Source organism: Elaeis guineensis, chromosome 5, assembly GCF_000442705.2.
Source record: "Elaeis guineensis isolate ETL-2024a chromosome 5, EG11, whole genome shotgun sequence".
Classification (NCBI taxonomy): Eukaryota; Viridiplantae; Streptophyta; class Magnoliopsida; order Arecales; family Arecaceae; genus Elaeis; species Elaeis guineensis.
The window spans coordinates 128,433,115-128,505,203 of NC_025997.2; the positions used below are offsets into that span (position 1 = coordinate 128,433,115).

General features: G+C 35.8%; 4 protein-coding genes across 10 annotated transcripts; 3 read left to right on the top strand and 1 right to left on the bottom strand.

Annotated features, from left to right (window-relative positions):
• The first annotated feature begins 432 nt into the window (after positions 1–432).
• Positions 433–20,595, top strand: LOC105045772 (kinesin-like protein KIN-5A). The gene is made up of 23 exons (XM_010924166.4): positions 433–767; positions 1,133–1,344; positions 1,443–1,572; positions 1,666–1,824; positions 1,914–2,387; positions 2,599–2,696; positions 2,789–2,945; positions 3,035–3,104; positions 3,556–3,632; positions 3,790–3,843; positions 3,924–4,004; positions 4,078–4,189; positions 4,693–4,779; positions 4,871–5,046; positions 5,124–5,285; positions 5,384–5,491; positions 5,574–5,732; positions 5,825–5,908; positions 18,928–19,133; positions 19,230–19,331; positions 19,465–19,574; positions 19,688–19,839; positions 19,938–20,595. Exons 2-23 carry the CDS (start codon positions 1,187–1,189, stop codon positions 20,157–20,159), a joined length of 3,138 nt encoding a protein of 1,045 aa, XP_010922468.1. The 5' UTR covers positions 433–767; positions 1,133–1,186; the 3' UTR covers positions 20,160–20,595.
• Positions 20,596–26,616: 6,021 nt separating this feature from the next.
• Positions 26,617–31,157, top strand: LOC105045769 (putative respiratory burst oxidase homolog protein H). 3 transcript variants are annotated; one of them, XM_010924160.4, is made up of 15 exons: positions 26,617–27,055; positions 27,624–27,786; positions 27,866–27,914; positions 28,022–28,135; positions 28,243–28,662; positions 28,748–29,134; positions 29,233–29,328; positions 29,438–29,553; positions 29,633–29,735; positions 29,825–29,913; positions 30,007–30,157; positions 30,248–30,394; positions 30,491–30,619; positions 30,701–30,779; positions 30,846–31,157. In XM_010924160.4, the coding sequence occupies exons 1-15, from the start codon at positions 26,617–26,619 to the stop codon at positions 30,953–30,955; spliced, it is 2,592 nt and encodes an 863-aa protein (XP_010922462.1). In that variant the 3' UTR covers positions 30,956–31,157. The 3 variants fall into 3 exon arrangements, with proteins under 3 accessions (XP_010922462.1, XP_073114616.1, XP_073114617.1); XM_073258515.1 differs by lacking the exon at positions 28,748–29,134; XM_073258516.1 differs by lacking the exon at positions 27,624–27,786 and having other exon boundaries at positions 26,917–27,055.
• LOC105045768 (uncharacterized) lies at positions 27,344–37,616 on the bottom strand. Of its 5 annotated transcripts, XM_073258517.1 has the most exons (6): positions 37,454–37,616; positions 30,229–32,148; positions 29,951–30,142; positions 29,516–29,701; positions 27,896–29,151; positions 27,344–27,819 (listed from the first exon to the last, which is right to left on the bottom strand). In XM_073258517.1, the coding sequence occupies exons 1-2, from the start codon at positions 37,502–37,504 to the stop codon at positions 31,195–31,197; spliced, it is 1,005 nt and encodes a 334-aa protein (XP_073114618.1). In that variant the 5' UTR covers positions 37,505–37,616; the 3' UTR covers positions 27,344–27,819; positions 27,896–29,151; positions 29,516–29,701; positions 29,951–30,142; positions 30,229–31,194. The 5 variants fall into 5 exon arrangements, with proteins under 5 accessions (XP_073114618.1, XP_073114619.1, XP_010922467.1 ...); XM_073258518.1 differs by lacking the exon at positions 27,344–27,819 and having other exon boundaries at positions 28,686–29,151; positions 31,212–32,148; XM_010924165.4 differs by lacking the exons at positions 27,344–27,819; positions 27,896–29,151; positions 29,516–29,701; positions 29,951–30,142 and having other exon boundaries at positions 30,949–32,102; positions 37,454–37,614.
• A 12,740-nt stretch (positions 37,617–50,356) lies between these two features.
• LOC105045766 (WUSCHEL-related homeobox 3A-like) lies at positions 50,357–52,586 on the top strand. Its single transcript, XM_010924158.4, has 2 exons — positions 50,357–50,863; positions 52,180–52,586. Exons 1-2 carry the CDS (start codon positions 50,546–50,548, stop codon positions 52,435–52,437), a joined length of 576 nt encoding a protein of 191 aa, XP_010922460.1. The 5' UTR covers positions 50,357–50,545; the 3' UTR covers positions 52,438–52,586.
• Positions 52,587–72,089: the final 19,503 nt, after the last annotated feature.

Sequence of the window (72,089 nt, forward strand, 5' to 3'; positions counted from 1 at the left end):
ATGGGTTGAATCTCGAGACGTCAAATCCTAACACTTTTAGATTGATTTGCCTAAATATGAAACTAATCGAAATAGCATGAAGAGAAATATGAGTAAGAAACCTTCAATTATCCATAGCAAGGCAAAATGTCAGCATACAAATAAGAGTTATTTTATTCATTCTCTAGCCGAAATCATGCTCGGAATTGCGTCCTCCATTTCAAAATAGCAATACCAACCATTCTCTTGCAGTCTAAGAAAGCACCAAGAAAATGAGTGGCCTACTTCCAAGCATCCTCCATGTCACTAGCAACGGTATTTTTTTATTGTTGCGAGCCACAACGTTCAAAAGCCATCATACTCCTTATTCCTACTTTTTTAAATGGATAAATTTAAAACGAGGCCCACCTTGGCTCGTTTGCAACGGTCGAATCCGACCAGGAACGGCTCCATCACGCCGTCGTGGGAACGGTCGCCATTTTTAACAACACCACCTCTTCTTTAATGCCTCTTTCTTCTGTTTCCTTTTAAAGCGGCAGCCCCCTTCCCCTCTCCTCTGCGCCTTCTCTTCGCTTCCCTTCCCTTCTCTCTCTATTTGCAGCTCGGTTCTAAGCTATATAGCAACCAAGATTTCAAAGTAGCGATTAAAGAATTGGCCCAAGGAAGAGAGCGAGCTATTCTTCTTTATAGAAGTCATTGCCGGCTGTGTCACCTCTTCTCCTAGCTTCTGGATTCTTCTTTTGGATTCATAGCGCTTCGAATTGGCCATTGCCGGCCGTCCACTGACGGTATGTTGTGTTATTGCTTTCGTGAATGTCTCTTTCTTCGTTTTATTGTTCCGATCGCCTTCCTTCCTTTTTTCTGCTTTTTTTTTGCGTTTCTTAATCAAAAATCATGTTTTTATTTAACTCCTTTTGAGAAAATTTAGAAAGATTCGTGTTTGCCGGTGAATTATCGTCTCAAGCTTTTTTGAGATTTTTTGGAGGATTGGTATCGGTGTCTGTGATCTTGGTGCATTGGAATGCCTTCCAATCGGCCTAGCCAAGTTAGGGTTTCTTCCTTGAGCGTAGGTTCTCAAGAATCAGAGGGTTCTGGTCGAATTTATGGATTTTGGAGCCTGCCATTTTTGAACAATTCCCTTTTGGTCTTGCAGGTAGGTCCGGGTTTTTCGTATTTGTTTTCGTATTCTTCTTTGAGTGGTCAAGGAATGGATAGCTTGCAGAGGAAAGGGAGTTTCGTCTCTATGTCCCCCTCTCACACCCCGAGATCCAGTGATAAGTACCGTTCCAGCGACAGCAATGGGAATTCCAACAGCAAGCATGATAGAGAAAAGGGGGTTAATATTCAAGTCCTTGTTCGATGTCGGTAAGCACTCAGAGACACACACACAAACAAAAGGGGGTGAATTTTGGCAGTTTTGCTCCAATTTATCATCAGTTGCTTAATTTTTAACATTAACTTAGGCCATTAAGTGAAGATGAGAAGAGAATGAGCACCCCAGTGGTCATAACCTGCAATGAGATTAGGAGAGAAGTTTCTGCCACTCAGAATATTGCCAACAAACAACTTGACAAAACCTTTGTTTTTGACAAGGTGTGAATGCATCCCATAACTTTTATTTTCTTTCAGAGCTGGAAATTTAGCTTTTGGATGAAACATATTATTATTTGTAACAATTCCATGCAGGTCTTTGGCCCGGATTCACGGCAAGCGGATTTGTTTGATCATGCTGTTGTTCCCATCGTGAATGAGGTTCTTGAGGGCTACAATTGCACCGTATTTGCCTATGGTCAGACAGGCACCGGAAAAACTTACACCATGGAAGGAGGAGGGAGGAAGGGAAAGGTAATTTTACTACACTTGCTTACATATTAACTAGCTCAAGTTAAGTTCCTGTCAACAGGTTGCACTTCACCCTCTGGATGGTGTTGTAGAATGGAGAGTTGCCGAGCGATGCTGGCGTTATTCCAAGGTCTGTGAGACAAATCTTTGATGTACTTGAGGCGCAGAGTGCTGAATACAGCATGAAAGTCACATTCCTCGAACTATACAATGAGGAGATAACAGATCTTTTAGCTCCAGAAGAGTCTAAATTCTCAGATGACAAGTCCAAGAAACCTATAGCTCTCATGGAAGATGGGAAGGGGGGAGTTTTTGTGAGAGGGCTGGAAGAGGAGGTAGTTTCTTCTGCAGGTGAAATATATAAGATACTGGATAAAGGATCTGCAAGAAGGCGCACTGCTGAAACTCTACTTAACAAGCAAAGTAGTCGATCTCACTCCATATTTTCTATAACCATTCATATCAAGGAGTGTACACCTGAGGGTGAAGAGATGATCAAATGTGGGAAGCTTAACCTCGTAGATCTTGCTGGTTCTGAGAACATTTCACGCTCGGGTGCTAGAGAGGTGTGTAAACTCTCCCAGTTCTTGCTAGTAGGAAAGGCTCTGTTTTATGTATTACATGCAGACCATAGTTTCAAATGCATCTTAATCGAAATAATTCTGTAAATATTATTATTTAGGTAGGAGCTTAGGACAATGCTTTGGAAATGCCTGTCTTGGCAAAATTTACCAATGTGCTCTTTGAGTTCGGCCTTTAAGATCTTTATCATTGCAGGGAAGAGCAAGGGAAGCTGGAGAGATTAATAAAAGCTTGCTAACACTTGGCCGTGTCATTAATACTCTCGTTGAGCACTCTGGCCACATTCCATACAGGTGATTCAGAATAAAGAAACCTTGATTTATTAGAAGCTTCAATTTTGATGATACAGTCTTGGCTAAGGTGTTTGAATTTTTGGTTTTTGCAGGGATAGCAAATTGACAAGATTATTGAGGGATTCTTTGGGAGGGAAAACAAAAACTTGTATTATAGCCACAATATCACCTTCCATACACTGTCTGGAGGAGACACTGAACACCTTAGATTATGCACACCGTGCAAAGCATATTAAGAATAAGCCAGAGGTGAATTGTTTAACTTTTATTCTATTTCATTGTTAACAAGAGCAAAATCTCTTCCTTAGACAACAGAATTTGGCTTTCATTGCTTTCAGGTTAATCAGAAGATGATGAAATCTGCACTTATCAAGGATTTATACTCGGAAATTGACCGCCTTAAGCAAGGTTTTGACTCTTGCAGTATTTAATTATGCAAAATACACTCAGATCTTAAACTAAAGTTTTAAAGTAGCTTGCAAATTGCACTCTGAATTTACTGTCATCATACTGGGTTAATTGCTAATAGATCTGAAATTTTGGAGCTGCCTAATACTGATTATAATTATGTCAGAATTAAATTTATGCGTGAGTGGGCCTAGTCCTTGGTGTTTTGGTCAACTGAAACTCCCTAAGTTTCAAAAACTCTAAGAGGAGTCCAAATACATGGGAATTTTTGCAAGTTGTTCATATTAATTATCGGTCTATAGAATAACTTTATGGTAACTACTCCAGGCACTAGAACTTGCCAACTCAAGTTCCTTGAATTCTTAAAATGCAACAAATTTCTGGAAATTGTGTTTATTATGATGATACAGATGTTCTTTATCTTACAAGTTTGCTTCTGTTCTTTTAACAGAGGTATATGCTGCAAGAGAGAAGAATGGTATATACATTCCACGGGATCGCTACTTGCTTGAAGAAGCTGAGAAAAAGGTAGCACCCTCTCCTCCACACACCCCCCCCCGGGGTCTCTCTCTCTCTCTCTCTATATATATATATATATATATCTGTCTCTGTGTGTGTGTGTGTGTCTGTGTCTGAAGACATTTTTCTTGATGATATAGACTAATACTTTTCATATATTTTCAAGGCCATGACAGAGAAATTGGAGCGCATGGAGATTGATTTGGAATCTAAGGAAAGGGTAGGTTATCTAGTCATTTGCGTGCATATACTGCTATATGTTGTAAGTGGTTTGACTCTGGAACCATATTATGTTAACAGCAACTGGTTGAGGTTCATGACCTTCACAATTCTCAGAAAGAATTGAGCATAGAATTACGTGACAAGCTTGAGAAAACTCAAGTAAGGTCCATTCTCATCCTTCAATTAATATGTATTAATGCTTACTAGTAACTTCGTCCTTTCGTCCTTGTAGAGAAAGCTGGAGGACACTGAACATGCATTGTCTGATACAGAACAAAGATATAGACAAGCAATCTCCGCTATTAAAGAAAAAGAATACTTGATATCTAATCTCCTTAAATCAGGTGAGCAAAGGACTACCATATTCTCATCAAAAGCCTATTTTGTACAATATTAGAAATATCTTTTAAAAAAGAAGAAGAAGAAGAAGAAATCTTTGTTTTACACACCCAGAGATGCCTGTTTGATAATTTTTCAATAGCATCTGGGATTTGAATCAAGTCATTATCCCTTTCTATTGTATTATCAAGACATGCTTTTCACGAAGACTTGCTTGTTTGAGTTCTAATGTGTGAAATGTGCGCATCAGATGTTTTCCACCTCCAGGATGACATCTGTATCTATGTTTATCTAATATGGTTTCTGCATGTTGTGTATGTTTTTTCACCTCTTGCAAGGATATTTCTGCATGTTGTTCATGTTTTTTTCCCCTGTTGAGGGATCTTTCTTTGAATAGTGAGAGTTCTCAGTTGACAATACATTCCTATCATGTTCTCTTAATTTGTTAAGTGTCTGTCTGATGGGAGTGCTCAGATAATCATACATTTAATTTCCCTTTTACTTTCAGAGAAAGCCCTTGTTGGTCGTGCTTGTGATCTTCGATCAGAGCTAGAGGATATAGCAGCAGATGTATCTGGTTTGTTTTCAAAAATTGGTGAGTGTCTGTTTGTTGAACAATTTAGCATTGTCTGTGCAACAAGGTGTTACAGTCACTGATGACACAATTATCTGTGGTTGGTTTTCAGAACGCAAAGACAAGATAGAAGATGCAAACAAAAATCTTGTCCATCAATTCCATGCTCAGTTGACTCAACAGCTGGATCTTTTGCATAGGACTGTCTCAGATTCTGTCATGCAACAGGAGAATCAACTGAAAGAGATGGAAGAAGGCATGCAGTTGTTTGTCTCTAAAAAAGTTGAGGTACATCAGTGGAAATGTCTTGAACCAACTAATTCATTTTTTGCATAGGATTTGACCTTAAATGCTTTATCTTATAGGCTACTGAAGAGCTCCGAGGGTGCATAGGAAAACTGAGAGAGATGTATGGTTTTGGGATCAGATCATTGGATGATTTAGCAGGTGAACTAGATGAAAATTCCCAATCAACTTTTGGAAAACTGAATTCACAAGTCATTACACACTCTTCTGCTCTTGAGGATGTAAGTATAAAACTTCTCCTTGAAATGAATCTTTTATTACCTGAGATTTAATCTTCTATTCAGCCTCTCAAGTTTTGATTCTGCCCTTCATGGTACAGTGTTTCCAAGGTATTGCATTGGAGGCCGATGAGTTACTTAATGAACTTCAGAGTAGCCTATTTAAACAAGAGGAAAAGCTAAGTGCATTTGCACAACAACAGCGAGAGGTTGGCAGCTATGTAACCATGGTTTAGACGATGCATTTTATTACCTGAGGTTTAATCTCTCTAATTAAGTTACCAATAGCAGGGATTTGTCAGAGCAGTAGAGACAACAAGGTCTATTTCAAAGATCACAACAAATTTCTTCCTGACTCTAGATGTCCATGCATCCAAAATAAACCAGATTCTGGAAGAATCACAAACTGTCCATGATCAGAAACTTCTTGAGCTTGAAAAGAAGTTTGAGGTGATTATTTTTCAGATTCTAAACTATTTAGTTGTTTCTTAAATACAAAATTTCATGCCTTTTTTTTTGTTTACTTTCTATTGTTGTTGCAGGATTGTGCTGCTATTGAAGAAAGGCAACTGCTAGAAAAGGTGGCAGAAATGCTAGCAAGTTCAAGTGCCAGAAAGAAAACACTGGTATGCCTACACCTTCTTCTCAACAATGTCAGTTCTTATGCATACTTTTTCTGAGTTCCTAAATTTTTTCTTGTGAAATACGATTTGAAATACTTTGTTTCTCAATCATGTGTTGCTGAGAACCCATTTCATGATTGTTATCGTTATTACATAGTCATCTGCATCTTTCAAACTTTATGATTCTACAACTTAATTTTCTTTTATTAAAAAATAAGTAAATAATAGTACATAAAATAATAAATAAGCAAAAAATTGTCTAACATGTAAATATTTCTTGTAGATTCAGAGCTTCATTGCATATGAAAGGATCTTCAATATTATTGTTTAGTGTTGGTATGTCATCTTGGGAGATTGCTAACAAACGCCCTAAAATTAATTAAAACAACATATAATGGTTGCAGCATACCTTTGATAAAAAGCAACTACTAGTGACCTCATGTACTCAAGGAATTAAGGAGACTTATCATGTATACAGATTAACATTATATGCATGTCAAATATGATTAGTGAAAACTAGCATCCCTTGCCTTTTGAATCTTGTTAGATGTTTCAAATCTAAACCCCTCATTTCTAGATTCATTTTTCCCAAATGTATTAAATAATTATGTACACACAAATAGATAGATAGGCTGACAACACTTACATGAATACATATTTCTCCATGTAGATGTATATGGTATTCTCCAAAATACACTACCCGGATCTATCATGTTAGATCATTTCCTTTCTAGGTAGAAGTGTTCGCATATCCCAAGATGTTTGCCCCTTCAACATAAAATTACACACCACTTGTTTACTTTGTTCCTTTTTTATTGTTGGGCATTTTTTTTTGTTGAAGTTTATCTTTTGATCTTAGAGAACATTTTGAGTACACCTTGCATTTAGGAACTAGTTGGCAAATTCTAAACATAATACCAAATGACTTTTTAATTTAGTCAGATAGTTTATGTTGAATTCAAGGAGCATTTAAAAGTTTTATCCTTATTATTTGGTCACTTTGTGCCACCAAGGTCTAAATTCTTGGATTTTATGGATGTCTTGATTTGAGCCTTGATCAAATTATTTATTTTATTTGATCTAATACTTCAATAAAGTAAATAAAAAAAAACATCTGTATCAAAAAAGAAAGGGTGGCTCATGGCTCTAGACTCCTGCCATTGCAAAGTTGGCAAATTCTAAATGTAATACTAAATGACTATTTAATTTGGTCGGACATAGTTTATGTTGAATTCAAGGGGCATTTAAAAGTATCTTGGATTTCTTGGATGGCTTGATTTGAACCTTGATCAAATTATTTATTTTATTTGAAGTCATACTTCAATAAAGCAAAAAAAGACTTGTATAAAAAAGGAAAGGGTGGCTCATGGCACGAGACTCCCAAGACTATGGAGTTTCAGAAGGGTCAGATATACATAGTTCTATCCCTTCGTACAAAGAGATATTTCTGTATTTCAAAGTAACCTTATTATTGTCCCCCGGGCTCATCTTCTACACTATATTAAAGAAATCATTAACAATGATGAATTTTAGAAAGAAATAATGTAACAAGCTAGCTTTGAGCTTGAGATCTACCTTTTGTTGGCGCATAATGTTTTCTTTGATGCCTAGCTTACTTTTCAGAATCTATGACATTGGATGTTCTACCTTTTGCTGGCGCATAATGTTTTCTTTGATGCCTAGCTTACTTTTCAGAATCTATGACATTGGATGTTCTAGCAATTTTTTAAATGTATAGGTATTTTTGATGCATATAGGTCATAATTTAAATTTTTGACTAGGAAAGTAATGCCAATTGGATACTTGTATGCAAATGCTCCAACATATTTTGGATTAGTATTTCAAGTGCTATGCCAAGTGTAAATAGGGAAGAGGTATATTAATAATTGATAAAATTTTAAGCTAATTTTAGTGGCTTGTTGCAATTGGAAATTGACTATAAATGTTGAATAACTTGTTAGGCCATCCTTACAAGAGTAAATGAGGAAGAATGGACTCTTAGGGTGCGCAGGATGTTGACATCCTCCACAACTGGCTCCATTTTTAATTTGTTTTCTTTATTTTTGTTATGCTAAATTGAGCAGAATGGGTCATGTTTGGCTACTATAAGGTGTCGTGCATTTATGGATTGATCTAGTGATTATTAGGCCTTCCCTATACCAGCTACTTGCCCCAATAAGGCCAAGGTTGTCATGTAGGTCCATAGTTTGTTAGTCTATACAGTATGGCCGTCTAGGCCATATCAATATATCAGCTTACTAGACTATCATACAAGAGTTCTTCCCCATAGTTTTTAATTGTCCTATTTTTAGTTTCTAGACAAATGGTTTTAACTAAGGTTAGTTGAATTGGAACTGGGATATGTATCAATTAGCTACTGAATTAGACAAGGTTTTAAATCTTATGGTATGGAGGTGTCTCAGTTTCTCTATAAAACAAGATATCTGCTGTCCTGCCTCATTCCAAGGGGGTCCTGGTCATGCATTTCAAAAAATATCCTCCATCTTTTCCCTTCTTTTCTTTCTTCCTTTCTTTCTTTTAGACATGAGCATCGGGCTGGGCCATCTATTACATGGCCCGATCCGGCATGAATTGGCACTGTCCACTTACTACAGCAACGGACTGGGCTGGGGGTTTTGCGGTCTGCGGCCCAGGTCCGGCATGACCCATAAGGGTCTGGGCTAGGCCCATAGGTCAGGCCCAATCCGGCCCACATGCCAGCCCGGCCCCATTAAGATGGACTGTGCCTTGGCACAATCCATTTATCTCTGTTATGGGCCGTGTCTAGGACGGCCTGTAACGATTTTTTTTAGAATTTTAAAAATATTTTTTTTATAAGTTTAAAAGATAGGAGATGTTAGATTTTTTTGTAAAAATAAAAAGCCACCTTATAAATGGTAGGGGGTTTGGCATGAACTCCTACCAATTTATTAATAAAAATCAAAATGGTACAAGAAAAGGAGGGGGACTAGGTCTGACCTCCAGAATACAATGAGAGAGAGAGAGAAAATAGAGGTGACTCACCTCAATAATTAAAAAATAAAAAGATATAATTATAAAAAATTAAAAATTAAAAATAAATGATAAAAATCTTACTGATCGTCGGTAGTATTTATGTCATCATCATTGGATATTATATCATATCCATCTTTATCTTGAAATCTCTCCTCAACATCCAATCAATCTTTGAAGCAGAGAAGTATCTCAATTGTGTCGCTGATCATCCTACTTCTCTTTTCATCAAGAACACGTCGACCTACACTACAGCAGATTTCAATACTATTGCGGACATTGGCATAGCTAAGATATCGCGTGCAATGATAGATATAATAGGATATTGATTTTTAACACTCTTTCACCAAGCTAACACATCAAGACTCTCTATTTGATTTTCATCATATACAGATTGAAGATTATTTCGTAAATAAAATTCAAGTTCATTACTTAAAGATAAAGACGTAAAAGAACATGTTCCTATGTGCAATGAATGAAAAACTAGATGATGAATAAGAATTACTATAAGAAGAGGTGGAGCTTTGTGAAGATAATGTGAGCAATCTAGATCCACGAATATTTTCATCACATAAGGTATAAATATCATAAAGAAGTTAGGTTACCTCAGCTTTAGCAGGTTCGAGATCTTGAAGCATGTTTTCATTATATGCATCAAATAAAATCAGCACATCACTCAATTTAACACGTGGATCAAATACTACTAAGTTATACATAGGACGTACCTTGTCCCAATACTCATTCCATTTAGATTCTATTTCTTCAATAATAAACTTTAAAACATTATCATATCTATATTATGTAAATTTTTGTTTAATGATATATGCTTATTGTAAATATGAATAAGAGGTGGGATAATAAATACTAGAAAAAATATTAGTGGTATTATAAAAATTAACCAAAAAATCTTTCAAAATTTTGTCTTTATTTCAATCATTTTCAATCAATATAAGCCTAATTCACGCTCATTAATTTATGTACTTAATAAGTTTTTATTTGGATGTACATCATGTATCATGGTATATATTGAGTTCCAATGAGTAACCATATGTTAAGTTCCAACAAATAACCATATCAAGTCTAAATTTTTTTAAGTATTTACCATGATTCACATACAGTTGCTTAAATTTTTAAATTTTTGCTCTTGAAGCATAAATAAAAAAAAATTATTTTTTTAATTTTTGCAATGACTTCTTGAACTATATCCATGTCAGCTTGAATAAAGAGATTTAAGATATAATGTACACATCTAATATACAATAAATTTTTATTTAGAATGGAATGCAATGAGTCCTTCAATAATCTGATAGCAGAATTATTATTAGATGTATTATCAAAAATAATAGACATAATTTTTTCATTAATATTATATGAACATGCAGTTTGGTAAATAGCATTAAAGATTTATTGCTCAAAATATAGAAAATCAAAAGAATAAAAAGCAAAAATATGTTTATTTAATTATCAATCACTATCAATGTAATGAGCAGTAATAACAATCAAATAATTACTACTAAAGATGCTGACTAAATATCAGAAGTTAATAATACTTTTGCATTTAAGGTTGAAAGAGTTTCAATCAAATTTTATTTCATTGCTAAATAATCAGTCATAGCCACTTTTCTAAATATACGCCTACTAATTCTTTTGTAAGTAGGTTGTAGGATCAATTGAACATACTCTTCAAAATTAAAAGACTCACATAAGCTAAAAGATAATTCATCTTTAACTATCCATTTTATGAGTATTTTTTTTTTATTTTCGTGGTTGTATATAAAATTACCTACAAGATTACCCCCTTATGTATTAACGATGTTTTGAAGATGAGAATCACTCATCCTATGACTCTTTTGTTGTCTTTTTAAATGACCAGGTCTCCCACTACTAATACAACTATATAATTTGGTATATTTTTATATTTTGCTTTTAAGACTCTATCCATCATAACTCTATCAAAATTATTCCATATGGCACTAGTCCTCTTACGAAAAGAGGTTTGATCTTCGGAACTGGTTTCAGAGGGATTAGGAATATTAATTTCTTCCTTAGAAATAAGGAGAATGCCAAAATAACTCTCGTCAATAGATGTGTCATATCTAAATATGATGAATGCAAATAATAAAAACTAACCACAAGAAGAAATTGAGTAGAGGTAGAGCAAAGATTTGTGAGCTTCCTCTTGTGCTCCTCAATAAGGACCTCCAATAGATGGACTAATTACAGATTGTTAAATATTGAACACTTGCTAAATATTGCTAGAAGAGAGAAGTAATAGTAGTAGAGAGAGAAGAATTGATTTGGTATGGTGAGAATGAAAGATGGGGGTATTTATAGAAATTCAAATATTTTTACTTTCCCAAATTATCCATAAAACTAACAGTTTTATGGCTGTTGGGGGGTTAAAATTATAAAAATTTAAAAAATGACTGTTGAAAATTTTTAAAAAAAGTAGCCATTACAGATCGTGCCTAACGGGCCCGGTGGGCTGCCACCCGTGGGTCTAGGACTGTGTCAGGCCAGGGGTTTTGTTTAAACGGGCCATAGGCACGGCCCATTGCCCATTCTTTTTCTTCTTTATTTTCTTTCCTTTTCCTTCTATCTTTCTATCTTTTCTTTTTTTTCTTGTTCTTATCTCCTTTATTTCTAATTTCATTTTTCTTCTTCTTTTATTTCCTTTCTTCATTCTTTTCTTTTCTTCTACCTTCCTTTCTTTTCTTTTTTTTTCTTCTTTCTTTTTCTTCATCTTTCTATCCTTTCTTTTTTTACTCTTTCTTCTTCTCTCATTGCATGGATGGGTTTTGGAGTTTCAATCCTATTCGGATCTTATTTTCTTATAGGAATGGGATGAAATGGTTGAAATGCCCCCTACCCTATTAGGACTTAAAATGTTATGATTAGGTACAAAACCAATTCAGCTAACTTCGATTCCAATGTATATCGACATGCTGATTCGGTACCATACCAGTAGGATTAGGTACAGTACAGTCCGACATGCTAATTTGATATTTTTTGATATCTTTTGATTTTTTTATTAGGATAAAATCCTAATTTGATATTTTTATCATCCAGTACACCTTAAATGATTCTTCTTGGCACTAAATAAATAGACCATAATTATATCATGAAATGCAACTAAAGTAAATTAGGCAGCATATTTGTAAAGAAAATTAGTGAAATACAAAATATACAATCAAGTAGATCTATTTAAAGTACAATATATACACTGACATCTAAAATCTAGTGGAATGCCGATGTCTTTCATAGATGTCAGGATTATTAATGTAATCAAGGGGCACGCTAGATCAATCCTCCAACCATAGGGCATTTTAGTTCCATATGCTAATCCTATAAGGTATACTACACCTAAAATTTGGTGGATATTGTTTGTCTGATAATGAGGTTATGGGAGGGCAAATACGAATACATCGGCAACAAAATCTGACTTATAAGGTGCTCCAAACTTCATAGGATAACGAGCACTGAAAGATGACATCTCAGACGCACTATATCTGCATTCATATGGATTATGGGCTACTTATGGCTATGGATAATTGGATTCGATATATGATTTGGAAACTAAAACATCCATGGGTGTTACTTTATATGCGAGGTCATTTGCAGCTACAATGTATCCTTCCGAATAATTTCAAGGAAATTGTTTCTTGCATGTATTATATTCTCATGGGCTTTACAAGCTCTTATATTGTGGTATCTATCCTATATGGCATGTGTAAACTGAAACTCATTGGTAAGTTGAAGGCCATCTTAAGGCTATAGTTGTATCTCATAAGCAGTGGCCTCAAGAAAATCATTTCTTGTATGCATTGTATTCTCATGGGCTTTACCAGCTTATACACTATGATATCTATCCTATATGACACGTATAAATTGAGACTCATTAGTAAATCGAAGGCTATCTCAAGGCTGTAGTTGTATCTTGTAAGCAGTGGCCTCATATCCTTCACTCTTCTTAGCTACCAGATCTATATATGGGCAATGGGTTGTGCTTGGCACAGCGTAGCTCAGGCCCACTAGGTTGAAGGTTTAATGGGCCATGCTAGGCATGACCCATGTAGTAAACAGGCATGCCTGGCACAGCCTTAGGCATGGCTCATAATGGCTATTTTTTTTAAAATTTTTTTTCAACAATCATTTTTTAAATTTTTACAATTTTAATCCCCCCAATAGCCATAAGCCATAAAATGGTTAATTTTATAGGTAATTTGGGGAAGCAAATATTTGGATTTCTATAAATACCCCCTCCTCTTGCATTCTCACCACACCCTCCTCTAGCAATATTTAGTAAGTGTTCAATATTTAGTAATTAGTAATTAACAATTTAATTTTTAGTTTGTATTCATTATATATTCAAGTGCTACACAAGAAAAGAATTAGTCTATCTATTGGAGGTCCTTGTTGAAGAACACAGGAGGAAGCTCACAAATCTCCGCTCTATCTCTACTCAATTTCTTCCTGTGGTTAGTTTTTATTATTTGTATTCATCATATTTAGATATGGTATCTTTCGATGGGAGTCATTTTGGCATTTTCTTTATTTTTGAGGAAGAAACTAATATTCATAATCCCTCTGAAATCAATTTCGAAGGTCAAACCTCTTCCTGTAAGAGGACTAGTACTGTATAGAGTTATGGTTAATAAAGTCTTAAAAGTAAAATATAAAAAATATATCAAATTATATAGTTGTGCTAGTAATGGGAGAACTGTCCATTTGAAGAGATATCAAGAGAGTCATGGGATGAATGATTCTCATCTTCAAAGCATCCTTAATACATAAGGAGATAATCTTATAGGTAATTTTGCATATAATAATGAAAATAAAAAAAAGTACTCATTAAATGGATAGTTAAGGATGAATGGCTTTTAGCTTATGAAGAGTATGTTCAATTGACGTTACAAACCTGCTTGTAAAAGAACTAGTAGACGTGCATTTAGAATAGTGGCTATGACTAATTATTTAGCAATGAAGCAAAATTTAATTAGAACTCTCTCAATGCTAAATGCAAGTGTCATTAACTTCTGATGCTTGGTCAGCATCTATTGGTAGTAATTATTTTATTGCCATTACTGCTCATTATATTGATAGTGATTGCAATTAAATAAACATATTCTTGCTTTTTATCCTTTTGATTTCCCACATTCTGGATAATAAATCTCTAATGCTATTTACCAAACTGCATGTTCACATGGCATTAATGACAAAATTATATCTATTACTATTAATAGTGCATCTAATAATAATTCTGCTGCTGAATTATTGAAGGACTCATTGCATCCCATTCTAAATGAAAATTTATTATATATTAGATGTGCATGTCATATTTTAGATTTTTCTATTCAAGCTGGCATGGGTATAGTTCAAGATGTCATTGCAAAAATTAGAAAAATAATATTTTTTTATTCATGCTTTAAGAGTAAGAATTTAAGCAATTGTGTATGGATCATGATAAATACTTTAAAAAATTTAGACTTGATGTGGTTACTCGTTGGAACTTAATATATACTATAATACATGATGCATATCCATATAAAAATTTATTAAGTGTATATATTAATGAAAATGATTGGAACAAAGGCAAAATTTTGGTAGATATTTTGGTTAGTTTTTATAATACCACTAATGTTCTTTCTAGTGTTTATTATCCAACCTCTTGTTCATATTTACAATAAGCATATATCATTAGTTAAAAATTTATATAACATAGATATGATGATGTTTTAAAGCCCATTATTGAAAAAATAGAATCTAAATGGAATGAGTATTGGGACAAGGTATGTCTTGATCCACATGTTAAATTGAGTGGTGTGCTGATTTTACCTACTGCATATAATGAAAACATGTTTCAAGATCTGGAATCCACTAAAGCTGAGGTAACCCAACTTCTTTATGATATTTATATTTTATATGATGAAAAGATTCGTGGTTCTTGATTGTCCATATCATCTTTCCAAAGCTCCACCTCTTCTTCTTGTAGTTCTCATTCATCATCTATTTTCTCATTCATTACATATAGAAAGCATGCACATGCTTCAAGTTCATCCACATCTTCATCTTTCAGTAGTGAATTTGAATTATATTTATAAAATGATCTTCAATCTACATATAATGAAAATCAAATAGAGAGTCTTGATGTATTAGTCTAGTAGAAGAGTGTTAAAAATCAATATCCTGTTAAAATCAATATCCTGTTATGTCTGCTATTGTATACGATATCTTAGTTGTGTCGATATCCATAGTAGCATCGAAATTTGCTTTTAGTGTAGTTCAACATGTTCTTAATGAAAAGAGAAGTAGAATAATCGGCGATATAATTGAGATATTTTTTTGCTTCAAAGATTGGTTGGATGTCAAGGAGAGACATCAAGATAAAGATGGATATAATACAACATCTGATGATGATGACACACACTACCGACGATCAATAAAATTTTTATCATTTGTTTTTAATTTTTTATTTCTTATAATTATATCTTTTTATTTTTTAATTATTAAGGTGAGTCATCTCTATTCTTCTTTCTCTCTCATTGTATTCTAGAGGTCAGGCCTAGCTCCTCTCCTTCCTTTATACTATTTTGATTTTTATTAATAAATCGGTAAGGGTCCACGCCAAACCGCCCACCATTACAAGGTGGCTTTTTATTTTTACCAAAAAAAATCCAACATCCCCTCATCTTTTTTTTTTATATTTATTCGTTAACCTTTTTTAATTTATAAAATTTTTTTTTTAAGGGGGTCGGGCTGGCATATGGGCATGCGATCTCTGTCTTATCGCGGCTGCGTACACAGAGTTAGCTGATGCTTATTCTTCAGATACTATCATTACTTCTTCTCTGAGAAAAGAAGTTCACGACCCATGGGCTTTTCTATCTCTATGCGGCATTGCTCTATCAGACTTTCGCCTATTGCGGAAAATTCTCCACTACTGCTTCCCGTAGGAGTTTGAGCCATATCTCAGTCCCAGTGTGGCTGATCATCATATTAGTAAGCTATTGTCTCATCAATTAGCTAATCAGATGCGAGCCCTTCGGACGGATTCCTCCTTTTGCTCCTCAGTCTATGGGGTACTAGTTTTCAGTTGTTGTTCCCCTCCCAAAGGCAGGTTCTTCCGCGTTACTCACCCATCGGCCATTGAAAACACCACTTCTCATCCGACTTGCATATGTTAAGCATGCCGCCAACGTTCATCCTGAGTCAAGATCGGACTCTCCATGAGATTCATAATTGCATTACTTATAGCTTCCTTGTTTATAAACAAAGCTAATTCTGAATTGTCTTTCATTCCAAGACATAACTTGTTTCCATGCACTGTGCTTGGCCCGCAGGTCATGCGAGCCTAGGCCCTTATAGGCCGTGGCCGTGCCGGGCCTAGGCTGTGGGCTGCAAAACCCTTAGCCCAATCCAATCCCCTTATATGTGCCAATTGTATCGAGTCGGGTTGTGTAATGGGCGGCCTGGTCCGATGCCCATATTTAAACCAGATCGATGGTCATCGGAACTTTTCTTGGTCTCAAGTCTAAGTGAATTGACTCCTCCCACTATCTAATACCTTATAAGATTAGCATATAGGACTACAACGCCTATAGTTGGAGGGTTGGCTAGTGTGCTTCCTAATTATGTTAATGATCCTTATATCTACGAGAGACATCGACACTCCACCAGATTTAAGATGTTAGTATGTATGCTATACTTTAAATATATCTAAGTGATTGCACATCTTATATTTCACTAATTTTCTTTATTAATATACTGCTTGATCTACTTTAATTGCATTTCATGATATAATTGTAGTCTATTTTGGAGTTGAGAAGCATCATTTAAGATATATTGGATAATAAAAATATTAAAAAATTAAGGTTTCAACCTAATAAAATCATAAAAAGTCATCACAAAAAAACAAATTAGGATTAAAGTCATTCAAAAAATCAAAGAAAAGATTACATTTGATTAAATGTTAAAAAAGAAAAAAATAATAAAAAATAGGCATGCATGTTTGATGATTGGCATGCTAATGCGTACCATGTGTTCGTATCAAATTGGTCGCTTATTGATATATGTTTCGATACCAGTTCAACAAACCTCGACTTCAAGATTTGTGCAAAAATGCATGTCTTACCATGTCTTAATCAAGTCTTTTTAAATTTGTGCAAAGTTAAACTAGTTAATCCTAATAGCTAGAATTTCTAAATGAATTTTCATCATGTTCTGATATTAATTAATATATTTTCTTAGAATACGATCATGAAACTCTTTTTCTATATTTTGAAGCATTGAAATCATGATTGCTCTTGTTTTAACTTTTAACTATTACAATCGCTAGTGTCAACTATTAGAAATACTGCAGCTGAATCGTACATGGATACCCATGATCTATTTCTCTTCATGTCTGAAACAGAGATGACCTCTTTTTTGGTTGCCTATTCATCATCAATGGCATTATCATCCTGTAGAGGCAAAAATCCTAGAATCTCTTGCATGAATGTGAGCCAAGTGTGGAAGCACTCCTTTCATGAGATAATTTGATTATAATTAGTATCCATTGCACATAAAAAACCTTTCGCACTATCTAACAACATGTAGGATGGCAATTTTTTTTTTAATGTAATACGCTGGCCCAAGATCACCAAAAAACAGTACCAATCAAATAATAAGGAAGAGAAAAAATAAAATAGCAATGGAACATATGAAGCAAAAAAACAACTCTCCTGACACCTCACTTCTCCTACCCAAAAGCAAAGACATTGCACGCTCTCTCTCCTCCTAGACTCCCCACTCTTAGGGTTGAACCACCTAAGACCTTTTTCATCTCAAACTTGTTTTCTCCTCCAAACAAGATAATAAGACCATCGAACTTCAATGATTACTAAAAAGTCAAACTATTTTAACTAGAATTGAAATAGGAAACTAGGATAAACTAGGAATAGAATCTCAGTATAAGCATGCCAAGCAATGGTCCCAAACTTGCATGTCATCCTTGAACAATGAGATTGTCTAGAACTTCATAGCCAAGATTCATTCACAGGATAATCCTTCACTCGAACTTCATAATTTGACATACCTCATGAGAGCTTGGAAAACACACCACTTTTAATCTGCTTAATCAACATAATCATGTGCTTCTCCTTATATGAGACCCTAAAATGAATGCACAAGGTATGGATCACCATGAAAATGAACCACAATGGGTATATAGCAGCCACCCAATTGAATCACAATTTGTCATGTGCTTTGGGTTGGAAGCTAGCACCCTTGATGTGAGACATTTATCCTTTAGGCACTGACATCTTAATATTACCCTCATAGACTGAACTATAGAGGCACGAACCGCCCTCCAGAGCTAATATGTGGTGTAACATATATTCATCTCAGCGGTCTTCCTCTCATGTAGTTCATTTCTTGCTGGCTTTATCATTAAGACAAATTTCCTGGTATTTACAGTGTGTTACAGTGCACAAACATATCCCATCACATAAAACCTGGCCAACATTTAGACCTTGCTAATAAAATGAAACAGAAGTGTGGCATCTCGCTGTCCCATTACCCTGAAAGGATTTGATGCATCCTGACAAGGAAACACAGTAGTTCAATGAACAAATTTATTTTGTAGGAGGTGCTTGAATTACCATTTCTATATGACGTCCTGTACATGAGGAGAAATTTACCATCAAGTGGGTCTGGACTCTGGAGTGGGTACTAATATCAAATCCCAACATTTTTGAGATATTGCAAACCTCCTTTCAGGATACTGCAGTATTCTATTTTTATATATGTAGTTGGAGAACGTAATTCAAACTCAAGTGCAGTGCCATCTTGAATTACGCTACTCCCTTACTCCATAATATGTACCTCATATATTATTCTTTTGAGTTTCAACTATTTCTAGGTTCAACTTCAAATTATGCTGCAGCAACCTTCAGCATTTTGCAGCTTTGTTTTACATACATAAGATTTGTTTCAAAGATCTTTAAAATCTGAACTGCGCTGTTGCTGCTTAGATTCAAGAAGCAATTGGCGGTCTCTGTCAGAGTAATTGTGATAGAACCAATAATCTACTGAAGGAAATGGACATGGTTCGTGATTTTACTTCATCTGTCAAAGAACAATGGATGGTTTACATGGACCAAACTGAAAACCACTACCTCGAGGATACTGCTGCAGTTGAAAGTGGACAATCTGTCTTGGAAGAAGGGTTGCGTCATTGGTAAGTATGGAGTCTTTTATTGCAACATTAGCTTATTGTTTTTCTGTTGCTGGTGTTAATTCTGCCACACTATCTGACTTCTTCTGAAACGTGCAGCTTGTCAAAGGCAAGAATTAGCTCACAACAATGGAGCGATGCGAAACATTCCCTGCAAAGCATTGGAAAAAGCAACGTAGCATCAATGGATTCCCTTCTTAGGTAATTGAATTTAATCATTTTCAAAATCCAAAATTTGAATAGGCAGCGATATAGCACCAGTTGATTCTATGATCAAGTAATTTTCATAAGTAATTTTGGCACATCAAAATCTATCTTTTTGATATATATATAGGAGTGGAATGGAAGCCAATCAGCTGTTACGTGCCAAGTTGTCTTCGACTGCCGCTACTGCTCTCCAAGATGTTGATGTCGCAAACGAGGGTCTCATTTCCTCCATTGATGGTGAGATTTTATTTGCCACCTCCTACTATTCTGATTTCTGAAACATCGAGTCAGATAAACAAACAGGTCTTGAGTTCTGGACTAAACATGGTTCATATATACTCCATCTGCAGGTTTGCTGAAACTCGACCATGATGCACATGGGAATATTGATTCCTTAATCATTCCATGTCATGGTGAGTTGAGAGAGCTGAGGAGTGGACACCATCACAAGACATTGGAGATCACAGAAAATGCAGGGAAGTGTCTGGAAGAAGAGTATCTGGTAAGCAATGTGCTAAGTGAGATAAATCGCCTCTTGGTTCGAAAATTCCAATGTACGATCTTTGGTGTTCATTGCATCTTTGTTTATAATTTGACCAGGTGGATGAACCATCTTGTTCAACACCAAGGCGAAGGGTAATCAATTTGCCTAGTGTGAAATCCATTGAGGAGCTGAGAACACCAGCATTTGAAGAGCTACTGAAGTCATTTTGGGAGGCAAAGTCAGATTCGAAGCAAATAAATGGAGATATAAAGCATTTTTCTGGGGCACACGAGATTCAATCGCAGGCTCCAAGGCTTCCCCTTACCACAATAAATTAAGGTTCAGGAGTTAAAATAGTGACATTCGATATAGTTCTCTGTACAGAATAGTGCTACTCTATATGTTTGTAAGCATCCTATGCATTCCTCATATAATTTGTTGACTGCTTCTTTTCCCAGATAGATTGGATTTTTTTTTTTTTTTTTTTAAAGATCCGATTCGTGATATAGGTAGATCATGATCATCATGATTCAAATTAGTGTTTTTTCTTTTTTTTGGTATACCAAAGAGACAGATTGAGTTTTTGAGGTTTTCTATTTTCCGCTAAAACAGGAAGAGAGACCTGTAAACAAATTTGTCCTGTGGGGTATGTGTTTTGCTGAGGAACGATGTTGAGGAACTTGTGTCACAAGTATTTTGTGCTGCCTGTTTTTTGAATTACTTATGCTGTTTCAAGGATTAAGTTTATTAGTATCAAAAGGATGTTAAATGGTGTTTTCCAGTACAAGTTCTTGCAGGCCTAAGTTGCTGGGTTTTTGAGTTTGTCATGCAGTAGCATTTGATTTTGGTGTGTGGGAATTTGCTTCAAAGTTCTTAATAAATATTCCAGCAAATTTCGGATTCAAATGCAGAACACCCAAGGACTTTTGCTGCTTGTGTCCCTGGTCCTTTGAGGGGAATCTTGTGCTTTGCAAGCGAGTAGCACTGCAGGTTGTGACCTTTGGAGACGTAGTTGTTTCAGGACTTAGAATTATTACAATACTAGGAGCATTCGCATAAACTTTATATTGGTTTCTATCTGTTTCGATCCTAAACTTGGACGACTGCCGGAAATAAACATGCATATTTATCATAGGCCAATAGTGGATTCATCAATTATTGTAAATTTTAAAAAATAATGTAAAAAAAAATAAGTTATGGGCATCCATCTAATGGTTGGACGTAGAGGTGCAAATGAGTCGAGCCATTTGCGAGCTACTCGAGTTCGACTCGATTATTATCAATCTACAACCGAACTCGAGTAGTTTGAATGATTTTTTAAGTCGAGCTCGACTAATAAGATACTTGACTTGAAAGCTTGTGAATCTACTTGAGTTTATATATTTTTTTAATAATATTATTTTATTTATAAGATATATTAATATATATATAATATTAATATATATTATAATATATATATAATTAGTAAATCAAGATTTCATTTTGAGTTTGAATTTGAGCTGGAGTATGGCTCGATTACACCCTAAGTTGGAGGTGAAGGGTCCCTTTTGTTATTAGCCCAAAATTGCCTACGGGCCCAGGTACGTAAATCTTCTTGAATGATGCACAATGAACGTTTCTTGGATGGCCCAAAATATCAGACACACCTTTAAACATTTCAGCAGTTAATAGAATGAAAGAATCCAGCTCATCTTAATCAGTGGTGATTCCTGAAATACCGCTTTTTATTGAATGAGCCATGGGCATTGCATCTCAAGAGCAATATTTGATGTGAAAAGAAACTGATGGAAATATTTGCTCCCAAAAAAAAAAAAATGATGACTTCATGAAGAAGAAAAAGAAGAAAATGTGAATGCAATCATTATACACGACTAGTGCGAGATAGCAAGGATGCTGGAGAAAATTTGAATGCAATATTCGTCTGAAAAATATCTGCAATCATGTAAAACAAACTCATATCTAACTGAAGGCCAACTTCTTAAATGTGTTTGGGCTTGGGCTGAATGGCTAGCCTTTCATAATTCACTGGGTCAGTTTTGCACCTGAAGTAGAACGAGGCAGTTCATATGTATGAGATCATACAGAGGCAATTCATCCTTGATCCTTGTGTCCGTAATAAAAAAAATTGGAAAACGTTATACCTTTCTAGGCACTAAAATAAAATATAAGGTGCTGAGAGGAGCTAAATATTATCCCCATGGAAGGTCGAGGGGCATGCTGCAAATTGGATATAGAGGGTTTAGGAAAATTAGTACTCAAGCTTCGAAGCACTTTTTCGTTGGCCTTTTTTTTTTTTTTTTTGTTTAAGGCAACTTATTTTTTCACTGCCACCGACCATTTTGTCTCTTCAATTAGCTGGCAAGATACGTTTAGAACCTGTAGACCAGTAGCAGTCAAACCAAAAAATGATTTGACCTATAATATCTCATGATCGATTTCTTAGTCTGCATTTGTTATTTAGCTGGCATTGTCCTTAAAATTTAGTCTACCTATCCGTGGGTGCAACCATTGGCTCTCATTAGGTAGCATGGCGCAGACTTTGTGGGCAAGTCCCATCCACCTGCCATGAATCCACCACCCTAATATTTAGTGAGAGAGAAAGATGTCACCGTTCTCAATTCCCCCAACAACCATGTGTCCTATAAAGAAGGGTCGTAAGGTGTTGCTTTCTTGTTTGATAAGGACGTCGTCTTTGTCTATATATGAGAGGATCCAGCCTTGCAGGTCGAGAACAGCACGTTATTCTGTGTCAATGAGTTGGCAAAGGGATTGGAATAGAGGATAACATGTCAGACATATACGGCTCAACAAAATACTTGTTTGTCTTGTTCGGACCTAGCAGGATAAACTTGGTCGGTAATAAACTGGGTAAATTTGACACCTGAGGTTGAGGAAGAAAGAAGCAGAATAAATATTGGTAGGTGCATGTCAAAGCTCTAAAATAAAAAGAATGAGTGTAGAGAGGAGCTAAAAGGTACCATTCACATCGGAGATTGAGAAGTTAGAATCATGTTGAGTTTTTTATTGGCCAGTTTATTTGTTGGCATGTGTGCAGCTTGGTAACATGGAATCCATCGTAGTTTTAGGCAACTCATTATTTTTTTTTTCCTTATTTTCGCTGACCATTCTTTTACTACCTATCTCTTCAATTAGCTGGACCTAGGTGAAGGACTGATGCACAAGAATGGTGGTGCCAGTTTTGATTTTGTGGGACTAGGAAATTTAATATTGAAAGCATTAATATTGTTTTATTAGATGTATATGCCTGGTAATTGTTGAGTAGAAGTTTTATTTTGGAGCCCTTGATATAGTCCTTGGTTTTTTTTAAGTGTTTACGAAAAGAAAGCACAAATGCGCATGGAGGACTGATGATTAGATGAAGAATGTCTCGAATCTAGATATCAATCATAACATGGCAGTCAAACCAAGGAAGATTTTTTATATAACATCTCATTAATTAATTTTTAAATATGTATTTATTCACTTAATTAGCTGGCCTGCGCCTTCAAATTTAGTCGACCCATCTGGATATAATTATTGGCTTCCATTAGGTGGTGGGAAGTTGGAAAGACCCATCCACCTTCTATGAATCCACCACCCTAAAATTTAATGAGAAAATATCTTACTGTTCTCAACTATCAACAGTGGATCCAACCATGTGGTTGGAGAATCTAACCATGTGTTAGGTGTTGATATGTTGATATCTTGTCGAAAGTAAAACTCACAACCGAATGAAAGTTTTTTTTGTTTAAAATTTATTTGAGGTAGAGAGAGAGAGAGAGAATTAAAGACTCGCTTGTCGTCTTCTTCAAACGATATGTACGAGCTGAAAGAAGGAATAGGTTGTCACCCCACCCATAAGAAGGCAGCCAGGCTGGTAGAAGGGAAGGGTCGGATCCTTGTACTGCGAAGGAGCCCACCATGCTTTTTTTTTTTTTTTTTGGACAGGACTAAACGTACCCACCATTGATAAGATCCAAGGGGGTTGCTCTCACGACTTGATTGTGAGAAAATGACTTCGGTTTCTTCGAACGCGAGTCGTTGCTAATGAGAAAGCATGCATGCAAACAACTCGCGTTGCTTCTCCTCGCACCAATTGCTTATTACCGGCACAATTATGCGTACATGTGTTTTTGGATACCCAATATGTTATAAGAAGAGGAAATAGAGATGGAGATGATGTGGTATAACTTGATAGAAGTATGGCATGATATTAATTCTATAATTTTTTTTTATGAATAAATATTATAAAAAATTTGATCAATTTTTTCATTGATCAACTTATTTATGATCTCACATTGTTCAAAATGGATAAGTTATTTTTTCATAAATAGTATTTATCCATAAAATGGAGAAAAATCTTATCCACCTAAAAAATGACTAAATATATTTTTTCATCAGTTAGCAAAGAAGGCATTTAATTTTATTCCTAAAATATCCCATCTCATCTCCAATGCCTCCATCATTTAATGCTTAATAACTCAATTGTCAATTTTCTCCAAATCTAAAAAGTATAAAAAATATTTTAAAAAATATGGATAAATTTTAGTAACTTATCCAAAAAGATAATAATACAAAAGAATATGATAATAGATTTCGAAGCCACTTTTCTATGTGTAAAAAAGTATGAGTAGATTATTTTTTTATCTAAATATTATCTGAAAAATATTTATCTAGAAAAATATAGATTTTTAAATAAATTTTTTACCCATAAAAAAATGGATCCCTATGGTTTAGAAGAGGAGATGAAGGATGGTAGTAAGCAAAGAATGGAGAGGCGGATAATTTACGAGTATTCATTCGAAACTGGTTGTGGTATCTTATTTGTCGATGGGTTAGATTTGTGCCCTTCTATTTTTTTTAAAAAAAATAATTAGGTTTACTATATAAGCAAGTAAAACTCAGCATTCAAACTGGTTAATCAATTGAATGAGGTTTCCAGATAAATTGGCCACTTGATTGAGCAATTCTTGTTAGTAATTCAAGAATTATGCAGGGTGAAGTCTAATGATAGGAATTTGAGGAAGACAGGTTCGATGATCGACAAATATGGAAGCAATTCGAGATAGCTTAGATATTTTAATGACCACTTATGCTATGCGAGGATAGTATCTATTATTTTATTGTCAATATGATAACATGTGTCCCATGCAAAGTAGATAAATGAGAAAGAAGACAACGGCTTCTAGTTTGTTGTGCTTTTGCTATCAACAAATAGGAAAAAAGTGATCATCGATGGATGAATCAGGATATACATCAAAGAAAAGATGCTCCTTATCCTATCAATTGAATCAACTTAATTTTAACTAGAATATCATATTTTATGGATGAGTTAACTTCAAAGTTGTCCCTTGAGACACGTAGCTACTGCCGCCATCTCAACCAATGAACTTTCAAAAGTACGATCACATCAAGTGCCATGCTGTATTGCTTAGGAGCATATTTCACCACACAACGCAACATGCCGTTAATTTCTATCATGTGATGGGCAAACAAGGGTCTCAAAGCATCACACAACACAAACTCAATTCATTTTGGTGGCTCATGCTAGCATTGCTCTCAAAAATAATGTTAATCAATCAACATGTATTTTCCTGGTCTTTTCAATCACCATTCATCAATGAAGAGAATCTTCTCTTTTGCTTTGAGCAAGGTATGCGTGTTCTAATTTGCATCTTATGTTGTGTGATAAAGTAGAAAATGGCTCCACATGGAACAAAGTCTAATGCATAATATATGACCGATACCTTAGAAAATCATTAAAGACACTATGCCACCCTCCAACGTACCAACGCAACTGATGTAGTTGATAGTGATGAGCATGATGAACTTGATGCATAATATATGAAACCATACCATCCTCCGATGCTCCAACATGATTGATTAAGTTGATAGTGGTCAACACAATGGTTTTAGAAAGAATGACAAGCCTCTCTCTCTTTTACAAAGTTCACCTTTCTTTACCAAAAGAAAAGAAAAAAAAAGTTCCCCTCAGATATCATCCACGCACCCAATCCACTGTATCACATTCATTTGTGATGAGGACATGCACTCAGTGAACATTAGAATCTTGCAGGGAAATGTGTTCTCAAAAGACATATCAAAAGCGTTTCCCAACCACCGGGTGTAACAAGTGAGGAGCACCCTTGGTGGTGCAAGTTTGGTTCAACCTTGAAGGGAATATACCATAAGGCTGCTGTACAAAATGACGGTGGAGATCGGTAGGACCACTCAATCAGAGAGCATCATATCGTCCAATGCAGTCCAGCCAACGGAAGTGTAGGGTGGAAGGTCTACATCGTGGGCTCAAACACCTTTTTTTTTTTATTATTATTATTAGATCAGACGGCTAAAATCACCGTGTAGATGACATGAGAAAAAAGGACATCTCGGGGCAACGAGATGGTGAAGCGAGATGAACTACCCGACAACTCTCGGATGCGTCCATAGGGATTTCCGTGCGGACAATAAATCCACCGTCTATGAGCAGGATGCCAATTATCTATGGACGTGATGCTTTAAAGCGGGAAACATGGACGCCAGCTCCGGATCCGCATATTATTCAATATGCGAGCAACCGTGGTTGAAGTTGTTTACACCGCAGCAACGGGCCCCACCGATAACGGCTATAATTTTGCCCCGCCCCCTCTTTCTAACCATCCTCTACCCGCCCATCTTCGTTTGGACCACCACAACCCCCCCCCCTCTCTCTCTCTCTCTCCATGGAGCCTGCAACACCTCCGTAGAGAGAGAGAATTCTCCTAAGCTCTGGAAGCAGCAATTAGGACTAAGAAAATGGTATCGCCACATGAACTGGTTGATGTGCCGCTGGCCGATCCTTCAGCACATGAGCTTGAGAGCATCATGATTCACGGCATGGACAACCGATCGGTTCATGAAGCTTCAATTCCATTTGTGCAGAATTCAGCAGCCCCAAAACCTCTGAGAGTCGAACCACAGCGAAGCCTTGCAAGAACTTTGATGTCCCAGCCCAAGAAGATCAAGGAGTTGAGACGGTTCTCACCGCGTGCGCCGGTCAGGGAAGCAGTGAGGCATCCATTTGGCAGGCGAATGCGGAGGACGCAGTCTAACGCAGAATTGGGGCTCAAGAGCCTTCGCTTTCTCGATAAAACAACGGGCGGGAAGGAGGATGGATGGAAGGTGGTGGAGAAGCGGTTCGACCAATTTGCCGTCAATGGAAGGCTACCCAAGGAGAATTTCGGGCGCTGCATTGGTTAGTCTCTCTTTGCTTCCTCAAGCAAATCTTCATCTTTCTCAGTATTTCAGCACTTTTGAGGTCCTTCACAGCACAAAACAAAATATGTCACTTAAAAACAGTTCATAATAAACTCACAGAAAGCCTGTGACTTCGTGATGAAAACTATGTTAGAGTTTTTACCTTGTAAACACTGTCCCTCTGCATCAACCTGTATATTGGTCCATCAATGTCAGAGCACCTTTCTGTATTCTCATATTATGGTAGAATAGACAGAGAGACTATAAACATATAGATCATAACAACTTGAATAAGAATATTAGATTTGTGAACCAGTGTACATTTGATTTGACTGCTATGGAAATTTATATTAAGCAATGCAAAATCAAGGGCATTTCTGAGGAAAAAAGGATCTTAATCGAGCATAACATAAGCACCACAAGCTCAATACCAATGATAACTAATGTTTGCAAGGTAAAATTTTCCATTCCATACAAATAATAGCCGAAGTAGGGAGAACTAGAAGCAAAAGATCTAGGCACGAAGTTATGCGGTTCTAATATTCAAGCTGAATTCCTTTTGAAAGGGATGGCTGATTCTAAGGAGTTTGCTGGGGAGCTTTTTGCCGCCCTAGCAAGACGGAGGAACCTGGAACCAGAGAATGGAATTACACAAGATGAATTAAAGGAGTTCTGGGAAGAGATGACGGACCAAAACTTTGATTCCCGGCTAGGGATATTCTTTGACATGTAATAATGCTCTACCTTCCTCTTTTCAGCACTCTGACAACAAAGTAATTACTTGATGTAAGTTGCTCTGTTGCATTAGGTGTGACAAGAATGGGGATGGAAAACTTACAGAAGATGAGGTGAAAGAGGTCTGCAGCTCAAACCCTTTGAATTATTGTCAATTCCTTGTCAAGAATTGCTTTTATCAATCAAGATTTCAAGGAAAATTGATTCAGATTTGTGTCTTTATCCAAAGGTCATCATTTTGAGTGCTTCAGCAAACAAACTTGCAAAACTTAAGGGGCATGCTGCAACCTATGCTGCTCTCATAATGGAGGAACTAGATCCTGACCAACTTGGCTATATTGAGGTACCAATAAACCCATCATGATTTCCGATAAGTCGCCAAATTTGTTCAAAGATGAGATCTAGCAGCTAAAAGATGGCAGTAGTTAACATTCTCAATCATTTCACCAGATCTGGCAGCTTGAAACATTACTGCGAGGAATGGTGAGCTCACAGGGAAATGAGAAGATAGACAAACGTAGTCATACCCTTGCGAGAACAATGATACCAACGCAGTACAGAAACCCAATCAACAGAAGTGTCAGGAAGACAGCAGATTTCATCCATGAGAACTGGAAGAGGATTTGGGTTCTTTCACTATGGCTGACGCTGAACATAGTACTATTTATATGGAAATTTTACCAGTACAGGAGGAGATCAGCATATGAAGTGATGGGCTATTGCGTATGTGTAGCCAAGGGTGCAGCAGAGACCCTGAAACTGAATATGGCACTCATTCTCCTCCCTGTATGTCGAAACACCCTTACAAGGCTCAGATCAACTGCTCTCAGTAGAGTCGTCCCATTTGATGATAACATCAACTTCCACAAGGTAAGAAGGCCCTTACACTGCCAAGTCTACTGAAAAGATCTTCAACTAAAATTTTATTCTTCTTTCCATTTGCCATATTTTGCAGACAATTGCATTGGCCATCACCATCGGGGCTCTTGCTCATACAACTGCTCATGTAGCATGTGATTTTCCAAGACTAATAAAATGCCCAAAGCCAAAATTCATGAGTTTATTAGGACGAAATTTCAATTATCAGCAACCAACATATTTAACTCTATTATCCAGTGCTCCAGGGGTCACTGGTGTCCTCATAGTCATCATAATGGCATTTTCTTTCACCCTAGCCACACATTCTTTCAGAAGAAATGTGGTAAAGTTGCCATCACCTCTGCACCACTTAGCTGGATTCAATGCATTTTGGTATGCCCACCATCTTCTGGTGCTTGCGTATGTCCTCCTTGTTGTGCATTCCTACTTCATTTACCTCACGCGGGAATGGTACAAGAAGACAGTAAGACCATGCCTTCTCTGCAGTATGCAAAGTTCTAAACATCATTATCAGCAAATATGAATTATATGAAGAAACATAAAAATCTAATGTTTCTGCAGACATGGATGTATCTATCAATTCCAGTCCTCTTTTATGCCTGTGAGAGACTAATCAGAAAATTTCGTGAGAAAAATTATCGTGTGAGCATTGTTAAGGTAAGCTACCCCTCATGGATTTCTATGGCCTCAAGTAGTAGAAGAATGAGCATTCAGGGTCAAATCAACAGACAAAAGAATAAATCTATACCTTCTGCATATTATACAGGCAGCAATATATCCAGGCAATGTCCTTTCAATACACATGAAAAAGCCACCAGGTTTCAGATACAAGAGTGGAATGTACCTATTTGTCAAATGTCCAGATGTCTCACCCTTCGAATGGTATATGTTAACCACCTCCCGAGATAATATGTCTGAATTATAATGTTCCTGTATTCGGTTTCTAATTTGTCTTTAACAGGCATCCCTTCTCTATCACTTCCGCACCAGGAGAAGACTACTTGAGTGTTCATATCCGGACCTTGGGAGACTGGACAACAGCACTCAGGAATTTATTTGGAAAGGTAAGATCAAGTCAACAAAAGCAATTAGAAATTCTAGTGAACATTAAATTTAGAAGCCACAATAACTAAAACAAACTTCTCTTATACAGGTTTGTGAGTCTCAAGTTTTGTCTAAGAAGGCTAACCTGGTCAGACTTGAAACAACAGTTGTAGCAGATGCTCAAATTGAAGAAACAAGGTGAGCAGAAAATGAATTATTGTTTTCACAAACTCACATTTGGTAAAATTTCAGCAACCCCGAGCTTTGCATAGTAATAGGACTCTCTTGCAGATTCCCAAAGCTCCTGATAGATGGGCCTTACGGTGCACCAGCTCAAAATTACAAAAAATATGATATTCTTTTGCTCATCGGGCTTGGAATCGGTGCAACTCCATTTATCAGCATACTAAAGGATCTCCTCAACAATCTGAAATCAAATGAGGTAAGTTATATATAATACTGTTATGAATGTATTAAAAAAGAGTATCACTAAACAAAAAGAAGAATACTGACAGCATTGAAATTGATGTAGGAAGTACAGAATATAGACATGGCAGATGTACCCAACACCAAAGGAAATGGTCCAGGAAGAGCTTACTTCTATTGGGTAACAAGGGAACAAGGTTCCTTTGAATGGTTTAAAGGTGTCATGAATGATGTGGCAGAAAGCGATCATAATGTACTTCACAGAAAATCTGTTGCTTCCTTTACCCTTCACTCTTCACTTCCATCTTCCTTTGCAAATAAACTGGTTAAAAATGTCTGGTTATTGCAGAATGTTATAGAAATGCACAACTACTTGACCAGTGTGTATGAAGAAGGTGATGCAAGGTCAGCTCTGATTGCAATGGTTCAGTCGCTACAACATGCCAAGAATGGTGTTGATATCGTCTCTGGCAGTCGGGTAATCATCTTTCACCTATAAATTTGTTGCAACATCAAGCAAAAGATTATGTTTTGCTTATTTCTAACTCATGCATGGCAGATTCGGACCCATTTTGCAAGGCCAAACTGGAGGAAAGTGTTCTCAGACTTAGCTAATGCCCATAAGTCTTCTCGCATAGGTAAGATTTATTCAAGTAATCAGGGCATTTATATTACTTGTGCACTTCATAATTTGTGGACTGCAGGTGTTTTCTACTGTGGATCTCCAACACTTACAAAACAACTGAGAGATCTTTCACAAGAATTCAGCCACACCACCACAACCCGCTTCCATTTCCACAAGGAGAATTTCTAGAATGGAGCCAAGAAATATTGATGGACAACATATACTTGTACAGGAAATGAAAAGAGAGAGGCAGAAATATGACATGTTTTCTTAGATATTCTATGTACAGAATTTCTATTTTTAGCTGTTTTTTTAATCTTTGCATCACATACATATATGGAGAATAAGTCCAAAGAAGAAGAACTTGAAACGAGTGAGATTTTCTCTTTCAGCTTTTCTTCTCACAAGAATTATTCAGGAGACTTCTTTTATTCCAAAGCAGTACCTTGAACCAAGGATTGTATTCTTTTTTGCTTTTCAGCTCTAGCAGTTCTCCCACTTTGTTTCTGAAATTTTCTTTGCGTCTTTGAAGCTTCCTGTGTAGTTACTTCCTTAATTGGAGTAGCCTGTACTAATTGTCTCTCACCTTCTGATGCAGTTGGCTTTTGCGACAGCTCTGATAAATTCACCATGCTTTCTGCATTCTGATATTTTTCTGAGATAGCTATGTCTTTGCCTGCTTCAGATACACACTTGTCAGAGTAGCACATTTGCAAAGAAGTTTCAGTGCTTTCTATTTGAATTATGCTTTGCCTCCTTTTTCTGCCAAAATCTACTTCTACTGGATTTTCACCCTTTAATTCACTTGTTTGGGATGCATCAGGGAGCTCCAATGTCTTTTTCATGCCTCCTGCATTTTTAGGACGACCTCTTCTTGTTTTAGCAATAGATACACCTGACTTGCAAATGGATTTGTCACACTTGCATCTTCGCAAAGCCAGAGCTTTTAGTGGAATGGAAATGTCAAGGGGTAACAACACATCCTCCAGTTCATGCCACTCAAGATCTTCAAAATCACCATCTTCATATGTCACTCTGTACCAATTTGCTTCGCTGTCATACTTCTCTACCTCTCCAGAATAATAACGATCTCCAAATAACTTCAGAACTTTCCTTCCTTCCAGCCATTCGCCAAAATATGGATCATCATTTGATCTAGCATCATTTGTGGTGTCCAGATGAGTGGATGTTGTAGCAACAAGAGACACAGGTGGTATGCCATTAATTACGATAGCAGGCTCCCCGATCACCTCTGATATAACTGCAGAATTTGGCTCTGGATCATCATGTACTTCTTCCATTGTAAGACTTGGCTCGGATGTATCCTTTTCATTAGCTAGCAAAGGAAGTGAACACTCTATAAGATAGAGGAAGTAGAAAATCTGTCAATAAGTGATGGAAAACCTAGCTATTAAATAAATGAATGTGAAGAAATCTCTAAGTACTGACTCAACATAGAGCAAGCATGATGTCATTTTAAGCAAACATTACAAACTTATGATTGTATGAATGTCCCTGATACCATCTGAAAAGGGAGTGAAACAAGAAGTAGCAGTGGAATGTGGCAAGCAAATCTCGAATTTACCAAGTCTTGTTGAATTCATAACAACCTGTTAGTACCCCTTTGCTTGGATGGATTACTACTAATGAAAGAAACCTCATAGGCAACACAAAATATAAGCCAGAAATGAGAAAAGGATCTAATTGAAATTATGGGACTTTAAGATGCTTAGGGCCAAACTAAAGAATCGATAGAATTTCAGGTCCAGACCCAAACTCCAATAAATGTGAATAAGATCAAGTTGTCAAAGAATACTGGTGACTGATGTTTAGGATTGACTAAAGGTTTAAGGTTCCGCAAGTTTAATTGATTTCCTTCACAAAGAGCACTGCTTTGAAGATAAAAGGCTTCACCATTTACAGGTTCACAAAATGGAGGATAAGGTGGCTGGATAGAAGCAGATCCATTTGTTGTGGAGGAAGGTCATAGCGCTTGGTGGGCAAGCAAGGATTGTTATAAGTTGATTCATAACTTGTTTAAGTACTGTGATTACAGATAAAAGGACTAAATTAGTTTAAGAGGATTGAAGACAAAAGGAAAATGAGTGAAAGGTGAAACAAATAATAGTAAGAAGAATTGCTCCAGACTGAGGATCTCTCTTGTGGTTTGAAGGCATCACAGTCTCATTGTGCAATCACAATATGAAACAAATGAGGAGAAAAAAGAACTACTTTAATTCAACAATTCATCTCAAGCTCTTCAAGAGTTAAAAAGAAAGGATCTTCTCAGAGAATTCTTCAGATAAAAAATGTCCAATACATACAAGGACACTTGAAGTGGAGGTTCCCTTATCTAGAGCACAAAGAAGAGCCTGCTGCTCCTTTTTTTTGTTATCTTTTGTTTCTTTGAACAATCCCATTTATATACAGACTTCTTTAGGTTGAAAGATATGGCCAACCAACTCTATTCCTATTCTCCATTATTATAATAAGTTCTTACAAAGAAATATTACTTTACAAGAGGTTTGAGGGTCATCTATCATTAGATCAAAAGAGGTTTAGCTACAGAACATGTTATATCTAGTAAAGATTTGAACATCGGGTTCTTTAAGTCTAAAAAAGAATTTATGCCGCTTCCACGAGGGAAGACAAGAATTTTGTTAGAAAACATGGTTTTGGGAGATAGGTTACTGCATGATGCATGGATATGTCATAGGAGGCCTACCAGCAGTTCTCAGGCTTGAAGGATACAGGACACTATCTCTACTAGCAATTCTTGTACTCTTTCACACTTCCCTTCTAGGTCTCAAAAAACATTTTCATTATCTTGGATAATCAGACATCTTTACAACAAATAAAATCTAACCACTAAGAACAGAACAACTTGAATGGTCCGATTGCCTCATTAGAGGACCCGTTGGACAATCCTAACTATCACAATTAGCCTCTGAAACAGACCTAATATGTTATCTTTAGGACATATGACAGCAACAATCAGTCTGCTCCAAAACAGCCTAGTTCGTCCCATCAAACTCTGCTAGTCTCATTAATCTTCCCTTTTTTCAACCCAACCTGGAATCCACACTATCTAAGAGAAAAAATACTATACAAAATCAACCGGGCTAACCATTGTCCCTTGCAATTCTAATCTCAACCATAATCCTCTTAGGTCAGTCCTACATCAATTCCTAACCTAGAATGAATTATCGAAATCACAATTTGAAACCTCAATGATACTATACAATCTCAACCCGCTACCTTATGACGTATAAACCCATATCAATACAGGGATATTGGCCGGTTCAAACCATGAGTAGATACAGTAGACATACCACATCTCCTACCATACCAATACATGAGCAATATACGGCATTCACACAAAATTTCAAACCTTCATCAAATGGTATTCCTGGTCTGATGAATATGCAAGTATTTGAGCAACTATCCACAAAAAGTGCATCAATTAGAAACATTAATGTGATGCTTGCATATCATAGCTATTAATAAATATGTATTCTTTTTCCTAATCTAAGGATAACTTCTAAACAGTCCCTTTTATAATATATCTGAAATAACGAATTTCAGTCTTTTATTTTTCTTGCTTCTAAGCAGGATTTGAAATCTCATGCATCAAGCTCGTATCAATCACATACCGGTAATACAATCCCCATATCCGTTCATGGTTTGCTGAATTAGATAATACCTATATCCTGATGCAGATGAATACAGCCTATATGGGTTTCAAGCAGTACGATATGGTGAACATTTTGATTGCTTCTACGAAATAACAAAATGATTTGGAGCTTTCGTTTGCATTCTTGCTTGCAAGCTATTTGTAAAGCACGTCATACAACATCCCACTGAAAATGCTATATAAAAATGGTCTTGAGGACATGGAATAGAAAAGATAATTAATATATCCATCACAAATAAATTTGAGAATATCTTGGATAGTGTTTCTATGAACAAGGGATATGAAGTTTGGATGTATGTGGCTGTTTTGTCACTTGATGGAACTGAGGATAAGTTAAATGTATTACATGGAATCATGTGGAAAGAGTTTAAGCTTGACAATGGCACGGTTGCAACTATTTAGAGGAGCCAGCCATAGTTAAAAGAATAGAGAGCGGAGAGTAACCCACGAATATGGGGAGTCATAGTTGGAGAAGGAACACATGACTGCAAACTTTACGAGTAAGACAGAGGAGGATCTCTCATCATTACATCTGAGTCAGTTCACCATAGAAGCCCTTTCCTACTCCACCATTTCTCGAAATCTCATTCACAGAGTTGGCCTTCACATACAGACATTGTGCAGCAAGAATTTGAGACACAGGCATCCAACTAATTTTGTCCTTGTCTACATCAGTCACATATAATCTATCATAAATAGCTATCAATTGTACCATCTTCTCATCTTCAAATCCTAAAAGTTTGCAAATCATCAACTAGAAGACCCCAGCACCCTTCCCCTTAAACCCTTCTGTCAGCAAGAAAAATGAAGTCCATCATCCCTCAACTCTCCCATCTCCGTATACATTTTGCCACACCTCAACAAGACCAACACTCTGACATACTCAGCCTTCCCATAATAAGCCCTTTCACTGACTTCTTCAAGGTAATCCACACAATTTCTTCTTTCTCACATACTAACACATACAACACTGACAATGTAGAAACTAAAACATGCATGCAAGTAAGCTCAAAGAATTTTGTCAGATGGATCATATGGATGCTAGCACGAACCAAACAACACTGTTTGAAGATGAGACTCTATAGATCATCTAGCAAATCTTGATCAAGCATGGAATTCAGATATCCACAACTGTGAGAACTGAGAACTCTATCCAATGCAAATAGGTCAGATGTCAAATAACTTGTATTGAATGACATTCTCTTGAAAAATAGCACCCAAGGGCAGGGATTGATTAATCTAGTAGCATATATTACCTTGAGTTCAAATGAGCCAAACCAAAAATCCTATTTAGATACTTCAAATATCACATATTCAACTTAGGAATCCTTTGCACCAAACTCCTAGAGAGCATTGACACCAATCCTAGCCTTATATTGGTCCATCTGCCCCATCAGATTGGCATTCAGACATTTTTTCAGAGCATCATATAGTGAAAGCACCTGACCTTCTCATCCAACGTTGCTCCTTGAGCTCACTTTCCTACATAAGCAAAACTCGAACAACGTCAATCTCCCCCTAGTTTCTATGCAAACCAACTTATTCAACTTGTTCCAATAAGATGGAAGAGATGGCATCACAAATAACAACAGAATATCAAATTGCCAATCAAAGTGGAAAAACTTAACCAAGAAAAGTGTTGCGGCCAATCGCCTCGTCGCCCGATCGCCGGGGAGCGTGCACCTGCAAAAGGAAGTCCGCACTGACCGGAGGCGGCTCCGACGGGGACCCTCCGACGGTCAAGTCAGAGAGGTGACTGGACAACAGTGAAATGTAGACAAAGAGCTCCGAGAGAGAGAGAGAGAGGGAGGGAGGAGCAAGCCTGAGTTCTTGGAAGAGACGGAACGGATCGGTCCCCCGCACTGTTGCCTTCCCCGGTATATATATAGTGGAGCACGGTATGGCGCCGTCATTAATGGCGCAGACAAGTGAGGAACTGTCAACTCACTGTAGACTGTCAGAGCCGCTGTAAAAATGTCATGTCGCCGTGTGGCCGTCTAATCACCAGGGTTGACCTCGCTCTCGGCGGGACAATGCCCCTGGGTAACTGTGCCGCATGTCCGTGTCAGAGCTGACAAGGTCTGGCGGCTGTACGGTGATGGGAGGAGACGGCCGACCCTTGGTCGGTGGCCAGCAGAGTGGCGTCGGGTTCCTCCGTCAGTCGGCGAGTTTCATGTGAGTCGGCCTCTGGGTTTGGTCGGTCGGGATGGATACGCCCGACATACCTCCAGTCGGCGATGGGCCATTGAAAAGCCGTCAGTAGCGTCCGTTAGTCGGGCACTCCCGGCTTTCAATCGGGGCGCCCCGACCGTCAATCGGTCGATATGCCCGTCAGTCGGTCGGTCGGCCAGCCGATCGGTCGGTCGGTCGGCCAATCGGAGATGGTCAGTCGGTCGGCCAGCCGGTCGGTCGGTCGGTATCCCACAACAAAAAGGAACATTTTTTTTCTTATTTTTTGGAGATTGCAAAGATCCATGGTACGGACCTCACAAATAACAAAAGGATATCAAATCTTCTTTATTCTGCACCCCACCCCCCTTTCCAAGTTTTAACTTCCAAATTATCAAGCCTTCCGCTAATGTAAGCTCAAAAATGCCACAGTATCATCCACCAGTTCAACGAAATGCCAATTCCTACCACCAAAAGCTGTAAAAATCCAATATTTTCATCCGCTACACCTTTGCTGTGGCTTTACCCAAACCCTAGAAGCTAAGCTTCGGGATTTCAAATTCGAACCGAGCGACGGCCGAGCTCAGCTATGCCAGCTTAACCTGAGCTGACGGCCCACTCGAACCATCCGACTCCCAAGCCCAGCATTTAGGTTTAAAGCCAGATAGGGTTTCGAAAATGAATGGTTTAGGAACGCGACCGCGTTCCCTCTACATCTTTTCACCGCCAGGACGGCGCGGGACGACCATCACCACCGGGATACGAATTAAGGAAGAGGGGAGAGAGAGAGAGAGGGAGAGAAGGCTAGGGTTTGAGTGGTCGACCTGGAGAGAAGAGAACCGAAGACCGAACCCCAGCCATTCCCCAAGCTCCATCGCCGCCGCCAGGGGAGCGAGAACGGGTGAGCTACAGAGGCCAGGAGGAGGACGCGCTTGGAAAGAAATAGAACGACGGGGAGAAGCGATCGTGGCCGTAGAATTTCGGGTTCTGATTTGAATGTCTTAATTGCAGACGACGATCTCGTACTGTTATTCGGTTCCGACCCGGGCTTGGTGAATCTGAGCCGTACGATCAGCTGGCAAGCACACGAAACGATTTGATAAGATCAGATGGTGGGAGGTTGTGGGTTTTAACGGCCCGGGCGCGGCCGTGGTTAGGGGGGCTTTGGGCTGGGCCGATTGACAAGTATGGACAGTTTACATATATACATATATAGAGTATATACATACATATATATAATTATTTTAAAAAATAATTTTATTGTAGATTTTGACATGCAAATCCCATTACCCAAATGAGTTCCTTTTTTTTTTTTCTCTCTAAGATTTTGACATGCATCCAACTTTAGATATTGAATTTGAGATGGAACACTCCCTCTTCTTCAACTAATACCGATCTATTTAATGATAATTATTGTCCATATCTTTTTATTATTTTGTTAAGACATATCTCTTCATTATTAAAACACAAAATTTTAAAAGCAAAAAAAGAGGACAATTTAATTAGTTAGTCTGTGTTACAAGATTTTCTGCCAACTATACTCAAAATAGTGTAACGTTCCTTAAGCCATTGTAATATAAATACTCAAATAATATTCTAACATAATTTTGATGCATTTTTCTTTTTACGCATGTGCGTTTGCACAAATACTTATATTAGTTTTATTAAATGTTGTAGTATGCATATAAATTCTAATTTTAATTTATATGTGTCATGGATGTATTTGTAAATGCTTTGAATTGCACAATGTTTGTGTTGTCGTAGCTTAAATCAAAAAGGATGTTCAAAATGTTACCAAACAAAAAAAAAAAAAAAGGATGTTCAAAAAGGATATTTTGATTGTTATTCTAACTGGGCCCAAAACTTAATGATGTAAGTTTTTAGATTGAATCGAGTTCCAACTTATACATTAAAACCTTCTCCTGGTTAAAATTGAACTCCTTGTTCTCCTTAAGAACTTATATCAAAGCTAATGACCGACGGTCTTGGACCACTTTAGAAGTTGTGCAGGTGTTGAATTGGTAATTTTTGTTCCATGGGCTAGTGGAGCCAAGCTATGGTGAGTGTGGCATGCTGAGTGGGTGCAACAAATGGACTCAATATGGCAAGCTAACAAAATAGAGCAAAAGTACGTTGGATTTGAATGCAAGCTTAGGCGCGATTCTTAAAAGAGCAAACTGTTATAAAGGTACAGAGAAACATGGCTCTGGGACAGCAAAGCTCGAGCAACTATAGCAAAGTGTAGCTCATAAAGAATAGGATCTTAAGCTTGAGCATTAACACGCCGTGTCCTCAAAAATGTAGTTAGGTACGAAGCTTGATCAAAGAGTAATGGATTAAAATCAAGTTCTGCTATTTGATCGAACCTAAAACCTCGTAAATTATTGCTTACCACCGAACCACCATAAGAATATTAGCTTCTAATTTGAAGTTATAATTATTGTACTTATCAAAAAAAATTTCACATTACAATATATACTTATTCAAATATATTGTAGTATTTCAAATTTTAATAATTAATTGTTTTCATAAAAAAATCAATCCTCTTGTTTTCAGTTGAAAATAAAAATAATGAATAACTTCATTTTATTTTTATGGTAGTTTGGAAATATTTTCATTTAAATATTAAAATAAATAATTTCAACATATTTTTATAATCGTACATAGTTTTTTTTCTAAAATTCTTTAAAAGAAGATATTAATGATTCTTTTTATTCATACTATAATTAACAATAATAATAATAATATTTAATATAGAATACTTTTAATATTTATATTATGCATTTTATTTAAGTAATTCTTTTGATATAAATGGTTTTAGTTTTTTATATAGTTTTAATACAAATCATGTTGGATCAATTGTCCATATCCTTAGTTAAATCCATCTTCAATAAGTGTGCCTTAGACGATTAACTAGTTACAGTACACTGCTTGTAATATTGATAATAGATTTTGCATCAAAAATTATTTTTATCTAATTATAAAATTAACTTGACTCATGTAATTTATTCATTAAATGGATCAAGCCAAAACAAATTGAAAGTAATATATTTGAAGCATCAAGGGTTTTATTTATAAAATATAATATAATCAATTTCATTAAATTTACTGTCTCTCTAATAATAAATAAATATTAAAGATTCTTTTTTCATGAGAGTACAAAGAAGATATTATACATCTTCATATTAATGAATTATTTGTAATCCACTTTTAATTGTTTAATAATTACTAACATATATAATACTATCATGAAATAGATTGAAAATCCAAAACTAAACTGACCTATACTTCTTTAACTATTTAACTGATTTGACAAGTCATGCAATCTATTCACCAAGCAGGTCTGGCGAAATAAAGTTGAAAGTAGTATATCTAAGCTATTAAAAATTATGAAGTATAAATGGAACATAAAGGTGTCGTGATTATATAATAATTTTTAGTAATAATTTTGAGAATTACATATCATATTCCTTTAAATTATTTTGAGAGAGCGTTTATAATAATAGATTATGTCAAATATTATTAAAATTCTATTATTATAGATTTGTTTGTTGTAGTGCCTGTTTCATCTTCTTTGCATCATTGAGAATCCTCTTTGCACCACCACCTGATGAGCTGAGATCTGGAAGCAATCTATTATTTATAGGCATTAAAATTTAGTTGTGTAGATGTTGTTTGGGAGATACCTTTGTTTAGAAACACTCCTCAATTTGTGATTTACGTGGGAAAAATAGTCTTTTGGATGCATAGACGCTGATTCGTTTCTAGGCTCTCTTATGATGGTTTCTTTTTATTTTTTGTCATTCCACTTATTTGCAATTAAAGGATTGTAACTTTTTCACCATTTCTCAAGATTTTTTTGATAATATTTTTTTAAAATTTTTAAAAGACAACTTTTTTTTATAGACATAATTTTATTTCTAAAATTAGTAAAGTTCTTTCCAAGATATAAAATTAATATCTCATAACTCAGCAGTATTCAATTTTGGAATCAGAAAAGTGGTCAAAAGTTGTACCTGCAATTTATGATAATTTTTTACTAATTTTTGACCCTCCACATCTGAGCAGAAAATTTGACTTTTTCATTTGGACTGCAAGAATGATTGCTTTTACTAAACTGAGCAGTTCATGTTGTGACATATAACATAGACATAAGATTTCATGAAAAGAAAAGCAAGTGCATTTTAGATTAATCCCAATTAAATATAACTATAATGGAATACATGCATTAACGCACACTGGAGGTATGAGCAAGGAGCCATGCAATTAACTATGGAAACATGTGCGGACCTTAGTTTCAAGTGTCTGAATTACAAACCATAGCCTATGGAATTAATAGACACTCTCAGAGAGTTCACATCAATGGATCATGGATATAGTTTCAAACTCAGCTTTTAATGTCCAAGTGATAAATGCTTTAGTCCCATCAACCATAACGACATGCTCACATCTCAAGGCGTGGAGGGGTGTGTTCGGTTCCCGGCAAGTAATTCACATTTCGCTCACTCATAGCAGTTTCATGTCATTAATTAGTCTAGTTCTATAGCTACTAACGTGATGCAAAGGATCCTGAAGCTTTATCTATAGCAGTTGAGCCTCAAACCTGAGGCAATATATACATATCTTTTTTCCCCCTTTTTAAATAATTGACTCTACATTTGTTCTTTACTAGAAATTGCAATTCTCGAAGATGATAAGTAAGAATTGTTTATGGCTCTGCATATTTTGACAGTTAATTAAAACAGTTTTCAATGATTTACTTTGGTGCTGCTTCTATGATAAAATGATTTTTAACAGAATACTATCTATGATTGTTGTACAATGTTAAAAAGTCTAAATAGCAGCATTTCTAAATGTGAAACGTAGTTCATGACAAGTATATGAATAACATTCGTATACATGAAGATTTTATAAGAAACAGGATAATTTAAAAAAATAATCATTGTGAATTATAAGCAATATATGTAGTGACCCATATATAGGAGGTATTAATTATTGAATCTTGAGATGGGCATGTGGTAGCCAGAAATAAATTATACATGTAATTAACATTGATTTTTAGTCAAACATATATTTAGATATGTAATCAAGTTAGTGAAGGATATTGTCTGTACCATAGTGATGGCAATAAATCAAAAATGAGCCGGAATAAATTACACATGTAACTCTGTTGTTTGGCCAAGCATAGATCTGAACATGCAATTAAATTAGGGAAGAGTATGAGATTATCTATGTCATAGGGATTACGGCAATGGGTTGGATATGGTCAAATATGCCATTATCTATATCCACCCAATACTTATGCGATAGTCCCATATCGATTGTGGAACTAATAAATTATCGATATATAATGACTTAAGTAGTTTACTACTAACAACTTGAGTTTAAGCATTTTGGACCACATGGTTCAGACCTGAATAAGTTGTGGGGTCAATAGACTGCTTGGAGCATTACAAAATGGTATCAGAACCACTTTCAGGGGTATTATCATGTGGGGCCATGCTAAAATAAACTGTACATCCCGGTGATAGTGGGTATTATCATGTGGGGCCACGCTAAAACAAACTGTACATCCCGGTGATGTACTCTCGATTTGGTGGAAGAAGGTTGACCATCGAGAATGATGACAGAGTATGGTGGGCTTATCTTCGGAGTCTCACATGGATATGTATTGGGAGGGGATATTAGGGTCAAGTACGGTCCTGATGAGGACGTCAGAGATTTGGGGGATAGTCCCACATTGGTTGTAGAACTAATATAGTCTCGAGGAATGTCAGATCAGATAAAGTGAAATAGGTTGGGTCATGTAAAATTACAAAAAATAATTTTTTTAAGATACAAATGATCAAATTTTTTATTTTGGGAAAGGGATATTTGTGAAGAAATATATATTCGGATCGATTTTAGGATTGATTTATCATTATCCATATTTGTTCCAAAATTATTTGGATTGGATAAAATTTATCCTATTCGAATAAGATTGAATTCGATATCTAACGGAAAGGAATAACTACTTAGCCATCTCTATTGTGCCGTATGCTTCACTTAAAGATGGCCTACTTAGTCGGAAAGAACAATGCTTTTAAAATAAAATTTTATATAGTGAAAAATCAGTGGCATTTTCATGATGGCTTTAGGCACTCCCATGCAAAGTTGCAAACGCTCGTAGAAGGCCTCAACTCGAGCTCCTGTCTTATGCAACCACGCTCTCCCTTGTCTGAACAGTATTACAAAGTAGGGCTACAGGGAAGAGCCCGGTGGAACAACTCCATGTACGACGCGTTGCCTTGTTGTTCCTTAAATTCCATGGATAGCCACAGTCACCGAGAAGGGAAGGCACCTGTGCTTTTACTGTAAACTATTATAGAATGGGGACTGTGGAACGGTACGCTGCGTTCCTTGTTGCGTTTGTACGCAGAACTTCTCCTGTAACACATTATGTCCATGTCCCCCCTCCTGCCGCCAGCTTCTGGTTGGGAGAATTGGAACACGGCTCCTCTTCTCGAGGAAAATAAATGTGAAAGTGGGAAGGATCTGATGCTGCTCAAAGGGTAGGTCAAGGTGGAATTCCGTGGGACCCAGGCTTCTTTGTTTTGGTCAGCATATAAAGATAACCATTGGCAGAGTGGACCAGCATATAAAGATAACCATAGGCCTATTTATTGGACGTCCTCCCAACCTCCAACTCATTAACATTCACAATTCCTATATCTATTCGTTTGTTTCTCCAGTACACAAAAACATTGAGCTGTGCATGCATTCTTTTATGCATCTACACCTTTCAAATCAGCAACCATCGGTCAAATTCGATAGCATAGCTAGGGTTCAGATTGCATCTTTCACACAAAAAGATGATTTATCTTTTTCCTTTTTCACGATGTGTACGACTAGATCATGCAATAGCTGCTAAAAGATTTATGTAGACAGATGAAAGAAAAAGTTCAAAGTGCTTTAAGAGATGTACGTATGTGCGAGACATGAAGTGGTATTGTGAAAAAAGATTAATCATTTTATGGTATGGAAGATACAACTTCAACTAGCACAGCCATGTCATGTAATACAGGCTCTCTCTCTCCAACTTTTCTCTTCTTTTTTTTTTTTCCTTCTTCTCTTGACTGCTGAGTCTACTTTTCTTATCTTATACTATGACTCATCATTTAAATTGTCAAAGAACGAAAATACAAGATAGAAAAATATGAGGTGAGAAACATTGATGGTTATACATGACTCACAAATAAATACATTATGGAAGTTTGCATTATATAGTAAAAGAGATGGATACGCATCATCTCCCATACATTAACCTTTTCTAGTTCCATAGTTCAAAGGTTATGCACAAATTGATATCCCACAAAATCATTAGCTTAGCATGAGCCACATGCAAGGTATTTGTTCCTGATTAAAATTAGCTTTTAATTATGTCGCATAATTATCAAATGTGAGAACTCTCATGACTCAAGATCTCATCTAATTAAAAGGATAGCTAAGAAATATTATTTGCATTATTCCATGACCTTATATAAAATCCAAGATCTGTTCTATCGATACCGTATCCACAAAGATTAGTCGAAAATATTATTTGAATTTCTTAACCCTATATAAAAAATATCCAATATTTATCCAATACATAGCGGATGCGAGACTAAATATATATTTGCTTGGGTCTTTACAAGAAATTAGCACTGTATGATGGGGGCAGTAGAAAAGCTAGGATTAAAGAGGGTCCAACTTAAGTAATTAAAAAGTCAAAAATTTAAATAAATAGCTTAACAAAGAGAAGAGGTCACAGCCATCCCAAAGAATATGTAAAATGCTAGTGAAGATGATCTGAGAGGTGCAATATTCTGAACTTTTGGTTGCCTACTTGTCATTGGATAAAAATTTACTTATCCAACATACAACCTGAGTTGCCTGGAGCCGTGATAACTGCAGTGGTGGATGATTCAGAGGGGCTGGTTTTGGATCATTATCCATTGTGGAACACCATGCATGGATGCTCTGCAAAATAAAAGTCCAACCCGGTATTTATGTTATCATTCCACCATATATATATATATATATAGATGGATCTTTTCTTCATGTTAGTTACCGCAGATTTAAACAAACAGCATGCTTAGAGGTGGCGTGAGGTTCCTTTCCCCACCGCTGCCGTCCCTCTAGCCTCCACTGTTTTCCCTTTGACGAGGGATGGAAATCCAACTTGGAATGTTGTCGGTAAAGACAAAACGATTTTTTTTTTAACCAATAAAAAGGACAAAACGATTTGTCTAACCAAAAAAAAAAAAAAAAAGACAAAACGATTTGAATTATAGCAATGGCAGCGGCGTCAAAGGTCGCTCAGAGAGAGAGAGAGAGAGGAATGGCGTATGGGGAAGGGGAATATGAGATGATTTAAGATATGATGGGGAAAGGTCACATCACCTACGATTCTCACCGTACTGCCCTCTGCCAGTGCTGTTGCTAACATTAGCTTTTGGCCTGACACGTTCTATTTCCACACGTCTATCTTTATTTGCTCACCAAAGCTTGGTTAGTGCAACGGTATATACATGTGCACCATAAATTAAAGCACCAACTATATATATTGTATGTATAGGAATGCCCGCTACAACGAACACGGTACTCCAAACCACATTACCCCCTCTACTACAGACTGTTGTTGATACAATAATAGGTAGTGGAGGGTACTTCACAAGTTGCAGAGAAGAGAAAGAAGGGCAAAAATAAATAATGCAACACTGTCATAAATTGACAGATTGAATGAGAGGAGAGAGAATGGGTAATCTCTCGTGGACTTTGTATTTTTTTTATATTAATTCTGAAGCGCATGTATGGACAGTAGAAATTTGCTGTTTTTTTTTTTTTTTTTGTGGTAAAGGTAGAAATTTGCTGTTTGAAACAAAAATCTGTGGATGAAAAGGGTCTCCTAGCCATAGAGGTGAATTTGAATGCATCCAAAGAAAAAAAAAAAAAATCACATTGTCTATAAAATACTTTATCATTTTTATTTATTTTCTTTTGACTCTGCCCCATAAGGTGTGTCTTTGAAAACTTTTTCTTAGTATAGAAAAATTATCCCATGTCACATTATTTTATTGGTACGAAAACTGGATGAAAGAGATAATAAAACAAATGATGAATCTTTTTTTGTTTGGATAGAAAAGATAAAACATGAAAACAAATATCATCATAGGGATGGTATCTGTTTTACTGTATTGGATTAGCGAATGACAATAATTTGAAAATATCATTTCCTCATGAAAATACTCTCACTTATATTATATTAATATTATATCAAATATATTAATATAATTAATATCAATTATGTTAATATATTATAAATATATTAATATATTTATTTATAAACCGAAACATACAAAGATTTACTTATAATAAAATATATATTTTCTAATATATAATAAATTTAAAAATATTAATAATTCATGTAAATATAGCTCAATATTGATGATATTTATATAAGTAGGCTAAAATGGCCAACAAATAGACTGAGAAAAAATAATTACATAAACTATTTATTTAAAAATATTATTGAAAATTTGGTAAATTTTTTAAATAGAATTACCTCTAACAAAACATAGTAATCTTTTTCTAGTACTATTTTTTGAATAATTTTTTCATCAATTAAATATGATGAAATTTATTTTCTCATATAATTATTTTTCAGAATAAATGATTCTCCGAAATCATCAGATTATCCTATAATCTGACATACTCCAACCAAATGAACCCTTAGGTAATTATGCTTGATATACACAAACATATATATGTATATGTATATGTATAGGAACATGTTTATGTATATAACCTCTCTTTGTTTCTTATGAAATAGAAGATCTTTGTCAAAGAGAATTTGTTTTATCATTTGACAAGTATTAACTATAAAATCTGTTGAATCTTCCATTCAAGTTTGAAAATCTTCTGCAAGTAGTGCATACTTTGCCTATTGATGATACTTCATTAATTAACTGATCTTTTAACATGACAAATATGATTTAATTCTTGAAGCTTTTGGCACCTTCGATACAGTGTTATAATGTACCAACTCTATCCCAAAATGCAGACCCTCTTAGTCATAAATGCTTCACTTTGTTTGTTATTGTACTAGATAATTCCCACACTTATTTTCACTCACAACACAATTAATTCTATCAGACTTTCATTGCTACTTTAAGTCCTTTATTTTTTTTTCTTTGTGAAATTTTAAGTCCTTCATTAGTGAGAGGGATTATTTTTAATTTAAAACAAGACCTAATTCAAGTTTACAAACTCTTTCTTATGAGCATAAATATAATAGTGCTAAATAGTATAAATTGAATAAATATGTTTCTGCATATGTTAAAAATACCAGCCAAGCTTGCATCTTGGTTATAATTTATCTAAAACCCAATATGCTTAATATATTTTATAAGCATCATTTTAAATTAGGAACTAATGGATCGAATTTTAAACATTTAAAAAATACCAAATGATGATAAAATTATGCCCATCTTGTTGTGAATGATTTTACAGTAGCATCAACATATGATAAATAATTCTATAATACAATATACATGCTTATGTACATACATATGTGTGTGTATATATAACTTGATCCGCATTTAGCTTGCTTTACGTTATGCTGATCTTATACTTTCAGCATCAATTTCTTGTTGTGGTCACCAAAGATCAGTGATGTCACCTTTAATTCAATCTGTACCGTGGAATGGTCAACCATTCGTAATAATAATAATAATAATAATAATAATAATAATTATTATTATTATTATTATATAATTATATATATATATATATAAATGAACCATTCACAATGTTGACCCACTGTTAATTAATGCAATTACTTTATTAGGATCCTCATATCTTCGAAAATAGTGTGAATCCATTGTCCAAAAGTCCATTTCGATGGAGCCAAAAGTTGCAGAACCTATAATGCTTGGCTTCCCTAATGCACCAATTACTTTTCTGCACAAGTGCCTGGCGAACCAGACAAGCTACCAAATAGATTTGATTCTAGTCATAAAACACACACACACACACACACACACACTCTCTCTCTCTCATATATGTGCACGCACAGTGAACAAAACAACTATTTCATTAATTTGATGAAACCAAAAAGCTATTCCAAAGCCAACTATGCTTGCATATGCTATCCCCCCCCCCAAAAAAATGGGAAAAATAGAGGGGCCAGCTCTAGACTTTGCAAGGCTACCCCTGGATGCTCACTCCCTATATATTTGCCTACGTTATTGTTTATAAATTTTACTTTTAATTCCTTGTACGCAAATCTACTATTCTCCACGGTCCATCAATTCACGTGCATGGAGACAGGAAGTACGTTCTATCTCGTGAGTTCAGTTCTTCGCCTTCCAAAATCCAACCCCTGCCCATATCCAAGAAAAGAAACAGCATGGATACTTCCCACAAAATGAGCCAACGACAAGATAGATAACGGTGTGGTGCGGTTCCACAGAGAGAAGCCTTGTTTTGGCTTGGGCGGCCAAGCGGCAAAACGCTATTTTTCACCGAAGACAACCTGAGGAATATGGCACCATATTCAGGTCCTGGATAGGAAATAAGATAATCACTCTGAAAAATATGATGAGACAAACGAGTCCTTTTCACCAAATCTTGGACTGTTGTAAGATGCGAGCAGAGGGTACGTACTGTCGTTATCTTAATTGTTTCCAATCGATTGGATGCTACTACCTTATAACCATGTCTTGCATGCATGCTACACAGCCCATCGTCTTGTATTCTAAGCCCTACATGGTGCAAGCTGGAAAGAGTCCAAGAGCAGGCTGCTGTGCTGCTTTGAAACACAGAAGGACCCCCACAGAGACAGAGAGCGAGAGAGAGGGAGGGAGGGGGGGCTGCGCGGCGACACAAACTGTTATTATATTCGAATTTTGGGACATTTCAATTTCTCTCAATGGGTTCTTGGACAACGATCGTCAATTATTTCTTGCATTTATTGTGGCAAAATGGAGTTGTCCCATGAAGGACCTCTTCTGTCAAGAGCTGCAATCAAGCTGCAACGCTTGCTCGTCCTTGCAGAGTGTAAATTCCATTATGGTTGGTTGGTGCGTTCGATTTCAAGTTGAGTGTGTATGTGTGTGTGTATATATAAACCTTAACTGATGTTTGCCGGTGAAATGCAAGCAGGTCATGTAGGTCCGAAATGTTGGTATTTTATGATCCCTTCGTTTTGCACCGGTCATTAACCAATCCATTTGATTCTCACCAACCCATGGGCCAATTCAACATTCGAAGATCATGACATCTTGTGCAGCTGCTTTCTTTAAAGTCCACGTGTGCCATTCTTCTGTAGCATAAGCATGAACCGCGGCCTCCATTCAGTGATGAAGATGCCGTGCCTTTATTCATCATAATCTATTTTTGCCCCATAAACAGAAGAATTCTATTTGGTTGATATATATCATTGTGTTATTTGAATAACAAATAGATCTGATATGCAATGCAAGAAATGGAAGTGAAATTGTGTTATTTTAGGAAATCTGAATGACGGCATATATTGTAGTCATAATTCAATAAATTAATTCATTAATGATAAGTGAAGTTCCTTAATTATGTTGGAAAAAACTGAAGTTTTTAGGAACTAAATTACAAGCCAACCATTTAAATATTAGTTAACATTAATGTTGAAAAGTATACCCGCAACCACAATGTTTGTGGTGGAGCTAGCGTTCCACCTTGACACCAGCAATAGGACGGTTCAAATAACTTATTAAGAGAACGGGACGTGACATGTCCTCCAACCAAACGGCTGCCACTTGTTCCATTCAAACAACCCAAATGTGTGCAACAAAAACTTCTCACAAGATTACGTTCTTTAGTGAGATCAGTGCTAAGCAGCCAAATTCAAACAAATTGAGCATTTGGATTGGTCAGAGGTCGTCTTTTGCCCATCTAGCTATTTTCAAGTGATCATTCACAGCCACTAGCGACCTAACTTCCTAAGGTGGTGGGAATATCACTCAAAAAAAATCTGCTTGAATCCTGTGTTCGTGAGATAGAAGGAAAGGGTTATACTAGATTTAGATGATGCGGGTCATCATCATCCTATAATTTTTCTGATGAAGATCATCATCTTATAATTTACTATCCAATCAGAATGGTGGACAAGAAGTGTGTCGCAAGCTGCGTGCCATTCCTTCTCATTGATGACACCTACCCTTCTCTCTCTCTCTCTCTCTCTCTCTCGATTCACACACACGCATGCACGCATGCACATACCCACCTCCTCCTAGTAACAGGAAAAAATTTTTATAATCAGGCCCTTCATGAAATGAATTATGATCGGACCGTCACTCATCTGCTAATATGCATATATTGAGACATTCATAAAAAAAAAAAAATGATTGTGTGATGTTTATTTAAATTATTTAAATATTTTTAAAATTTATTAATTTTTTTTCTTAATATTTTAACATGCACTTACGTCACTCATCTTTTGGAGGACGTTCTCGAAGCTTGTTTGATCATAATTTTATCCCTGGTAACATACTCGAAAACCTAAAAGGAGGAATTTGAAGGCAAGAGATAGAAAAAAAAATGAGAACAAAAAAAAAAAGAAAAGGGGTGAACCAACGCATTGAAACCCTCAATGAATGCCTTTCTGAGAACACCATAAGCACGACAGCAGTTTCCCCCATCTTCCCCACTTTGCACTTCCCTTTTCTCTCCACATCCCTTTTGTCCCTTGTCTCTTCTCTTTTCCTCACTACCTCTGTCATGATTCTAACTCTCTCTCTCTCTCTCTCGTCCTAGATCTCTTGCCTGAACCCCTACATCTCTATATATAACTCCAAACCTGAAAGAAAGAAGGGAGGAGGAGACACTGAGGAAGTGAGAGATAAGTAAAAAGAGAAAGAAAGATGCCTCAGACTCCTTCGACTAGATGGTGCCCAACCCCAGAGCAGCTGATGATACTGGAGGAGATGTATAGAAGTGGGGTTCGGACACCAAATGCCGCGCAGATACAGCAAATAACTGCCCATCTCTCCTACTACGGGAAGATTGAGGGCAAGAATGTGTTCTACTGGTTCCAGAACCACAAGGCAAGGGACCGCCAGAAGCTCCGCCGGAGGCTCAGCCGGCACCAGCAACTGCACCTCCAGCTCCACCAGTCAGAAGATGCTCCTCCTCCCTCCCCTACCCTCCAACACCATATGCCTCTTCAGTTCCTTCATCAGGTCTTCTTCCTCTTCTTGCCCTTTTTTTCTGCAGCGCATCGTTACAGTGTCCAAATACTAATTTGCTCGGTCAGATTCCAAAAGACTAACTAAAAACAAACCACTTCATTTTTTGAGGCTCTTGTCCGATCCACTGATCCCCTCTTCTAATTAGGGTTTGCAGGTGTTGGAGTTTTAATTTTTTTTAAAAGTAATTTTTTATCCCCAAAATTTTTGTTTGTTTAAAAACTTTAAAATACCTTTTTGTTAGAGTTCTCTCCAAAGAACCACGATACTTAAAGAAAAAAAAAATATTGATTTCCGAAGAAATATGGTGTTCTCGAAGCATCAAGTATTTTTGGAAACTATCTCATCTCCTCTATCATTCAGATAGAGTATATAAATAGACTTACTTCTTTGGGATATATAATATATTTATTCTTATGCATCCACTTTTCTTGGTGCGCCATGTTGCAGTCATTAACAGAGACTCTACTTCCACACTTTCTGCTTTTCCATTTTTCCTCCACCTTTTCTTCTTTTTTCTTTTTTTGTTTTGGGACAACTGAAGGAAGTCATTCAAATAAAGCCTCTTAGGGTTATACTCATTAGACAAAGATAGGGTTGAGCCGAATTATTGTACCTCAGAAATGAGATCACCTTAGACCCACACACAGGAGACGAATCACATTGTTGGATAGTATACATCACACGCCTTGATCCAGACATCTTCTAAATCTTTTGATTTTTTTTAATATTTTTTTTATAGTGCTTTTCTAAAATTATGAAAACAGCAACATAGCCATCCCCAGAAATATTCCACCAATAGCAGCAACGATGGTGCTTTTTTTTTTTTTTTTTGACCATAATGGGAGGTGTTACCACCCAAGAATTTTATTCAGGAAAGAGAGGTTACATGCGACTATTTTAGCAGCAACGATGGTGCTATTACTTCGATCTTGTTAAGAATAACCCTTGATTGCATCTAAACAACTTCTTCTTCTCCTCCTCCTGCTCCTTTTTTGTGTGTGTACGAACTGGGTTTCTAAGGTCGATCTGTTTGCCAACTTGTGATTATTTTTTATGGTTCATGCCAGAGAATGCCTTATCTCATTGCTGGAACTTTTCCATGGCTGGTGCCGCCTAAAACTATGTCTGTAGCTAGTGTTTTGTAGCGTCTTCATAACTGATCGTGTACTTTTGAATTTTAATCAATATTCAGAAAGGACCTCATGAAGCTCATATAGTTACATGCTTGTCCATTTATCATCATGTACACATGTTTTTCTACTTGGTTCCAATGTCACCATTAACTTCTCCAATAATTGTATGAATAGGGTTGCTTTCAGGAGGCAACAACCCAAGGTATGGATTTGGTTGGCAAGTTGGAGACTGTTGGAACTGAAGAAGAAGAGCCGATGACGAGTGCTATGGGGTTTGAGCATGAATGGATGGCAACGAAGAGTATTGGCTCACCTGTTCCTCCATGCTGCAGGCCTCTGAAAACTCTGGATCTCTTTCCTGTCAAAAGCACCAGTCTTAAAGATGAATGCAGCTCCTCCAAGTCCTCTTCATGCTCCACGTCCACCAACTAACAGCAACTAGCTGCATGTTTCTCTGGGTCTATGTGTCTGCCTTTAGTTCTTCCATATCATGTATCATTTCTTAATCCTTGTCACTTTCTTCTGCTACTGCTAAGACTGTTATGGACAAAATATTTCTATCTTAATTATAAAAGGATTTCCCTTTATCATGTTCATCTTCCCCCAGATTAGAGCCTTTTGGACTTATAAAGGGATTTCCCTTCCCTTCTTCTCATGTTTGGTTTACATTGTTCTTTCTTGTCTTGCTTCTAAAAAGCGTTTATTAGTTTCAGACGAATCAATCGGATGAAATAGTCTCTCTCTCTCTCTCTCTACCAAAAGGACAAGATCATGAATGAGTTTAAGCTCTGCGGAGACGAGAGAGGCTAGCGTTTGAGATCTTCGACGTTAGGTGCCCATGATCCTTCCAGTTTTGGAATCACCACGAATTAAAAAGCTAGCTAACAGGAAGGGAATGAAGAGACTTGATTGCTCTAAAATGTGATATACAGTAGGCTTAATGGATTTATAAAGCCACTCATCGCCATACAAATATAGTGAACCACTGATTCAAATCTATATATATTAAGAACCAATATAAGTTTTCTGTATATGTGAAACAATATATAGAGCTCCTAATTAAAAGCCCGCGTAACACTAACACAGCTTATGTAGTAATTGTGTGTTTCTGTATATTACTAATAAAAGAATATTTATCTTCTCTGATTTTTCCTAGAGGTGGCAGGTAGCAAGATATAAACTATGTTTATTCATAATTACACAGTAAACCCTCCAATTCAACATGGACTTGAAATAAGGTGAAATAAATATAGGATGATCCACAGATCCATGCACCATCGATTTCGAGAGCCATAGCTTTTTAATGCTATTATCATAAGCGATGACTGGTATTGCTTTAGTTTGGCATGAGTGATTTTTAATGCGCCTTTGTTCGAAAACCCTTCTCTCTTGATGAGAGGAAGTAATTAAACAACGAGCTTCCTCTAGTCGTATATGCTGACAGACCTTCTAACTTTTATAAACATTATTTATGTGGGGATCCAATTATGTCAAGTAAGCTTGCTTTTTTAAGTCTCAGCCATTTGATGTGACCGGTGCAATTCTGAAGACTCGGCTTTTTGTAGTCAAAGATACCCCAAACAAGCAACTCAATGGCATGCAGTTTCGAATAATTTCTCAAGACAATTATCAGTCCATCTCTCATAAAGAGATAGGGAAAGATCACATTGATGGCATTTCAATTGCACAAATTTAGATGGCCATTGTGCCATTATTACATTCATTAAATGCTTAATCATGTTGCTAAAACTAACATCTGGTTGAAGGATAATGTCCAGTGATCCGAGTCAATCTCTCCTAGTTTTGTTCTTGTATATATTTCAATTTAGGTTTTTAGGTTCAAATACTGATTGTGACATTTCCACCATATGCCTTTTTTGCTTCCTAATCTGCTAAGGATTTTAAGACTTTGAAGGAGCGTACTAGCGATGGACTGGTGATTAATAACATTAAGTTTAATATAACCAAGAAAATGCGGTAAATGATGTATAGAGAGATTACCATGCATCTCTCTTTCGAAAGTGTACAATAATTTGTCTCTCTAAAAGCTCGCATACGTGAGTCACAGAAGTTTTCATGCAACCTTGATACCTAAATTTATCCGACTTCCATTTTCTCACTCAGCCCATGATCTCAACAAAGACATTCCTAACTCACGTCATATCCACCGAGTTGTATGTTGATTAATTATGTCTAAATTCTTTGAAAAGGTTTCTATTCCTGCTGTTTTGAATTCATGACCTATCTCTTCCAGCTGAATCTTTTTGGAAGCACAAATTTCTAATTGACATCCAATCCCTAAATAGTTTCCAAACTAATGATAACTATAGGTGCCAGCATATGGAAAATCCCTGCTCCATTTTATAACCCTTAATTATATGGTATCGATCAAGAAAGAGGACCAACATGCATGATTCCAATATTTCTAGGTTTTTTTGAACTTTTGTGCTTGGTGCATTTATACCTAAGATAATTTTTTTTGCAATGGCGTGTTGGTTGTAGCACTTAAAAGAACTAATAGTAGTGCATGTGACAAAGAAGAAAATTCTGGTATCAAGCTTCTTTTTTCGCAAATAAAAATCTCTCTCTCTCTCTCTCTCTCTGTGTGTGTGTGACACCCAAAATTAAGAGAAGAAAAAAACCCCTTTTTTATGGGCGTTGATTGTCATCTCTATCCCTTAATTAATGTGCATACATATTTATGTGGAGATAAATATATTAATTTGGCAGAAATTGTACAATTTGATTAAATCAAAATAGGGGACTTGCTAATGCAGTTTTGGAAAATAATACCTTATTCACATAGATACATATTTGCCAAAATGGATGGTACACCTAAAATGCAGATGTGTTAGAATGCCATGCATTTGTCACTAAAAGTCTAGCAATAGTTATCTGTGTTCACTTTTGAACCGGATATAATTCAGGCGAAGGCTCAAGTCCATCTAACCATGAGGACGGCACGTGGGTTGAAATCGGATAGTGAGTGCTCTTTCACTATAAAAAAAATAGATTATTAGTGACGGCAGTTCGCTACAAAAATAATAGACTATTAGCGATAGCTAACTATAGTTATTTTGCGATCGCTAATATTATTAGCGACAGCACACCATCGTTATTTTTCTGATAAAAATAATTTTATCGCTAATTACTATTATTAGCGACGATAAATTCATCATCGCTAATAATGGTAATTAGCGACGGTATTAGCAACAAAAAATCATCGCTAATAATTTTAAATTTTTTCTTAATTGAAGTATTAAAAAATAATTAGTGATGGCCATTGTCGTCGCTATGGCCGTCGCTAATGCCGCCGTTAATAGTTTTTAATTTTTTTTAAAATTTATAATTAAATATTTTAAAATATATTTTAATTACATAAATAGGCAAAAATAATTTTTAAAATCTATTATAAATAAAATAATAATTATGTAACACAATCATAAATATAAAATTAATTATATTATATTAAAAATATAAATTATATAATTTTATAAATTTATACTACTTTACAAGTATCAAAATTACATACACATCAAAAAAAAAAATCATGTAAGATTCTCCTCATCCTTCTCCTGCTCTTGTACGTCTTCTCCAGTAGCTGATGGATGAGAGCCGGATATCGCAGCATCTTGTAATGAAGAAAAATAAATTATTATTAATAAATTTTGATAGAAAAATATATATATCGATATGGAGATGTATATTTTGATATACTATTTTGATTCTCAAACAGATTATTTCTACATATTTCATTCGATGATACAGAGCTATAGACATCTTCAATACATTGTTTGGATGGTTAGATTGAATTTTTATCCTCTATATCTCTTTTTCAGATTCAAATCTAAACATGTGAAGCTTCTAAATATAAAAATATAAAATAAGTAAAAAAAATTATTAATAGATTTACCTGCTATAATGGCTAGAACAATGAGTCCAATTGATTGCGCAGATGCGGATTTTAAAGAATCTCAATGACCGTATCGCGGATGGTGTCTCGGAAGCTCTGAGGTCGCTAGCTTCCAAGCCTCTGCACAACCTCCTCCACATGTGCGTCATCCTATGTCCAAATCGTCGAGCTCTGAGAAGAGTATCGAGCTACTAGAGGATAGAAGCTATGGTCAAATCCTATGATCCGACTCCTATTCATCCCACCGGTGGCCCTGAGCCATCTCTTGAGGTCAAAAAGGGGCTGAGAGGATGGGTCCTCGTCGTGCCGTGATACGAGATACTCCGTATAATCCACTTATACAGTTTAAAAATTTAATAGTTCATATATATCAGTATATATAAAAATTTAACAAATAATATTTTAATTTGTTACTATGATCTATCGAGATTGATGATCTAAATAATCATCAGTCCTTCTAGACTGGTGTGTGGCCTCTCATATTTGTGGTTGCCCTAATGCACGATCCACCTGTCGTATCTATAATAAATAAATAATAAAATTAAATTAATTAAAATATACATATGATTAATTCAATATGAAATTAATTTAAGTATAGAATTTTTATCAATCTATCGACCACAATATGTGTGCCAACGGAGCCGCCAATATGCTTGATCAGATGCTGCTGGATGGATCGATTCTGTCGTGCTCTCTGCCGCCTACCAGAGTATTCCTCAATACTCCACTGATCGTAGAGGGCCTCCCATATGTCTATTTACATCCAGTAATCTGTGTAAGACTTCTAATCCGATGGTGATCGAAATTGGAGTGCTCTATGATGGACTGTCGAAGGCTGTATAGCCCATCCCGAAACCTCCACGTGACCATCTCCTCGAAGGTCTGACTGCCAACCTCCTCATCTTGAGAAGTCTCAAATCAATAGAACCCCTGTAAGTAGAAGCAACCGTGTATTAATAAATAGAATATAAATCTACTGCGAATTTAAAAATTAAACATCTTTGAGTTACCAGGAACAACTTCCAGACTACATCACGAGCTTCGAATGGCCAACTGGAGAACTCGTTCACCGACCCCAGTATCAATCGTCGGATAATTCTGGTAACCACATGAGGCACCCCAGACTCTATAAATGTACTGTAAAATTGATTTTGAATAATAAATATTAGTATCTAAAATAGCTAAATTTCAAATATATTCAGTGAAGATATAGTACTTACGAGCGGCTCTGAATGTGGATGAGCTTTTTTCTATCCTCCGATCGAGTCGTAGGTGCCGCGAGCCAGATAGATCCTCTATCATGCCTCTGACTTGAGAGCTGGATGCTGCTCCGTATGAGTATGGGGTCACTGGTGACCCTACGTCGTCCGAATCTGAGAGTATCAAGATATCATAAAGAATGTTATATTACATAATACAAAATAAAATAACATAAAAAAATATCTAAAGTATTAGAGTTTATTGTGTGGCATGTCTGGTGCAGAACTATGCAAGCTGGCTGTATGATATCTCTCTTCTCGAGAGCTCTCTCCTCGACTGTGACGGCTCCGGCCTTTGGAAGACATGATTTATGATCTCTGAAAATAAAAATAAATAGATTCATGAATTAATTATACAATTATCGATGCTAATAACCCAATGATCTGTAACTAAGTTAATTAAAACTAAAAAACTATTATAATCGCCTCTAGCCTAAACCGACACAAAGGGATATATTTTAATATATTATTTTGATTCTCGAATGGATTGTTCCTATATATTCTATTTGATGATATAGAGCTATAGATATATCCGGCTCATCCATCGAATGATTAAATTGAATTTTAACCCTTTTGTACCCATCCCTTCCACCTCAAATCTAAACAGGCATGAAAGAGTATATTTCGATATACTCTTCCGATTCTCGAACAAATTGTTCCAACCTATTCGATGATATGGATGTATCTACAACTCCATCCCATCCATTGAATAGAAAGATTGATTTTTGATCCCTAGATCCTTTTCCTCCGACTCAAACCTAACTATGTGAAGTTTCTAAATATAAAAATTTAAAGCTGAATGAGCGACAACGAGCTCAGCTACTTAACTTACCTACTGTGATGGTTGTAACAATGAGCTCAGCTGAATGAGAGACAAGTAACTAAAATATTGACCTTTATATGCAAACGCCCTCAAGATAAGGAGGGTAATATCCTGGAGGTTTGAATCTTTCTTATTTCTTGACTTGATTCTGTCTTTTAAGTGTGCATCTCAAGTCCAAATATTATAGATTTTATCATGATAAGTATGCAAAAGAGTTTAAAATCATGGTTAGAAATCAGCTTGCTGCAGTTGATGTCCCGATCTTGCCATCTCTAAAAGTATGTTACACTTGTGTTCATCATGTTTACCTGAAAGTAGTTTACCTGCAGTAATTTGAAATCACATCTTTCAAATACTTCAGCTAAAGTATCATGACTCTGAAAGACCCGAGCCTGGCCCGAACTCATTGAAATTTTTTTTTAAAAATAAGATAAAAACTTAAAAATAGTACTTAAATCAGAGACCAATAAAGTAATAAGAGAAAGAAAAAAAGAAGAAGGCTAAGATCCGTCATTGAAAAATAAGGTATTGCAAGTTCTTCTGCACCTTTAACCATAAGGTTGCTGCAAGCGATTGTCTGCGATGTAACAGACCATCCAAGTTTGCCCTGTAACTACAATAATAAGAATAGAAATACATCACTTCCATCAATCTCTCTCAAGACTCTTTAAGCGTATCTCGCACAGATAATCATCATAGCCTCTTCGAGCCCCCCACCCCTATCCGAGCCCAGTTCGATAATTTTTTTTAAGTTTCGGGGTGGGCTTAGGCTAGATGATTTTAGAAAAAATCAGATTCAAACTATTCCCTGGCCCAGGCTCACTGGAAAGCTTTCCAAAGTGGTTCTACCTTTCGAGAATAATATCAATTTTAATTAATAATATTATTAATTTAATAATATTAATAATATTATTATTAAAATTAATAATATTATTAATAATATTATTAATTTAAATTAATTAAATATTATTAATTTAAAATAAATTTAACTAAATTTAATTAAATATTATTAATCTAATTTAAATATTAAATTTTATTTAACTAAATCTTATAAATATTAATTTAAAAATATTAAAAAATTTAAAATGACGGTATTTGGTGATTGTTATGCAGCCGTCACCGCTGCTGTCACTAATACTCACCAAACCCATGAAGATGGCACTGTGGCATAGAGGCGACGCTGCGACACGGAGGTGGCGTTGTACGGCAGGAGGCAGCACTGCACGATAGGAGAAGAAGGAGAAGGGGGGAGGAAAGAGAAAGGTGGGGGGAAGAAGAGGAGAGATAGGCTGGGGGCTTGGAAAAGTTAGATCCGATAGCGGGGGAGGAGGATTGGAGGCTGCCGAGGGGAGGCAGACCGAGGACTTGGGGAGACAGGAGAAGGCCAGGGGCTCGAGGAACGGGAGGTGGTCGAAGGCTTACAGCCAAGGGCTCAGAGAGGCGAGAGGCGACTGGGGGCTTGGGGAGGCAGTTGAGGTCTTGAGAAGTGGGATCGAGTAGCGGGGGAAAGAGGGGGCGGCGGGGGACTGGAGATGGGGGAAAGAGGAGGGGAAGAGGAAAAGTAAAAATTTGAGAATTGGACGGTAGTGAAATAGGGGTAGTATTAACGATTGAAAAATTATCGTTGCTATAGCCATCGCTAATATTATTAGCGACGGCAAAACACCGTCTCTATTAAATTTTTTCGTCGCTACTAAGGTTACGATCAAATTTTTTTAAAAAAATACTAGTTATTAGCGATGACATGCACTCCATCGCTAACACTATCGCTAATAGATTATTAGCGATGGCTTTTCCATCGCAAATAATCAATTAAGCCGTCGCTAATAATTTATCAATTTTTAGTGATGGAAAGATTTTTATCGTAATATTCTATCGGTGAATAGCACTATTAGTGGTATTTTTTTTGCCATCACTAATACAAGAATTTTTTATAGTGTTTGGGTTCAAGCTTGGGCTCGGGTTATATCTTTTGCAAGAAACACTACAATAGAATAGGAGATTAGTGACGAAAAAAATTCATTGCTAATAATCGATTTTCATCGCTAATAGTTATTAATGATAAAATTATCATCACTAATATTTAGTTATAAATAATAATGTCGTTGATAATTTTTTACGATGAAAAAAACTTTTTATTGCTAATAATCTATATTACCGATCAAAAATTTTTATCGTTAAATTTTTTTTTTTTGAAAACTATTTAAGATGAAAAATTTAACCTAAAAAAAGATAATTTATGATGAAATATTATGTCTCTAATAAAAAATAATTATTTACGATGAATCATATTCGTCGCTATTAATTTAATTAAAAATTTTTATGAAAATCAAAAAAATGTTAGTGACGTAAATTTTTCATCACAAATATATTAATTTTTGATGTAAATTTTTGTTGCTAATGAAGTATCAATTATTTATGATGAAAATATTTTTATCGCTATTAATTTAATTAAATTTTTTTATAAAAATTAAATTTAAAAAAATATTAGTGACATAAATTTTTCATCATAAATATGATAATTTTTTATGAATATTTTTATCACTAATAAATATCAGTTATTTATGATAAAAATATTTTTATCATTATTAATTTAATTAAAAATTTTATAAAAATTAAATTAAAAAAAAATTAGCGACATAAATTTTTCATCGTAAGTATGATAATTTTTGATGCATATTTTTATTGCTAACAAATTATCAATTATTTATGATGAAAATATTTTCATCACTATTAATTTAATTAATATTTTTTATAAAAATTAAATTTAAAAAAATATTAGTGACGTACATTTTGTGTTGCAAATATTATAATTTTTGATGTAAATTTTTATCGTTAATAAATTTTTAATTATTTATAATAAAAATATTTTTATTGCTATTAATTTAATATAAAATTTTGATAATTTTAAATTTATTAAAAAAATTATTTATGATCAATTTTTTATCATTAATATATTTTTTGGTGACTAACATTTCATCAAAAATAATTCTATCACTAATAATTTATATATTTTTTTAAAAAATAATTTATGAATATATATATATATATTTAATTTATATTTATAATATTTTTTATAAATTAAAAATAAAAAATTTACATAATAAACTCATAAATAAATTTTATCATTTTATTATGTTAAATTAAAATTACTAACAGTCTAAAATAAAAATAAAAAGCTACATAAATAAGCCGTCAAGTTTCGACATCTGTAGAAGGAGAACGGGCTAAGGAAAGGGAGCACTCGAAAGAGCTCGGACCAGCCTACTACTGCCTCATCAGCTGCATCATCTGCTCCATCTACACTATCCGCTTCATCATCTGGATTTGGAGCCACTGATACTCGTCGACGCATGCAGTCAACTCATCAGCTTGCTGCTCAGTCTGCCTCTGCACCTCCGTCAGTCGAGCATCGCAGGCAGCATGGATGTTAGTCCTGGACGAGCGTGAAGATGAGGGAGCACTAATTCCATGCCCTAAATCCTAACATAACAGGATCTCATACCAAGCACCTGATCATATATTTCATCATCTGTGGGTGTGATCGAGCCCTCAGGGGTAGGCTGGGATCTGATGTCTATCATACGGTCTAGAAAATTAAAGTTATAGCTATTTTAATTTCAAACTAAAAATCAAACTGTGAATAAAAAAATAATTGAGAAAACTTACAAAAAGCTCCTGGCTCTCCATCGTCCACTCTCCTGACCGTCGCTGGTGGGTCCGTTGGTAGATATCAATCATACCAAGAAGTACGTTACTCTCTGCATCTCTCTACAATTTGAGAATAATTAATTAAAAAAAAATTAAATAGTTAGAGTTAAAATATACTAATTAGAAATTACTTATCATCTGTTCCATATGACGAACGAACGATCTCAAACCTCCACAATGCGATACAATCTGTCTCGTCCGATTCATAATATTCTGGGCACATCATCTTTGTATAGTTAGCAGTCAAATTAGTAGGTAACAAATTGAATTTAAGAATAAATTATTCAATCATTAAACTCTAAAAAAAAAAATTTGGATGTATAATTTGATATGTTGGATCCTCGTAATGCCGACATATGAGAGCCCAATCATCCATAGTGATACTGTCATAGGGCCGCTACCATGCTGCCTCCACCCCATTATCCTGCATCACATAGTACCAATAATGCTGATGGATGCAGTGGCGATACTCCTTGAAATGTAAAGATAAATGAGTGTCTACAGCTCGCCGTACGTGATCCTACTCAAAATCAATAATATCAAATGCACCTGTCAATAATAAATATTAAAAAAATACCATGCTAATTAAATATTCACAGTATAATTTATTTTACTTGTAATTGGATGTAGAAAATCTCTCTCTGAGCCGGTACAATGTGATGCCAATCGAAAAGCATCACGGAGGCATAGCTGCGACATATGATGCCTAGCTCGATTGTCACGGCTCGCACTATCCCCTAATGGGCCTGGTGTAGTCGAGTGGTATCTCTATACAGAGACATTGTCCTGGATGCTCGCATCTCCAATGCTCTAGAGCGAGGTTCTTTGATGGACCTCGCCCTCGCCTCACCATTGGTGGAGACTGGCCTAAAACAATAATAAATAAATTATTAGTATGATAGCTATCCAAATAAAAAAATTTAAATTTTACTATATAAAAAGTATAATAATGCCACTCGGACCTGTTTTACTCGGACCCATCTCACTAGGACCTGCGAGTGCAGGACCCTCTAGCGATGAAGCTGGTGCGGTAGTGAAAATCAGTGAAGGCGCCTCAGCCTCTGGGGTAGACTGCGAACACGAACGTCGTCGTCTGTCTCCTGGTACCATACCTGCAATTCTTGATATATAATATTAAATAATAATAATAATAAATAAATTATATTCTAATGAATAGAATTATATTGCATACTATTATTACAAAAGAAGATTGAACAAAGAATATAAATCTACTTATCAATATTCGTATCTTTCTTGATATGTAGATGCTCCTCTGAATCACAATAATCGATATATGTATCATCTTCTATCTCATCGTCATTTATGAACTGATCGTCGCCCTCTAACTCATCAAGATTAAATGCAAAATCAGTTTCAACTTCTTTGGACGGTAGATCAGTCCTATTCAAAGAAACTGTTATAAGTTCTTTATCAACAAGAAGCTCGGCTAATATTTATTCTTCCTCTTGAAAAGCTTTCTCTTCATATAAATCTGAATTTTCATCCATCTCTAATCAGGTTGGTATGTCATATATACCTCTACATGTTATTTTTTGTACGATATGCCAATTACCTCGATACTTTAGATCTTTCAAATATATTACTTGTTTTGCTTGAGTTGCTAATATATACGGCTCGTTTTCGTACCATGCTCGTGCAAAATTTATACTAATAAAGTGTGGATCAATATGAATACCGATCTTTTTATTACTAATATCCCACTATTCATACTTAAACAAGAATACAGAATTACTGGATTCATATTTCAGTTCTATGATATCTATCAGTACACTATAATATTCAATCTCTTCTTCTCCTTCATATCCTATCGCAGCAATCCCACTATTCTAGATCCATCGTTGCATCTCAAGCTTCTTTGTGTGAAATCTCATTTCTCCAATGATACAGGATGCGTAGTGATTAATCTTTCGATCGGGACTACATGCTAAATCATACAACTCATCGATTGCATCCTCTTCTTTATTGAAATACTTATATTCCATCTACACCATAACATAAAAAATTATGTTGATTTAAATAATTATTTTTATAATTATTAAAAATAATGTATTACTAGTGCAACTTACAAGATCACCAAATTATTTTGCAAATTTTCTCCTGTATCGATCATCATCATCCATATTATTTTCTCTACATAGTATACTCTTGTACTCACTGTAATAAGTCATCATTTTTAATTTTATATCGATATGAAAAAATTGCTTAAAACATTAAACAGTATGCTAAGATGGTACTTACTCAATGAAATCTTTAATTTCTTCACAATTATTTAGAATGTAGAAGTATACTTTGGATAGCTCATTCACGTCCATAAATTCATATCTCCTTCCACCAATGGGTCGAACCATTTGTTTAAATATAGATAGCGTCGATTCATTGTCATCCCATTTACAGTCTGTGTTATGATCTGTACGATTGAATCTTATTTCGATATTGTAAAGATACATCGAGCAGAACGTGACACACTCCGTAGCTACGTATGCTTCCACTATAGGCTATTCAGGCCGTACTTTATTGCACACATACTTTTTTAAGATACACAATAATCTATAAATAAAAATAAATTTAAATTTTAGAAATATATTTATATCTTATAATTAATATGATAAAGTATATATAATTTTTTTATCTTTCAATAGGATACATCCACCGATAATGTATCGGTCTGGCCAAAAGAGCTTTCTTTGAAAGATGAATAGCCAGATGCACCATAACATCAAAAAATGATGATGAAATTTTTTTTTTCTAACTTACAAAGAATGAGTACGATATTCTTCTCAAATTTTTCAAATAAGTTAATCTTTAATTTTCGGTAACACAGTTCTCGAAAGAACACTCCCAACTCAATCAATGTAGTTTGAACATCACCACTGAAATAGCCACGCATGACCACAGAAAGCAAGCATTGCATCATCACATGGGAGTCATAACTTTTTATGCTAGAGATATTGCCATCGTTGTTCCCAACACATCATGATACGTTTGAAGTGTATACATCAGAAAACTTTACGGTTTTGAACCATCCGCAGAAACTCTTCTTTTCCTCGCCAAACAGCGAATAACATATAGGTGGCATAAAAAATCTATCACCTCGACGAACTAAATGCAACTCCAATCGAATTCTCATTTTCTACAAATCAAGACGAGCTTTTGTACTATCTTTTATTTTTCTTGGGATGTTCAATACAGTACCGATGATATTATCATAAATATTCTTCTTAATATGCATTACATCTAGATTATGATGAAGTAGTAGCTGCTTTCAATACGATAGTTTGAAAAAAATACTTCGCTTCATCCAATTCAGCTCAGCTTCAGTACGCTTCTGCTTGCGAATATCCGATATTTTTTCAAATTGAATATTTTCAAAGACTTCAAGTTATTCTAAAACTTCTGCTCTACTTAACTCCTTAGGTGGCGGATGCCGGTCGGATTTACCATCAAAGAATTGGTTGTAATGGATCCTCCAAGAATGATTATCAAATAAAAACCGTCGATGATCCATGAAGCATATTTTTCGTCCATACTTTAAATATAAGGAGGATGCATCTTTGTTGCATATTAGACATGCCCTATATCCTTTGGTGCTCCATTCAGATAAGTTTTCATATGCAGAAAAATTATTTATGGTCTATAAAATCGAAGCATGCAACTTAAAATTTTTTTGACTTACACAATCATATGTCTGTACTCTATTTTTTAATAGCTCCTTCAGATCATCGATTAACGGTCATAGATATACATCAATTTTATTATCTGATATTTTCGGATCTAAAATTAATAGTGACATAAAAATAAATGATTCTTACATGCACTTTCAAGGTGATACATTATATACAACTAGCATCACAGGCCACATGCTGTAGGAAGTACTCAAATTACCAAAGGGATTAAATCTATCTGTTGCTAGACCAAGCTGGATATTTAGCGGGTCACTCGCAAAGTGTGGCTGTTTTGTATCGAAATCTTTTCACACTACGGAATCGATCGGATGGCTAAGTATGTTCTCCTCCGGAACCTGCTGCTCATGATACCATCCCATTTTTTCTAATATCTTTGTGGACATATATGCCTTTGAAGTCTTGGAATCAATGAAAAATACCTCAAAAGCTTTTGAGGTATCTTCTTTCCTTTTCTATTATTGATTTTATACCTAAGCTCACTGCATTTCGGATATTTAGTTGCCTGTTCGTTATCCTTATAAAATAATATACAGTCATTTTTACAAGCATGTATAGGAATATAGCCAAGTCTCAATTTTTGCATATATATTTTTACTTTAGAATACGATTTCAGAAGTCTCTCTCCATCAAAAAGAGCTGCTTTAATCAATGTCAAATTTTGATCAAATGACTTCTGACTCCATTAGTTCACGATTTTAATATGAAGCAATTTTATCAAAAATTCTAACTTAGAGAACTTTGCACAATTTGGATAGAGTGGCTCTCGTGCATCCCTTACAAGCTTTGCAAACTGTTCAGAAGTCTCTTCTATCTCAAATCAGATATTGTGTTTATGATCAAAATTACCTTCAGATGCACTAGTACTCGTGTACATTTGAACAAACACCTTAATGTAAATCATCCAATAGTTCTTTTATACCATCATGTTCGATAGGTTCAGCAGCATCGCTATCATCTTCAGTATCATCATGGTCGCGCACAACTTCATTCGGATCACCCTTTCTATGCCATATCCAGTAAGTTACTTCTAATCCATACCATAATGTAGCAGATGCTCCTCAACAAGTATTATATGATGATATACCATATTGACACATCTCTTGCATAGACACTTTATCCGACTAGCACTGTCAGCCTTATGCTGTGCAAAGTCAATAAAATCTCAAGCATCTTTTCAATATTCAGGCAAAAAAAAACTTCTAACATTCATCCAACTTTTATTGATATTCATCTCACAACAAATATAAAAATTATTAACAACAAAAAAAATTTTAGTAGTATTCATCTGAATCGAATCTCGATCTGGATTTTGGATCGAATTCTGACTCAGATTCTGGACCAAATCTTGATCCAGATTCAGACAAAAATACATGATCCTATCTATTTCAAATCATTACTAACAAGTATGGCCCTATCCCTTTCAAAAAAATAATAATCTTATTATTGTTATTAGTCGATATTTTATTTTCAGTACAATAAAATAGGTTATTAGTTTTCATCGTTAATAACCTATTTTCATCGCTAATACATATTAGCGATGAAATTTTGGTCGCTAATATTTTATCGTAAATAGTTTCATCATTGATAATATTTTATAATAAAAAAAAATTATCACTAATAAAAGATATTTACGATGAATATTTTTTATCATTAAAAAAAGATAAACAAATTTAATCTAAAAAAAAGTATTTGCGACGAAACAAACCATCGATGATAAATAAAAAATTAATAGCGATAAAAATATTTTTATTGCTATTATTTTCAAAAATTTTAGTGATAAAAAATTTACATTGCAAAAAATATTTTTTATAATAAAAATAATTTATTACTATTAATTTAATAAAAAAATTTTAAAAAATAAAATTGAATAATATTAACGATGAAAACTTTCATCGCAAATAAATAATTTTTGATAAAAATTTACGTCGCTAATAATTATTTACGATAAATAATTTTTCATCACTGTTAATTATATATTTATTGATAAATTAAATTATGTTAGTAAAATATTTTTGATGACAAATATTTCATCAAAAATAATTCTATCGCTAATAATTTAGTCATATTTTTTTTAAAATAATTTATGAATATATATTTTAAATTTATATGTGTAATATTTTTTATAAATTAAAAAAATTAAAATAAAAAAATTATACAAAAAATTAAATAAATTTTATTATTTTATTATATTAAATTAAAATTATAAGATGTTTGAAATAAAAAAAGTACATCAATAAGCCATCAAATATCGATATCTAAAGAACGAGCTGAGGATGGAGAGCACTCGACGGAGCTCGGACTAGTGATGGAGCTCAGATCAGCCTGCTGCTACCTCATCAGCTATATCGTCTGGTCCATCTGCGCCATCCAGTCCATCAGCTAGATCTGAAAGCGCTGATAGTCGTCGAGGCGTGCAGCCAATAGGGGTGGCAAACAGATCAGGTCGGTCATAAATGGGTCAGATTATAAACGGATCGGATCAGAAAATGATCAAGTCAAACCCGATCTGTTTATTGAACGGATCAAAAATTCAAATTTGAACTCGATCTATTTATTAAACAAATAATCCGATCTGTTTAACTCATTTATTAAATAGGTCAAATTAGGTTAAACAGGTTAAACGGATTAAACAGGTTAAACGGGTTAAGTTAAATAGGTCAGAAACAGGTTAAACAGGTTAAACAGATTTTAAATAGGTTAAACAGATCTTAAATAGGTTAAACGGGTTAAACGAATCTTAAATGGGTTAAACAGGTTAAATGGTTAAATAGATCAGAAATAAGTTAAACAGGTTAAATGAGTTATCTGACTCAACCCAACCTAAATATTAAACAGGTTAAACAGATTAAACAGGTCAGATATCTAAAATTCATATCCGATCAAATTATTAAACGAGTTAAACAGATCGATCCATTTATGATCTGAACCCGTTTAACCTAAATTCAAATCTATTTATGGTGGGTCGAACACAGGTCAGGTTGGTGGGTCAGGTCATATTTTGTCAACCCTAGCAGCCAACTCCTGAGCTCGCTATCGATCCTCGACAGTCTGTTGTCGATCCTCGGTAGCCTGTCTCTACACCTCCGTCAGTCGAGCCTCGTACGCAGAATGGATGTCGACCCTAGATGAGCATGAGGATGAGGGAGCAGTGATCCCATACCCTAGACCCCTAACATAATAGGATCTCGTACCGAGCATCCGATCACAGATCTTATCATCTGTGGGTGTGATCGAGCCCTCAGAAGTAGGTTGGAATCTCATGTCTGTTATACGATCTTAAAAATTAAAATTATAGCTATTTTAATTTTATAATAAAAATCAAATTTTGAATAAAAAATAATTGAAAAAACTTACAAAGAACTTCTGGCTCACTATCGTCCACTCCTACGATTGTCGCTGGTGGGTCCGCTGGTAGATATCAATCCTACCAAGAAGCTCGCCACTCTCAGCATCTCTCTACAATTTGAAAATTAATTAAAAAAATTTAAATAACTAGAGAATTATATGCTAATTAGAAATTAAAAATTATCTATCATGTGCTCTATGTGATGAGCAAACGATCTCAAACCCCCACAATGCGGCACGGTCTGTCTCGCCCGGTTCGCTACATTCTGGGCACGTCGTCTCTGTAAAATTACCAGTAAAATTAGTAGATAAAAAATTAATTTAAGAATAAATGATTAAGTCATTAAACTCTAAAAAAAATTTAGATGTCTAACCTGACATGTCGGATCCTCGTAATGCTGGTATATAGTAGTCCAATCGTCCATGGTGATGTTGTCATAGGGCTGCTGCCGCACTGCCTCCTCCCCATGATCCTGCACCACTCGATACCAATGCTGATGCATGTGATGGCGATAGTCCTTGAAATGCAATGATAACTGAGTGTCGATGGCTCGCCTCACACGATCCTCCTATAAATCAGCGATGTCAAATACACCCTGTCAATAACAAATATTAGAAGAATACTATGCAAATTAAATATTCATAATATAATTTATTTTATCTGTAAGTGGGTGTAGAAAATCTCTCTCTGAGTCGGTAGAATGTGATGCCAATCGAAGAACATCATGGGGGCATAACTGCAGCATATGATGCCCAACTTAGTCTGCCATGGCTCGCACCATCCCCTAATGGGTCTGGTGTAGTCGGTCGGTATCTCGATCCAGAGATGCTGTCCCGGATGCTCGCATCTCCAATGCTCCAGAGCGAGGTTCTTCGATGGACCTCGCCTCACCATCGATGAGGACTCACCTGAAACAATAATAAATAAATCATTACTATGATCCAAATAAAAGAATCAAATTTTAATATATATAAAGTGTAATAATTAAAACCCTTAGGATCTGCCTCATTGGGACCCGACTCACTTGGACCTGTCGGTGTAGGACCCTCTGACAGTGGAGCCAGTGCGGCAACGGAGATCGGTGGAGGTGCCTTAACCTCCGAGGTATTTTCAGCGAGCTGTGAACGCGAATGCCATCGTCTGTCTTCTGGTGCCATATCTGCAGGAATTAAGATATAAATAAATATAATATTAAATAATAATAATAAAAATCAAATAATATTCTAATGAATACAATTATATCGCATACCATTATTGGAAGACAAAATTGAATGAAGAATATAGATCTACTTATCAATATTTGTATCTTCCTCGATATGTAAATCTTCATCCGAATCATAATAATCGATATGTGTATCGTCTTTTATCTCATCGTCATTTATGAACTGATTGTCACCCTCCGACTCATCAAGATTAAATATAAAATCAGCTTCAACTTCATTGGACGGGAGATCAGCCTTATTCAAAGGTGCCGTTACAAGTTCTTCATCAACCAATAGCTCGGCTAATATTTGTTCTTCTTGCTAAAAAACTTCCTCTTCATGTAAATCTGAATTTTCATCCATCTCTAATCGAGTTGGTATGTCATATACGTCTTTAGGTGTTATTTTTTGCACAATATGCCAATTACCTCGATACTTTAGATCTTTCAAAAATATTACTTATTTCGCTTGAGTTGATAATATGTACGGCTCATTTTGGTATCATGTTCGTGCAAGATTTACACTGATAAATTATGAATGGATATGAATATCGATCTTTTTATTACTAATATCCTACCATTCATACTGAAACAAAAATACAGAATTACTAGACCCATACTTCAATTCTATGATATCTACCAGTAGACCATAATAATCAATCTCTTCTTCTCCTTCATATCCTATTATAGCAATTTCACTATTCTGGATCCATCGTTGCATCTCAAGCTTCCTTGTATGAAATCTCATTCCTCCAATGATATAGGATGTGTAGTGATTAATCCTTCGATCGAGACCACATGCTAAATCGTGCAACTCATCGATCGTACCTACTTCTTTATTGAAATACTTATATTTCATCTATATCATAAGATAAAAAATTATGTTGGTTCAAATAATATAATTTATAAATAAATAAATAACATATCACTAATGTAACTTACAAGATCACCAAATCATTTTATAAATTTTTTCCTATATCGATCATCGGCATCCATATTATTCTCTCTACATAGTATACTCTTGTACTCACTGCAAGAAGTTATGATTTTTAATTTTATATCGATATAAAATTTTTTTTTAATCATTAAATAGTATGGTAAGATGATACTTACTCAATAAAATCTTCAATTTCTTCATAATTATTTAGAACGTAAAAGTATGCTTTGGATAGCTCGTTCACGTCCATAAATTCATATTTTCTTACACCAATAGGTCGAACTATTTGTTTAAATATAGACAATGTCGGTTCATTGTCACCCCACTCACGGTCTGCATTACGATCTGCATGATTGAATCTTATTTTAATATCGTCAAGATACATCAAGTAGAATGTGACACACTCGATAGCTACATATGCTTCCGCTACAGACTCTTCAAAAATCAACCCGACCCGACCCAGACTCGGACCTGGTCCTGCCTCCGGCCCGTCGGTGCCAGACCGTCGTCCCCATCCCCAGCCCCGGCCAGTCAGACCCTACCCGCCCTCCCCATCCCTGACCCTGGCCCGCCCTCCCCATCCCCGACCCCGGCTCATAGGCCCCGCGGCCCCGGACCACCATCCTCGGCCCCGGCCTGCCATCCCCGTACCCATCCCAGGCCCCGGCCCATCGGACCCATCCTAGGCCTCGGGCCATCGGACCTGGCCCACGGGCCCCGTGGCCCTAGCCCACAGGCCCCACGATTTCGGCCCGCTATCCCTGGCCCAGGCGCACCGTCCTCGGCCCCGACCCACCAGCCCCATCACCGTCCCATCCTTGGCCCGAACCCCCTCGAAAAAAAAGTAATAAAACTCACCTCGACAGCGGCATTGGCGACGGCTTTGTGGACGGTGACGGCGACGGCGGAGCGAACGATGATGGTGGAGCGAATGGCGACGACGATCGGACAAGAGCAGAGATGCCGGATGCCGGGGGGGAGCGCAAGAGAATGTCGAGTGAGGGCGGGGGGAATGAGGAAGAAAATGGATTTTAGATGGGACATTGAGGGACTCGGGGTATTAGCGACGAAAATTTTTATCGCTAATAATTAATTTTCATCGTCAGTAATTTAACCAAAAAATTAATTTATGATAAAAATAAATTTTTCGTCACTAATAAGCTTATTAGCGATGAATAAAATTTTTGTTG

Excerpts from the sequence above, each read along its gene's own strand:
- LOC105045768 (XM_073258517.1), bottom strand. The coding sequence starts at position 37,504 with ATGGAGCTTGGGGAATGGCTGGGGTTCGGTCTTCGGTTCTCTTCTCTC. Across the intron at positions 32,149-37,453 it reads TTCGGTTCTCTTCTCTCCAG|ATTTTCTACTTCCTCTATCT; the intron begins GTCGACCACTCA and ends ACTTATTGACAG.
- LOC105045772 (XM_010924166.4), top strand. The coding sequence starts at position 1,187 with ATGGATAGCTTGCAGAGGAAAGGGAGTTTCGTCTCTATGTCCCCCTCT. Across the intron at positions 2,388-2,598 it reads CACGCTCGGGTGCTAGAGAG|GGAAGAGCAAGGGAAGCTGG; the intron begins GTGTGTAAACTC and ends TTATCATTGCAG. Across the intron at positions 5,733-5,824 it reads AGCTTGAAAAGAAGTTTGAG|GATTGTGCTGCTATTGAAGA; the intron begins GTGATTATTTTT and ends TTGTTGTTGCAG.
- LOC105045766 (XM_010924158.4), top strand. The coding sequence starts at position 50,546 with ATGCCTCAGACTCCTTCGACTAGATGGTGCCCAACCCCAGAGCAGCTG. Across the intron at positions 50,864-52,179 it reads CTCTTCAGTTCCTTCATCAG|GGTTGCTTTCAGGAGGCAAC; the intron begins GTCTTCTTCCTC and ends TTGTATGAATAG.
- LOC105045769 (XM_010924160.4), top strand. The coding sequence starts at position 26,617 with ATGGTATCGCCACATGAACTGGTTGATGTGCCGCTGGCCGATCCTTCA. Across the intron at positions 29,914-30,006 it reads GCTCAAATTGAAGAAACAAG|ATTCCCAAAGCTCCTGATAG; the intron begins GTGAGCAGAAAA and ends ACTCTCTTGCAG. Across the intron at positions 30,395-30,490 it reads TGGCAGAAAGCGATCATAAT|AATGTTATAGAAATGCACAA; the intron begins GTACTTCACAGA and ends TGGTTATTGCAG.